Source organism: Epinephelus lanceolatus, chromosome 22, assembly GCF_041903045.1.
Source record: "Epinephelus lanceolatus isolate andai-2023 chromosome 22, ASM4190304v1, whole genome shotgun sequence".
NCBI classification, from domain to species: Eukaryota; Metazoa; Chordata; class Actinopteri; order Perciformes; family Serranidae; genus Epinephelus; species Epinephelus lanceolatus.
This window is the reverse complement of record NC_135755.1, coordinates 13,722,697-13,792,303: the sequence shown is the minus strand read 5'-3', so window position 1 is coordinate 13,792,303 and position 69,607 is coordinate 13,722,697. Positions and strand designations below refer to the sequence as shown.

General features: G+C 42.4%; 7 protein-coding genes across 8 annotated transcripts in view; 3 read left to right on the top strand and 4 right to left on the bottom strand.

The window, feature by feature from the left end:
* The window catches only part of oxa1l (OXA1L mitochondrial inner membrane protein), a 10,990-nt gene extending 6,150 nt beyond the window's left edge, over positions 1-4,840 (top strand). For both annotated transcript variants that reach the window (XM_033610005.2, XM_033610004.2), the window contains exons 10-12: positions 907-1,069; positions 1,156-1,236; positions 4,604-4,840. In XM_033610005.2, coding sequence (XP_033465896.2) covers positions 907-1,069; positions 1,156-1,236; positions 4,604-4,725 — 366 coding nt within the window. In that variant the 3' untranslated portion in view covers positions 4,726-4,840. The remainder of the gene's footprint in view (positions 1-906; positions 1,070-1,155; positions 1,237-4,603) is intronic.
* A 64-nt stretch (positions 4,841-4,904) lies between these two features.
* On the bottom strand, positions 4,905-18,951 carry slc7a7 (solute carrier family 7 member 7). Its single transcript, XM_033610006.2, has 9 exons — positions 18,332-18,951; positions 13,049-13,174; positions 12,782-12,926; positions 11,901-12,024; positions 11,707-11,810; positions 11,498-11,594; positions 9,486-9,635; positions 9,206-9,389; positions 4,905-5,616 (listed from the first exon to the last, which is right to left on the bottom strand). Exons 1-9 carry the CDS (start codon positions 18,822-18,824, stop codon positions 5,549-5,551), a joined length of 1,491 nt encoding a protein of 496 aa, XP_033465897.1. The 5' UTR covers positions 18,825-18,951; the 3' UTR covers positions 4,905-5,548.
* Positions 18,952-26,614: 7,663 nt separating this feature from the next.
* LOC117246451 (uncharacterized) lies at positions 26,615-34,971 on the bottom strand. The gene is made up of 3 exons (XM_033610347.2): positions 34,584-34,971; positions 29,557-32,891; positions 26,615-29,435 (listed from the first exon to the last, which is right to left on the bottom strand). Exons 1-3 carry the CDS (start codon positions 34,657-34,659, stop codon positions 29,205-29,207), a joined length of 3,642 nt encoding a protein of 1,213 aa, XP_033466238.1. The 5' UTR covers positions 34,660-34,971; the 3' UTR covers positions 26,615-29,204.
* A 3,610-nt stretch (positions 34,972-38,581) lies between these two features.
* On the top strand, positions 38,582-41,069 carry ccnb1ip1 (cyclin B1 interacting protein 1). Its single transcript, XM_033610440.2, has 4 exons — positions 38,582-38,878; positions 39,010-39,156; positions 39,458-39,632; positions 40,638-41,069. Exons 1-4 carry the CDS (start codon positions 38,582-38,584, stop codon positions 40,802-40,804), a joined length of 786 nt encoding a protein of 261 aa, XP_033466331.1. The 3' UTR covers positions 40,805-41,069.
* Positions 41,070-42,887: 1,818 nt separating this feature from the next.
* On the bottom strand, positions 42,888-47,460 carry ttc5 (tetratricopeptide repeat domain 5). Its single transcript, XM_033652001.2, has 9 exons — positions 47,255-47,460; positions 45,290-45,422; positions 44,985-45,196; positions 44,728-44,878; positions 44,540-44,631; positions 44,250-44,453; positions 43,667-43,881; positions 43,414-43,558; positions 42,888-43,327 (listed from the first exon to the last, which is right to left on the bottom strand). The coding sequence occupies exons 1-9, from the start codon at positions 47,315-47,317 to the stop codon at positions 43,208-43,210; spliced, it is 1,335 nt and encodes a 444-aa protein (XP_033507892.1). The 5' UTR covers positions 47,318-47,460; the 3' UTR covers positions 42,888-43,207.
* A 263-nt stretch (positions 47,461-47,723) lies between these two features.
* On the top strand, positions 47,724-53,619 carry mettl3 (methyltransferase like 3). The gene is made up of 11 exons (XM_033609961.2): positions 47,724-47,957; positions 48,870-49,057; positions 49,177-49,629; positions 49,751-49,926; positions 50,551-50,764; positions 50,854-51,041; positions 52,610-52,648; positions 52,744-52,852; positions 53,058-53,123; positions 53,202-53,314; positions 53,410-53,619. Exons 1-11 carry the CDS (start codon positions 47,855-47,857, stop codon positions 53,522-53,524), a joined length of 1,764 nt encoding a protein of 587 aa, XP_033465852.1. The 5' UTR covers positions 47,724-47,854; the 3' UTR covers positions 53,525-53,619.
* A 108-nt stretch (positions 53,620-53,727) lies between these two features.
* Positions 53,728-63,640, bottom strand: LOC144459672 (uncharacterized protein C17orf114). The gene is made up of 3 exons (XM_078164105.1): positions 63,447-63,640; positions 56,321-56,416; positions 53,728-56,233 (listed from the first exon to the last, which is right to left on the bottom strand). Exons 2-3 carry the CDS (start codon positions 56,403-56,405, stop codon positions 56,061-56,063), a joined length of 258 nt encoding a protein of 85 aa, XP_078020231.1. The 5' UTR covers positions 56,406-56,416; positions 63,447-63,640; the 3' UTR covers positions 53,728-56,060.
* Between the last annotated feature and the right edge of the window lie 5,967 nt (positions 63,641-69,607).

The following is a 69,607-nucleotide window of genomic DNA, read 5'->3' as shown; positions in this document are numbered from 1 at the left end:
TAGCACTTAGGAACTATAGGCAGTCTTCGACAGATTTGCAGTCAAGGTTTGCAGGATGATCTGGCCGACGGCTCTCTGTCCAGACAATGCGGAACAGACTGCAGACGGCCTTCAGTTTGCAGATGGTACTAGGGCTCACTCCAAATAATGCAGCAGCTTGGGAATACCAGCTTGAAGTTGCCCAATCGCACGGGCCCTATCCAGATCAGTCAAAACTGGCATGCCGATTCTTGGAGCAGACACCAACTGATCACTGTAGCAGGGCCCATGCTGACAGGTATCAGAAGCTCAAAACAAGAGTCAATCGCAACAGCAACAAAAAAATGTTCCTTACAAATGTGGCACCATTTAAAAGGGAAATAAACAGGCTTTCCAACAGTATGAGATTTATTGCCAAGAAGCATTGTTTCAACAAAGAAATAATCTACCAAACACAAATTTCCTTACTTTTTTTTTTTAGCTCAGTTTAGTTCAGAAAATATGCTGGCTCTATTCACACTGTTGATTTAAATGCAGGTTGGTGGAATTAGCAATGAAGATTTCAGGGCTGTTTCTGGTTAAAGAGAAAGGATCTTACTCTTTAAGAAAAAAAGTCTATCTCTGTAGGGATCCTTTCCATAATGTTGCTAGACACTTATAATAACAATTTGAGCCTGTCAGTGACAAAAACAAACACTTTTAGTGGACGTCAGGTGCACAAATGCCCCGTGTGTTTACATTGCACCATGTTTCGCAGCTGCTGGCTGCAGCTCTGTCTCTCAATACTGGACTATTTTTTACACTTGTTTTCCTTTAAGTCAGTTAGACACATAAAACTGATAAAATAAGATACACGTTGAAAAACAAAACCCACCTTTTTAACCTGCTGCTGCAGATTTAGTCTAAATCTTTCTTCTCAAACCTCAGGCGGTGTTTACCTACTGGCTGACCTCCAACTGCTTCTCCTTGGGTCAAGTGGCCCTGCTCAGACACCCCTTGGTCAGAGAGAGGTTGAGGATCCCAGAGAGGATCAAACACCCGGCCTCCGCCCTGCCCCAAAATGACGGCTTTATCCAAAGCATGAAGAAGGGTACGTGTCTAAATATACATCTCACAGCAACACTGATTATTCTGGTGTTTGTACATGTTGTAACTGTGTCTTTATTTTTCCTCCAGGCTGGAAAAACGCTCAGCTGGCCCAGCAGCTGGAGGAGAGGGACAGAAGAATCAAAAATCACCTTGACCTCGCTGCTAAAGGTCAGTCTCATCATGACCTCATTAGCTTCATATAGACTGACTTTTTACTCCTTAATTTATTTCAAGCACTGAGAAACGGCTGGTTTGAGTTGTTTCGAAAGGAGAAGTGGAAGATGGACAGGTGGAATTATGGACATGTTATGATTGGCTATAATAATCATCTCAATAATAATACAATCCTTGCATGTATTTAAAAGTGCACAACAACTCCATGACTAGTTTTCTTTTCCATCAAGGTGTCTTCATGTCCGTAAAGAATCCTAACATGTCTTAAATTCAATTTCATAAATATTAGACTTTGCATGCCATTAAAGTCTTTTTTAAAAGCATCAAATTTAAGTGTTCGATACCTGTAGACACCCTGTACAATACAATATGTTCAGTAGACTTCATGATGTCTTGATGTAGACATGGCAGAGGTGCTCCCCCTTGTGTCCAGAGCCAGTTATTGCAATAATAAGACTGGGGGGGGGGGGGGGGGGGAAATGAAATGCTGATTGTAAAACTAAGGTATTAATGGGGATTATGAGTGCTGTCTTGCCTTTAATGTTAAATTCTTAACACAGGACTGAAAGCCAGCTAATCACAAACCATTACCTGAATGTGAAAATAACATACATAAAGTTGCTCTGTATTTAGGGCAGGTTAAGGTGTGATTAAATGGAGGCGGACTGCAGCTCAGGAAGCAGATACACATTTTGGAATCTGCTTACAGATGTGCTGCTGTTGAGTCCACAAGGCCTTAAAACTGTAATAAAAGTTCTAAGGTTTAGAGAAAGGGTAAGGAGATCAGACATCCGGAGGGAGTTTGGAGTAGAGCCGCTGCGCCTTCGCGTCAAAGGGGTCAGTTGAGGTGGTTCGGGCATCTGATCGGCTGGAAAGCGTTGCTGGGGAGAGGGACGTCTGGGGTGCTTTGCTCAGGTTGCTGCCCCCGTGACCTGGCCCTGGATAAGCGGATGAAAATGGATGGATGGATATGAGTGTTTGGAGCCTTGAATGAAAGCTTATCAAGGCTGAAACCTGGAAGACTTTCCAAAATAAGTCTTTAGAGCAGAACTGATTATTGCACATTTAATCAGTCAGTCATTTGACAGATTAATCATTCTGTACACCCGACATCTGTTGCGGGGGGGCGCTTCCTTGACAGCAGCTCTTCCTGAAGTTTCTTCGTGAGGGGTAGGGACAAGGTTGGAGGGTGTCATATGTTGTAACGCCCTCAAATCATGCAAATGGTGATTTGTACTATTGAGCTATATCAGGGGTCTGCAACCTTTGCCATTAAAAGAGCCATTTTTGACCAAGAATAATTTGAAAAAATCTGTGTGGAGCCGCAAAACATGTTTGAGCCTTATAATCAAGGTAAATAGCCTATTAAGTTTAAATTAGCGTATACTTATGGTCTAAATAAGCATTTGTTAATGTGTTTTACCACAAGGTGGACACTGTGCAGGGCACTATTTATGATTATTTGGTACTTAAATTTTGCAGAGCTGACAGTGAGAGCAAACAAATCTGTCCACACACTACTACATTCTCTATTTTATTCAATTTACTTTTTTGGATTTGGCATCCATAGCTAACCAGCCACTGCTATCGAGGTTCAGCAACATTTGGATTCATAGAATGAATTTCCATAGAATTTTTTTCTCAAAGGCTAAAGGAGCCACTGGACAGGGGCTAAAGAGCCACATGTGGCTCCGGAGCCACAGGTTGCCTACCCCTGAGCTATATGGATAAAATTAAATTGGAATGAACAGTGTTTTTTTTTTTTTTTTAGCCAAAATAGCAAAAGTTAACCGGTTTCAGCCTCTCAAATGTGAACATTTTCTTGTTTCCTTTAAGGCTAGTTCACATTACACAATTTTCACCCAGCAAAATGCGTCACGAAGGCTATTGTAATCTTTTGAGTGTTCATACCTGGCGACGTGTGTTTCTGTCATCCGGAGTCTCGCCAACTGCGTTACGACCTGTGTGTGATTTCTCCACCGAGCCCTCGCCGACAGAGCCCAGGATAACGTGGTGCCGTCACCAAACTACTTTTTTTTTTTTTTTTACTTGGAGTTGACACATCGTAAAGGCATGTATATTTGTCCCAGTGTTGAATCAGATCTGCCTCCAGGGCCTGGGTCCAAACACAACGCGCTCCCTGTGATCCTGTGGACACCGCCATTGTTGTTGTTGCTTGCCGGCTTGTCAGTGTTGCCAGATCTTGGGAGAGAAACAAGCAACCAGGGCTATGGAAACAAGCCCAAAAGAAGCGCCAGATATATATAGAGAAAGGCGACGTTTAGAGAGCAAGCCCAAATAAGCAACTCCACTTTAGAAACAAGCCCAAAAAAACTGTGACCCACCGCGACTACCAATATTTGTAAGTGACTTTACAAAAAATAAGCCCAAAGTCGCGGCTAATAAGCGGACCTGGCAACCCTGCAACTTGTCCTCACATCTCTTCCGTCCTCCTGCGTGCTGACGTGGGACGTATCCCGCCTCTCACTGGCTGATGCTCTTTGTCAGTCGTGTCAGACTTCTCCAGTTTTCTAGCATGCCAGATATTCAGTCCCAGTCGCAGACGAGGGGGCGAGTTACTCATAGGCTCGTTCACACACGAGGACTCGTCGTGGCAGACTATCTGCCGACTCACCTCCGACCACCTCCCAAGGTGGCTCTCAAGATCCTCTGTGACGTCAAAATTGTGGTGAAAATCGTGTAAGGTGAGCTCGGCTTTAGGGATGTTCCTGGCGACTAATTTCCCTGTCGACTAAACGAAAAGACTAGTCGACTAGGAAAACAAAAGGAAAACAGTCCCGGCCTCAGCACGGTGTATTCAGGCTCAGCATATTGCATTAACTTCCTGAAGCCTTTACCTTCGACAAAGTTAAGTGGACGCATATCTTGCGAGGTCATCGTCGTGATTGTCGTGAAGTATTACCAAACCGTGCTGGTTTTGCGAGAGGACATCGCTCTTATTTCCCACGTGCTGTTTTAAAACTCCAGTCTACTTGAGCATTACCGCGGGGAGGGGGGCTGCTGTCTGATGGCTCTGTAGCACCCACTAGTGGCGGGCGGCTGCATGACAGTTAAGCAGCCTTGTACGTGAATTAAACACTAATTGGCTTAACCAACTACTGGCGGACGTTTAATCGTTTGGACGACTAATAGCGCACATCCCTAGTTTCTTTATCTTCCATGATAGTAAACTTACTATTCTGTTAGACGAAGTAAGACATTTGAAGAAGTCAGTATTTGATTTATGGATTTTTTTTGTATGTTTAGCACAAAAAAGCCGTTAGCATGATTGTCTCTTAGCTGTCAAGGCTTGGACATTCTGTGTGTGTGTACTGAAACTGTTAATATGTCTTCTCCGCAGGTCCATTGAGGCAGACTTTTACCCACAATCCCCTCAAGCAGACCCAACCCATGGCTGCAGCATCAGCTAAGGCCAAGCCGACACATGGCAAAGAGAGGCCGTGGAAGGACACTATCGGGTAGATCAGATTTAGAGCTGACAGTAAAATGATTTATGTACATATTTATGGATGGAAGAGAGAACAGGGTGGGAGAGGGTTGTCATGTATTGTTCTAATTAAAATCTGCCTCCAAACAACCACTCAAGTGTGCATATTGTTGTGATTTTTGAAACGTTAGTCTCCAGAAAGAAAGAAGTCAACTTATGTTGTCAACAAGTAATTTTATTATAAATACATGTTTGCAACTCGACTGTCTCAAACTTTTTTACATTAACAGCCCGTGTTTGAGTCAGACAAAAAGTTAATTTGTGTAAAAATAGCCCTTCACTAGACCTCACGGTGGACATATATGTATAAAACTTTCCCCCACATTAGTGAACATATTCTAATCTCTTTTACTGTTTGATTTTCTTTGTGCAAATATTAATAATAATATGCTTTTAGTTTCAAAGATGTTCTGCCCTCCCCATATAATAATTTGCCACCTCCCAGTAAAATCAAAAAGGTATTACATGTATGTGCACACAACATACTTGTCTTTACATAATTAAATAATTCTCTGCTAATGTTCTGTAATAGAGGTGTTGATTTCTTCAGGAGTGCATTGAAATGTTCCCTCTGAAGTCAGCTAGAGTGAAGTGTTGCCAACGAGCACCCGGGCGCCATCATTCATACATTCATTAACGTGAGCACCGGGTGATGGTTGACAGGTCGGAGAGCTGGGTCCAGCTCAAGCCCAAATGCTTCGTCCATCCAGGCCTCGCGGCGGCAGCGGTTGGCCGGGATCACTTCAGGTTCTACATTTGTGCGTCGTCAGACTCCGGCAGAGTGTTGAAACCAAACGTCTACTCGTCCTTATCCATTTCGGTCAGTACGGAGAAGCACACCTTCTGAATGAAGACGCCAGATTTAGCTGTGAGAGGAAGAGAGAAGAGGAAGGTTAGAGCGACTTACTCATCTATCATCAGCCTGAATTTAGCTGTAAACACTGACACCAAACCCGTTAACCCTGTAATGGTCTCTCCAACCATTTACAAGAGCACAATTGGAGCTCTAATACTTGGTTGAAGTTAGAGGAAAGTGGGACTAAGTACCAAGAGCCCCAATGGGAGGAGGGCCTTCAGAATTGGCTCAATAATCCAGTTGAAAGTCTGAACTAAAGACGCAAAAAGGGTTCGTCCACCCCTCCACTAGCATTTGTCGACTTGGTCCTTTTCGGCCCTCTAAAAGGACTCAAAGCGGTGACTCGGCATTTTTTATGCATATGTGACCTCAGACCCCTCTGAAGCGAGCTGAACCTAAGGTGGTCTGAGTTCGGATCACTTCAAGTCCGCGGTGCGGTTCACTTGACCTGTGCCTTGTGAACACAAAGTGTGCTCGTTGCCGTTCTATTTAGCCCTCTAGATCACACGCTCTTGCACTTGGACGCTTAAAAAAGCAGACGAAACCATGTCCGCCTGCAACGCTTGCAAGGACACAGGATGTGGAGTAGTTTGGTCCACGGAGGATACTGCACATCTCCAGATGTGGAATGTAGAATGCATCAAACGGCAACAGTCTACAGCACAGACACGCTATGGTTTTCCTCCAATTTTAAGTTCATCTGAAAGCGAAGGATGTTGTGCCACGTCAAAATAAGAACGAAACTATGTCAATATATTTTTTATGAACAGAAAGAGGACTGAGGCCCCATCAGAGCTGAAGTGGACCAGAAACCTCTTTCATATGAACTGACAATATGAAGGCAAGAAGAACCAAGTCCCTTTTCTGTTGGTGCACTCTTTGGTGCACTTTAAGAGGACTGAGTTCAGTTTGTTTTAAAAGGACTATATGTGAAAACACCCTAATTCTGAATCAGAATGCCTTTTATTGTCATTATAATATTAAAAAACACAATGAAATTATGATTCTATGGTGATTGAACGCAGCTAAAGCCGAATGAGTGACTGCTTACGCTCCTGAAGCACCGACGTATACTGTCATATCTTTTCCTAACGAATGGAAATCAGGGTTCCTCAAAAGGAAAGAGAAAGGAAACTGACTTAAAAAAAAAATCAAAAGGTGTGTGAGAGAGACATGGATCAAGAGAGGAAGAATTTGGTGCTATGCTCCTGGCGCTGTTTTGTGGCAAAATCTTGTGATTAGTTGTTTCCAGTATGATTAATCCGATGTTTTTTCACTGTGTATTGATAAATACAGATCCCTACTGTTTTCTTAAAGGCTCATAATAAAAGATCAGTTAAACAGTGACCAAAGAAACTAAAAAAAACAAGAAGAAAAACCCACAAACATCTAAAAAAAATTAAGCTAAACCAAACTAAAAAAAAAAATACATGACCTCCAATTCTGTGTATTTCATCCTATTAAATGCAGCAAATGCTGAATGATATTAACGTATCTGTAAAACAGAGGTCTCAAACTGAATCTTTATTTCAAATGTGGCCTCCAATTTATTTATTCATTTATTTTACTGTGATTTTCTGTCTTTTTTGTGGAGTTTAAAGGAACACTTCACCCACAAAATGACCATTTGTGCATCAATATGTCGTGTTACTGTGAATTTGTATAGAAAACTTTGTTCTTCTGTCATGCCTCCACAGAAAACAGTCAACATATTGATTTATTGATTGATTGGGGACGGGACATCTGTTCAAAAACTCTCACACAACCCATGCAATATAATCCAAATCTCGGTGCTTCCCAAAGATGTGCATTTTCGCATAAAAAAACTTCCAGTTCAGTTTTATTATGTAACATTTCGGCAAAAGTGTATGTGTTTGGGGAGTACTGAGCATGCAACTGAATAAATGAGACTTGTAAACTGATGTTCTACTGTTGCTGAATGTGGTGCCCAATTAATATTCTGCCGTTTTCCATGGGGTCAAGATAACACGGCATTAATTGTTGATTTAAAATGGTGATTTTGTGGGTGAATTCATCTTTTAATCTACTGCTTCCTGACAAACCTGCAAGCTGCCGTGTAATACACTGCCTGGCCAAAAAAAAAGTCGCCACCTGGATTTAACTAAGCAAATAGGTACGAGCCTCCTATTGGATAATTACTGCATGGGCGATTATCTTTCAGCTGGCAACAAGTTATTTAACCCCAACTGGTGCAATGAGTTGCTTCTCATTTCCTAAACAACCATGTCAAAAGACACATCCCGTGGTCGTGGAAAAGATGTTAGTCTGTTTGAGAAGGGTCAAATCATTGGCATGCATCAAGCAGAGAAAACATCTAAGGAGATTGCAGAAACTACTAAAATTGGGTTAAGAACTGTCCAACGCATTATTAAAAACTGGAAGGATAGTGGGGACCCATCGTCTTCGAGGAAGAAATGTGGCCGGAAAAAAATCCTCAATGATCGTGATCAGCAATCACTTAAACGTTTGGTGAGATCAAATCGAAGAAAAACAACAGTAGAACTCAGGGCTATGTTTAATTGTGAAAGTAAGAGCATTTCCACACGCACAATGCGAAGGGAACTCAAGGGATTGGGACTGAACAGCTGTGTAGCCTTAAGAAAACCACTAATCAGTGAGGCTAACCGGAAAAAAAGGCTTCAATTTGCTAGGGAGCATAAAGATTGGACTCTGGAGCAATGGAAGAAGGTCATGTGGTCTGATGAGTCCAGATTTACCCTGTTCCAGAGTGATGGGCGCATCAGGGTAAGAAGAGAGGCAGATGAAGTGATGCACCCATCATGCCTAGTGCCTACTGTACAAGCCTGTGGGGGCAGTGTTATGATCTGGGGTTGCTGCAGTTGGTCAGGTCTAGGTTCAGCAACAGTATGTGCTCAAAGAATGAGGTCAGCTGACTACCTGAATATACTGAATGACCAGGTTATTCCATCAATGGATTTTTTTCTTCCCTGATGGCACGGGCATATTCCAAGATGACAATGCCAGGATTCATCGGGCTCAAACTGTGAAAGACTGGTTCAGGGAGCATGAGACATCATTTTCACACATGGATTGGCCACCACAGAGTCCAGACCTTAACCCCATTGAGAATCTTTGGGATGTGCTGGAGAAGGCTTTGCGCAGCGGTCAGACTCTACCATCATCAATGCAAGATCTTGGTGAAAAATTAATGCAACACTGGATGGAAATAAATCTTGTGACATTGCAGAAGCTTATCGAAACAATGCCACAGCGAATGCGTGCCGTAATCAAAGCTAAAGGCGGTCCAATGAAATATTAGAGTGTATGACCTTTTTTTTTGGTGGTGACTTTTTTTTTGGCCAGGCAGTGTATGATACAAGAGGAGGAAGGTGGGGAAAGTGAGGAGACAAATGAGACACACCTGTGAGCTGTGGGAAGGACAAAAGTGAACAAAGACAGCATGGAGGAGATCAGAAAGAGGAGTGAGTAGCTCTTGTTCCAGTATCCAATTCATTTATAATGTTTAAGGTCGTTTGAGTTCGAGACACCTGCTTTAAAAATCATTATTTAAGATAGTTTTAATGTATGAAAGCAATGTCAGAGTGCGGCTCTCTTACCAATGGCGCTCCGTAACCACAGTGGCCTCTTATTGGCCGGAGTGTAGCAGCAGAGGAAGTAAACGGGCACTCCTGACAGGGCGATGCCGATACCGATCAGCGAGTTGACGGTGTCACTGTAGAGCGGCACCACTACCAGGAAGATGGTGAGGAGACAGAAGACGATGGGGTAGAAGAGACTGAGCTGAGGGAAGAAGAGAGACAAGAGCAGATGAGATGATGCTGGAATATGTGAGAAGGAACACTTTAAAAAGACGATATCACTGGTTGTGCTTCTTACCTTGAGTGGTCTCTTTCTGTCTGGCTGCTTCCAGCGCAGATACAGTTGCCCCAGAATGGACAAACCAACAAAGAACCAGTAGCTGAAGCTGTAGTAGTTGATCAGTCTGAAGACGTCTTCGACACACAGGTATATCAGAGCCATGATGCCCTGCAGAGACATACACCAAGCACTGAGAGTCAGACTGTGAAATGTAAGGAGGGTTTTCTTAAAGATGCAACAGTGAAAATAAAAAAAATAAAAAATCTGTGACAGCCAAATTTATGGAAATATAATGCTTTCAACTGAGGAAAAAATCTGCTTTATCTGCTCTGTTTTTCTGAAAAAACAAGGTTATTATTTTAGAATTATGAAAAAAGTTTTAATATAAAAGAATTCTGCTCTTTTTTTAATTAATGAGATTAATATTTAGAATTCTGAGAGAAATTTTGATGATGAAATAAACAAGATAATAATCTTAATAATTCAGAAAAAAGAGCAGAATTTTTTCTAAAAAAAAAAAAACTGCCCTATTTCCTGAATTAACAAGATTATTGATTTGTTAATTCAGTAAAAGAAGCATCACATTTTTCAGAAAAAAAAGTGCCCTATATTTTCAGTTAACAAGATTATTAGCTTGTTAGTTCAGAAAAACAAGCATAAAATTTTTCAGAAAAAAAAATTTGCTCAAATTTTTTTAATAAATTAGATTATTATTCTGAATTCTGAGAACAGTCTTCTTGATGAAATTAACAAGATAATAATCTTATTAATTCAGAAAAATGAGCAGAACTTTTTTTTCAGGGAAAAAAAAATTGCCCTATTTTTTTAAATAAATGAGATTATTATTCAGAATTTTTAGAAATTTTTCATGTCGAAATTAACAAGATAATAATCTTATTAATTCAGAAAAACAAGCAGAACTTTGTTTCTGAATTAACAAGATTATTAACTCCTTAATTCAGAAAAACAAGCATAACATTTTTCAGAAAAAAAAATTTGCCCTAATTTTTTTAATAAATTAGATTATTATTCAGAATTCTGAGAACAGTTTTCATGGTGAAATTAATGAGAAAATAACCTTATTATTTCAGAAAAACAAGCAGAACTTTTTTTCTGAATTAACAAGATTATTAACTCCTTAATTCAGAAAAACGAGCATAACATTTTTCAGGAAAAAAAAAATTGCCCAATTTTTTTAATAAATGAGATTATTATTCGGAATTCTGAGAGAAGTTTTCGTGGTGAAATTAACAAGATAATAATCTTATTAATTCAGAAAAATGAGCAGAACTTTTTCAGACAAAAAATATGCCCTTTTTCCTAGATGAATAAGATTATTAACTCAATTAATTCAGAAAAATGAGCATCTCTCAACTGAGGAAATAATAATCTTGATTTATGAGATAATGTTGTTTATTCAGAAAAATGAATAGAAAAAAATTTCTGAAAAAAATATTTGTCTTGTTATTCTGATTAATCAAGATTATCATCTCAGAATTGTGAGAAAAGTTTTCATGGGGAAAAAAATCTGCTCTTGTTTTTTTTAATTCATTATCTCATTAAATACAAAAAAAGTTTTTTTGGAAAAAACAATTGCACTTTTTTCTGAATTTAGGACATACTAATCTCGATTTACGAGAAAATCTGGTCAATTCAGAAAAACAGGCCAAAATTTTTTACAGAAAAAGTATTTGCCCTATTCTTGTTTATCAACAAGATGATCTTCGAATTCTGAGAAGTTTTCATTAAAAAAAGTTTTTTTTTTGTCTTGGAATTTAGAGATAATAATCTCGTAAATTCTTGTTTTTCTGAATTAACAATATTATTTCATTAATTTTGAAAACCTAGCATCATTTTTTCCGTGAAAATGGTTTGAGATATTTTATAAATTATTTCTCAAAATTCTGAAATAATAATTTTGTTAATTCAGAAAATTGGGCAACCATTCCCTCTGAAGCGAATACATTACGCTTCCGTATAAATTAAACCATTTAACAAAAGGAAATAAAAGATGGTGAGGGCGGACTGACGTTGAAGAGCAGGGCAGGGACAGGAGTGTAGCGGAAGACGTGGATCATGCACAGGTAGTCGGGCAGGTGGCCCTCTCTGGAGCCCACGAAGAACAGCCTTTAGAGAGACAGAAATATCCAGCAGAACAGTGATGAGTGATGTTGATGGACACAATGAGTGAGAGCTGAAAACACAGATGAGGTGATGGCAGAAAAATGTAGTCACTCACCTGGAGGAAGCCAGGATGGAGGCGTTGAGCCCTCCGAAGCAGGAAAGAGCCACAGCGAGAGGAATAGTCCAGTTCATGACACCAAACACTTGGTCTGCAAACGTCTGGAAAGAGAAGATTTAATGGTGTAAAGCTGCACTTGACTGATGGAAACCCAAAGTAAAGTGATGTTATGAGGGACTGTTTGCACTTACCACAGCTACAGCATCGCTGTCTAAGATTGCATTCATAGGGAGGATGGTGTAGTACGCCACGTTGGTCAGGATGTAGATCACAGTGACTATGGGCATGGATATAGCGATGGCCAGCGGCAGATTCCTGTAGTTCACACAATTAAACAGCAGAGGGAAGCAGAGGAGTTGAGATACACAGAGGCTTAGACATCAAGTGTGTAAGATTCAGGCATCCTCAGGAGTCCCGGGGTCAAGAGCACATCGACCCTGTGGGTGAGGGGAGGATGGGGGTTGTGATGAACTGGGGGTGTTTGTCACTTAATCTGCCTGAGAACTCTGGGGGGGAAGCTTGTGATCCAATCACGTGTGTAGCCTCAGTTCATTTGATCAGTTTTGGCCGTGTGAATCACGCCGAAAGGCTCAGACACACACATACTCAAAAAGTCAGTGACACAAGTGTTGAACGAATCACGACCTGGTTACTCAAGATAATCCACAGACCTTGTTGTGAACAGTTTCATGTAGGGACTATTTTCTTTCTAATGAGCTACACTTGCTAACTGTGTCACCACGCAGAAGGAAGAGTGCATCTACTGCTAGCTCACCTAGCACCGCTGAGCAAGCTAACATTACAGCTCAGCCGTGGATCTGTCACGAGCCTCTCGTCCATGAGTAGATGCACTGTACAAGATAGAAAGACTCTCTAGGTGTGTAGTTGTGACATCACAACCTCATGGAAGTCTTGACGGCTCGTTTAAAGGCACAGTTTCTGAATACGGAGTGAGTCTAAACCAGGTTCCAGTGAAGATAATTCGATCCAAACTAAAGGTTTAGATGTTTTCGTGTGTATTGTGTGCTGGTTAAACATTCCTGAACACTCATAATTGTCCCTCTGTCCTCACCTCTCTGGGTTCTTGATCTCCTCTGTGACAAAGTTGAGGGTGTCCCATCCCGAGTAGGAGAACAGAGCCGAGTACAGAGCCAGAGCGATGCCTCCTGGGTCCTGAGACGAGCCCTCAAACAGGCCCTCGAAGTTCTGTGTGTGACCTGGAAGACACCAACACAGCTGTTTCATTTCAAGCCGTTATCCTCACCATGAATTCATCATTCAAACCGCACACGTCATGTGTAAAAGCATCTGGTGTTCTGATAGTTTTAGAGTGACTGACCTTGTCCGATCTTCACCAGGCCGGTGATGATGACAGCGATGAGAGCGATGACCTTGGCGTACGTGAAGAAGTCCTGGACCCTGGTGCCCCACTTCACATAGGCGCAGTTCACAAAGGTCAGCAAACCTGACACATGCATAAATATGGATATTTTACTTACACACACACACACACACACACACACACACACACACACACTCACAGAATCAAATGCTTTAACAATCTCAGTGGGTGACATTTACTCTGTAAACGGAATGTGTGCCAGCATGTTTCCGCGAGTGATTTAAGGAAACGCTGCTGCTGACTCAAGCAGACTGGCCTGTTGTTTTTCAGACGAGGAAACAGCTGAGTGCAGCACATACACCCTCACACACACACACTCACACACACAGTGCACACAGGTACAGTTGTGGAAGTCAGACGAATTTTTACAAGCTGAGTGTTGTGAAACCGCCACTGATGTTTCTGGTGATTTGTGACCTGCAGCTTTTAATGACTGATAGGACAAGCGGTCTCAGCTGCTACTTTTTTCCTTATTGCCTTCCTCTACTTGCAGTGATGTTCTTGGGAAACATGTTTTCATGCTTCGCTCTGTGACTTATCTCTCTCTGGACTCTTATCAGCTCATAATCCCTTCACGCTCATAAACGTGGCACATCAGGCACAGGATGTCTGCTCACTTTGAGTGAAAACCTCCCCAAGATAAAAAGCATTTCTTATGTAAATCTTCCTCCTCGTAAGCGCTGATTAAACAAACTCACCTCCAAACCAGCTGAGTGGACGTATTTAATCTACAGTGTCAAAGCGCTCCTGGTCACTTATCGCTCCACGCTGACCTCCACATCACCCAGACGTTTAAAGAGGACACCAAAACTGGATTACATCACCGCCCTCACCTCCACGTTGACCACCTTGATCCCCAGTGAAGGGATGAATCATAACACTATCATCTTCTACCCCACTTACGGGTACAGGATCATAACAAGTCGGGCCGCAGCAGGAGGCCCGGTCAAACACAACACAACGCACAGCTCCAGACAGAGGCGACCAGCGATTAGCGATGCAGAGGGAGACTTTGCCACACAGAAGTAGAGGCGTGGTGTGTTGACAGTGAAAGGTTAGACGGGTGGGAGGTGTGAGATCGGGTTTAGGAGGCCGGCTGACTGGTAGTGGAGGTCAAATACGGTCCAGATGTGAAGTGAAATGGAGATATTTAAAAACTCATTCAGCTGCTCACTAACTGTGAACTCCCGTGCAGGTGGAATGCTCTGACATCCAGCACTGCGGATGATGGAGGGCAAAAAACATTCAGGTTACAGGATATTGTGTGAGTGAATGAGGGGATGTTTTCTTACTGCCGTAGATATTTTTTCAAAAACCTGCTTTTCTGATAGATCTGAAATAACTGAACGCATCATGATCAAATGGTGAGCAGTAGGGTCATGTCTGAGATTTGTTAAAGCCCATTTTCTCCAGGGAAATAAAAAAGGTGTATGAAAAGTTTTGACTGATAAAAATGAGTCAAGAAACATTAAAATCAGTCAATATTTTTACCTACTATTGGAAGAAAAAGAAAGAATGCGATATTAAAGGGTACGTTTGGTATTTTTCAACGTGGACCCTGATGGAAACAACAGTTTTTGAAACTGGTCCAGTACTGAGTAAGAGGGCTGCTGCTGCCAGCCACAAAATAGCCACTCACGACATGCTCATGCCGTCAATTTATGTCCACTTAAAGTGTTTTTGCCACTGACAGGCTCAGATTGTTATCGTAAGTGTCTAACAATATTATGGAAAGGATCCCTACAGAGATAGACCTTTTTGTTATAGAGTAAGATCATTTTGTTTCACCAGAAACAGCCCCAAAATTGCTATCGCCAATTCAACCAGACTCCATTCAAAAAAGCAGTAATTTTAGCGTGTTTAGAGCCAGCATATTTTTTTAGATCTAGCAGTGTGAATTAAGGGTTTATTTAAATCAAACCAGAGTTGGTGATTGCTGGAACAGTGGAAGGGTGAACCAAGACAGTTTTTGTGAGTTTTAGCCTGTTTCTGTCAACTTTGAATGAAGTGTTTCACATGAATTAAATTGCTGTCATTTCAAATGGAGTCTGGTGGAATTGGCGATAGCAATATCAGGGTTGTTTCTCGTCAAACAAAAAGGTCTATCTCTGAGCCATGTTTGCACCTTCAATTTACATCCACTTATAGTGCTTGTTTTTGCCACTGACAGGCTCTGATTTTTATTATAAGTGTGTGACAACATTATGGAAAGGATCCCTACAGAGACAGACCGGAATTCGCGATCGTCAATCCCACCAGACTCCATTTAAATAATCAGTGATATTATCATCATAAAACATACTTCATTCAAAGTCAACAAAGTAACACACAAAAGGTGTCCCAAGAATCACAAACTCTGGTTTGGTTGAAATAAACCCTTAATTCACCCAGTTAGATGTGAAAACATGCTGGCTGTATACACACTAAAATTACCGTTTATTTCAATGGACTCTGGTGAGGTTTAGCAATGGCAATTTCGTAGCTGTTTCTGGTCAAACAAAAAGGATCTTTATCTTAAACAAAAAGGTCTATCTCTGTAGGGATCCTTTCCATAATGATGTCACACACTTACAATAACAATCCGAGCCTGTCAGTGGCAAAAACAAGCACTTTCAGTAGACGTGTATTGAAGGTGCATATTGCCCCAAGTGGTTACATTGCAGCCCTCTCACTCAGTATCACAGTAATTTAAAAAAAAATGCTGTTCCCATCAGTCACTTAGACACAAAAACATTGAAAAATAGGGTCCAGGTTGGAATATACTGAAGTTGCCCTACAAATAATTTGTCAACTTACCATATAAAATAAAGCAAGTCAAAATAAGAAGACAGTAAGTCAGAATGATGACAAGTAAAACAATTTGACTAAAATCAGCATTATGAGACTGTAATTTGAGTACATGCATATATATATCTTTCCGGCATAAACAGGCTTCCATAGAAACTGGATCAATGTTGATTGAAGCTTACATACTTTTTCATAAGAAGTTCTGCTGAGAGCTAAGAAAAATAAGATTAAAATTAAACGTTTGACAGTGACAGCATGAGTAAAAGCAATAAAAATAGGATAAAATTGGGGAACAGAGGCACAGTTCCCTGTCTCACTCTCCCACAGTGTAAAAGCCCTTCACTGACAGGAAGTTTGGTTTTTCGCTTCACTCCTGTGCTGAGCTGTCAGTAGCCTATTAGCCTCTCAGGTCAGAGTCTCACTGCAGGACTTTACCTCGCAGCTATCAGCCTCTCCTCCTCTGAGCACTGCTTATCGGTGCATGGCACAAGTGTGTGTGTGTGTGTGTGTGTGTGTGCGTGTGTGTGCATGTATTTAAGTGTGTGTTCATACATGCATGTGTGGGTGGATGAATGGGTAATATTTATTGCAAACTAGCACAACGTGTATTTTTTTATCTTAAATATCAGGGCTTGTCTGTAAGATACGACCTTAACAAGCGCTCTGTCTGTCTTGGCTTCTTGTCTCAGTGTCAGGTTGCCTGAGAGCTGGTATTTCTTCACCTCTTCAGTTGTGCTCGGTTGCCTCAGTGAGCAGTTTTGTGAATTTCTTGTTTAGTTTGATTAATTCAGTTTGTCAGCTTTGCTCTTTCTCTGTGCCATTGTGTTTAAGTTACCTCGGCAATCTGGGCCACGTCCACCTACACAGTGGTGCCCCCAGAAATGTTTCGTAGGGGTGGCCAGATGGGGACACTGAAGGTCATGGGGTGTCAGACCAAAACCAGGAGTCCTGACTGAATATCAGGAATTCAGTCATGCTGTTGAAATATATAGGCTAGTTGAAAAATGTCAAATGGAGAGTTAAGGAATTACACACTGACACCAGGAAGAAAAAAAGCATGTGGAAGAAGTAAACCCTGCTCATCGATTGGCCATGACCGATAACAGAAATCCATCCTCTTCAGCCGGCTTGATCACCACAAAAACACCAAACACCAAAATGCAATGCGCTCTACATCACTTCCTCTCTTTGGTTTACTGGATAGTTGCATTTCCCACTGTAAGCGAACCGCACCAGGGTTCACTTGCAAGTGAACCGAGACCCCCAGTTTTCAAGCGGACCAGGGTTCGCTCGTTTGGTCCACACCGGAGTTTGAATGAGTGTTCACACCACTCCAAACGAACCAAACTATCCATGGAAGGGGACCAGGGTTTGTTTAAAGCGGACCAAATAGTGCCAGTGTGAATGCGTCCTTAGACACCCAAGGAAGACCGTTTCGAGGTTTCATGGTGGTGGAAGGAGCGTGCTAAAATGGGGGGGGCCTTTGACTTAGACAAAATGACGGGTAATGGTTCGGTTCGGGTATGGGCAGGTGCAGGTTTTCAAAAATGGACCCGTGCAGGACTCTGTATACATGTGTTAGGCGATTTATCGTTCTTCAAATAGATTGGTTGTCCTTTTCTTTAAAAAGACAAATACACTGATTTAATTTGAAGGGGTACATTGATTGTAAGAAACAAAAAATTAACTGGGAACAAGCCTTCTTAAGTTTAATGGAGACTTGTGGGTATCAGTAGGACCCATTTTCATATGGACATCATGAGGTGAGAGTTCAAGAAACCACTTTGAAAATGGCCATGTCAGTTGTTACCTTAGCCAAAAATTAGCCTAAATTTGGAGTGTTATTTAGCCCATTCTGACAAGCTATTCAAACACAGTTGAAACCATTGGATGCCTTAGGTTGTCTCGTTTCACAAGATACCACTACCTTCATGCTAGCTTAAAAAATGAGCGCACCACAGCCTCCTAAAGACAGTAATGTTGGCACGACCAGGCGGGCCCTGGGAGCAGCACTTTAGCTCTACATTTCTGAACAATTTCTGTCTGTTCCCATAGCAACAGAAAAAGTCTCAAAGTGACTCAAGTCCTCACGTGTGAGGCATCACACCAGGATTTCTAAACCTTAGATTGAGTAAAATGTCTTTTCCCCTCACTCTTCCTAACTAGTGCTGAGGTTTTAGGAGTCGCCCAGTTCCCCTTTCGTGTATTGTCAGTGATACTTTCTGCCGCAGACCTGCTGACTGCAGCAGTGGTGTCACCATATTTCACTTCTCTAGTCTATTAAGCTCACATGCTCCTCTTAGGATAGGAGACCAGCTGTGGCCGACCTCATCAGTGTCTCTTCAGATCACACGAACACTGACTCACATTTCTCTTGTTCTCTTGATGTCACACACACACACACATTTACACACACTTCAGATGTGTACTTACATATACAAGCCGCTGCCAGCAGCCTGTTGGCCAAGTATGGAGCTATACAGGTGGGGAAGATGGGCTGCACCATGTAGTTGGAGAACGTGATGGCTATGACGGCCTGGCTGGTCGGCTCTATGATCAGCAGCGACGTCCACAGGCGGATGAAGGCGAGGAAACCCCCGAAGGCCTCCAGGATGTATGCGTAGGAGGCCCCTGACTTGGTGATGGTGGTCCCCAGCTCGGCGTAGCAGAGGGCCCCAAACACAGAGAAGATCCCCCCGATGGTCCATACTACCAGTGAGAGGCCGTAGGAGGCGCTGTGGATGAGGACGCCCTTGGGTGAGACGAAGATCCCCGAGCCGATCATGTTCCCCACGATCAGGCAGACCCCGTTCAAGAGGGAGATCTCCTTTTTTAGCTTCATGGACTCCCCCGAGCCTTCGGACTTTACAGATGGGGGGCCGCCATTGTTTGCCTCTTGTGTTGGGGTGGGGCTGTAGGACGCCATTGTTCGTGTTTTTGGTGCTTTGTTTGTTAATTAGGAATGTTTCTGAGCAAGATGTCAGTCACAAATTGAGAGTTTTTCGCCTTGATGTGTGACTTTAACTTTTCCCCCAGTTATCTGTGATCACCTGCCATCTGCGGAGGAAACACAGGTCGTATCAGTGATGCGGTTACCATGGAGACTCATTTGTCATAGCATACATACAGCAAATACTTGTGTTGTTTCAATCCTGTCCGAATCTAGTCAAACAAAAACATATTTACATGCCAAGGGCGCTAATGTGAGAACAAACATGCAAGAAATCACATAATACCATACAAGCCTGGACATTAGAGCCGCGCTGTGTATTGGAGAGCCATTAGGCCGCAAAACAAATGGCCTTTTAAGGTTGAGTGTATTGACAGAGAGACGAGGGAGAGGAGCAAACATGCAGCATGCCTGAAAACACCAGCTCGTCATTAGTAACCACTAGCTGGGGAAGAATTACCGACTGAGAGAGATTTTGACTCATAGCTGCCCACCCATTCACCAACACACACATGCAGAGATTGAGAGTGTCAGCACAGTGGCTGGTCACATGTTTTCCAAAGTTCATCATCCTAGGCATGTATGGAGTTTGATGATGAGTCAGACACATGTTGGACGGCATGTTCATTCACCTCTCTGCATGACTGGCTTCAAAGGGTCAGTGTCATTCTGTGTTAATAGGCTCAACAATCTAAGTGCACACAAACTTGGAAATTAACTGACTGACCTTAATTGACGTTGTAAGCTAATGTTAGCTAAGCATTAGCTTGCTAACTATGTTAACATTAGCCTCGACTGACCGTTTTTTGGGACTAAGTCATTGTTATGCCAGTCATTCGTCTTTGCGCTGTCCCAAGCCAAAACCGGTAAGTCCGAAGTCGAGACTGACAAAGTCCCAAGTCATGTCCCAAGTCGTAAACTATGAGTTTAGAGTCCTAAGCAAGTCATAATACGCACTTTACCAAATGTGATGCCATTTTAAGAACAGATATAAGAACAATATATTAAATTTACAAAAACCATGAATGCTTTTAAAATTTAATTTGTTAAAACAACTTTGCCAAGAAAGTCACTTAGCTGTTAATGTTAGCTAACATTAGCTTGCTAACTATGTTAACATTAGCCTCAACTGACTGTACATTGTGCCAGAGGTGGGACCAAGTAATTGTTTTATAGGTCATAAGTAAGGTTAAAGTGTTTGCACTCAGGTCCTAAGTCAAAACAGGCAGGTCCCAAGTCCTGAACTTTGAGTTTTGAATCCTAAACAAGTCATAATGCGCTTTTTTTAAAACCAAATTTAATGCCATTTTAACAATAGAGTAATAATATATTAAATTTACAAAAATCCTGAACACCTTTTCAATTTGAGTTGGTAAAACAACTTTGCCAAGAAAGCCACTTAGCTGTTAAGCTAACGTAAGCTAACATTAGCTGAGCATTAGCTTGCTAACTGTGTTAACATTAGCCTCAACTGATTGTACTTTGTGCTAGGGGTTGGACCAAGTCATTGTTTTACAAATCACAAATAAGTCTCAAGTGTTTGCACTCAGGTCCGTGATCAAAACAGGCAAGTCCCAAGTCGGGAACTTCAAATGTCAAATCCTAAACAAGTCATAGTTTGCTCTCCACCAAATTTATTGACATTTTAACAACAGAGTAATAATATATTAAATTTACATAAATTCTGAACCCTTTTTAACAAGTGAGTTATTAAAACAACTATGCCAAAAAAGTTACTGTTAACATCAACGCTGTAACGTTAGCTAAGCGTTAGCTCACTAACTATGTTAACATTAGCACTCAGGTCCTAAGTCAAAACTGGCGGGTCCCAAGTCAACTTCTAGTTTCGAATCCTGAAGAATTTATAATGCACTTTTCGTCAAATGTAATGCCATTTTTAACAAGTAATATATTACATTTATAAGTGTCATAAATGCTTTTTAAAATTGAAGTTGTTCAAACAGCTTTATTTTAAAAAGTCACCTAGCTGTTAAGCTAATGTTAGCTAAGCATTAGCTCACTAACTATGTTAACATTAGCCTCGACTAACTGTTCTTTGTGCAACTTCAACTGCCAAATGATGTTGGAAGTTTTTGTGTCTCCATCTGTAATTTTCAACCTGCACATTTTAGGCTACGTACTGCAGTTAGGTTTTTGTTGACCACCTGTATTTTTTGTACACGACAAAATGACCTTTGGTATAATTCTCTCCACATGGTGCTCAGTTACTATCATTAGTTGTTCACGGTTGTCTCCTGCAACTTGATTAGATGCTGTTGGATTGGTTCAAACAAATGGATCTGGGGAATTAAGTGTTGAGTGGTTGGGAATGAATGGCGTTAACGTTTGTTGATTCAGGAAATGAAGGGATTTATTGATTTGTGGTTTTTTAAATAACCTACTGTAATCTTTGGAGTTGGGGGTATTAAGTGTTTTAAAGTCAAAAGGCTCAAGTCAAGGTGAAGTCACAAGATGTTTGAGTCCAAGTCAAGTTGCAAGTTTGATTTTGTCAAGTATAAAGTCATCAAATTTGTGGACCCAAGTCCAAATCATGTGACTTGAGTCCACACTTCTGGTTTGCAGTGATACATCAAAACTTTAAAGACAAATTTCTGGGTTGTTTAAGGGTAAGAGGCGCTTAAGCACCCCTACATTTGGTGGAAAAGTAAAAGTTTAGATGGAGCCGTTGTTTCAAGGTGACATCCAAAACTATTACGTTTTCCTTCCTTATAAAAACTTTTACTTTTCAGGTGAAAAGTGGCTTCAAATCATCAAAAATGTACTTCTTGATGAGCAGATCCAGACGGAGACCGATCAAACAACCAGGAACATTGACTTAGAAGAACAATGAGGTGTGCCGGTGTAAAAATTGATCCCGAGATAATAAGCAGAAGAAGCTAAACAAGTAATACAGCGTGAGACATTTACTGTAGATTCAACCAGAAATTAAGAACAAGGTTTAAAGACAATTATGACAGCTTGTGAGGAGAAGGTACCTTGAGGCAGCAGCAGCAGATCAGCAGCACGTGGGTTCACCAAGGAGAGACTGCGAAGGAAAAGGACAGTAGATTGAGTCTTTCTGCATGTGATTAAACGTGTGCAACACACACTGTTAAAGAAAAGAGAGTGCAAGGTCCAAAAAGCTGCTGATAAGTAACCCTTCATGAGTTACTCAAGGTTACATCCTGGATCAGGGAAACCCTCTCAGCTCAAGTGTGTAGTGAAATGAATCAGGTCCTTTGTTTTTAGGAGATGATCATGAGGAGGCTGAATGTTATCTGAGAGATGACTTAGAGGAGGAACCATCTGGCTGTTGTGATAAAAAAAAGGGGCTATTTGGCATCTTTTTGACATTATAATTATAAGTAAAATGTGAAAAACCTCCTCCAGTCACATTAGGGTGCATCTAAGAGACAGCAAGGCACACGTGGACATTACAGGTTAATAAATGATAAACAGACGGAGCTGTAAACTCTTGTATCCGTGCGCATGAATTATCAGTAAAAGCCTTGCATCTGTTTTGGGCACACTCACCTTCTCCAGACGCGTTTCAGCTCCGTGTGTGTCCTCCTGTGTGTCCTCCTGTGTGTCCAACTTGACCCCAAATAATGTCAAATTTTCTATGTTATCACCTCCTTTCACCAGCTGGACTTTTCCTTGCTCTTTCTCTCTATTAGAGTCAGTAGTAATCCTTCTGCTCGTTCGTCTTCCTCCTCCGTCTTTACGCAGCGGGTTCCTCTGGTTGTGACTGCGCTCCTCAGCTGATGCACTTGAGGCTCTTATGTACTTCTGGTTTCTACTACCAAGGAAACGAGTCACACGGAGGAAGGGGAGGGGAGGGGAAGAGCTTAATTGCCCCGCATTGTGTCTCCTGAGTGAGTTATTACGGAATCAAAGAGTTTTAATTAAATTATGGCGCAAATCAAAGACGTGTTATCATCATCATCATCATCATCGGTGGAGGAGCGCAGTCCTTTGATAAATGTTACAGTGATACTAACAGGCAGTGTGTGTCTACGGACATCATTATATTATTATAATAAAATGTGATGAGTTATAAACTTACTATAAGGCACTAAACTAAACCAATGAAATGTCCATACGACTCATAATATAGTCGTGGAAAGTACTTAAGTCATATTTTGAGGCACTTAACGTGAGTATCTCTATTTTATGTTACTTTATACTTCTACTCAACTACATTTCAGAGGGAAATATTGCACTTCTTACTATATTACACTTATTTTTATTGACTTTACAGACTGATATTATTATTACAAAATATTAACAGCGAATAAAATATCCTAAATTATCACAGATTAGGTTGCAGCAGTATATAAAGTAATAAATTATTCTGAAATGGGCCACTCTGCATATTGAGACTTTTACTCTTGTTACTTTAAGATACTTTTACTTGAGTAAGATTTGTAAGGGACTGTTCTTTATTTATCAGAGGAGTTGAGTGGCTGGATGTGGCTTTGTTTTATTTATTTATTCATTTATTTATTCATTTTGACCCTCCATGAAGCTACAAATATTTTCCCTTGAGCCTTCCTGAGTGACTGGTGGAAAATACATGACCCTACACTGAACATAAACCTACACTTTTATGTATGAAAGTTAAAGGTTAAAAGTTGAGGACGAAATACTGGAGTTGAAAAAAAAAAAAAAAAGCCAATGTTTTTTACTCTTGTCGTGCATGCTAGTTAGTTCGTGCAAACTGCTTATTTTTGGCGGAATTTTAAATGAGACAGAATAATGTGACTTTGATGAAATATATATTTTAAATTCAGATTTGGTTACTTTTTTTTCTTGACAGAAACTTAGGTCACACATAATGTATTCACGGACTATCAAAATGTGAAAACCCAATGCTAATTTTTTATTTTTTATTTTTTATTTTGTTACAGTTTCTGGCTACGATAAATTGTATAATTTTGACGTTGCTTTTTTGTTTTTTTGTTTTTTTAAATCATGCTTTCCAAACCCACCTGGGTTTGGAAGGTATACTTTTAAAAACAAAAAAAATCTTAAGTAAAGTAAATGCAAAATACAGCAATTTAAAATTTTGTGCCCCTCCCAAAAAACATTAATCCCTCCCCAGCACTTAAAAAATTATTTGACATGCCTCTCTCTTTTTGCACCACCCCTCCCCCCATAAGTAATGAACAGTCCCTAACAGAGTGTTTCTACACTGTGGTGTTGCTACTTTTGTTTTCTGAGTTCTTCTTTTGCCACTAGGTATAAATTAAACAAAAATAATGAGACAATCTCATGTCCATTACTGCTGTGGAGGATAATGATTATGATAATGCTAGTAGTGTAAAATAATAATTATACTTTCATTTAAAGAACAAGTCTGAAATGTTTTTTGCCTCACAGCAGCTCCATCTGCAGAATCAAAAGGACAAACATTTCAACAGAAAACAAAGATACACACATTTGAAAACATTCAAGACCCATCAACATGCATTTAATTTGAAATTAAGCTCCACATTTAGTTTTAGGACTGACTGGTGCACAAATGAGTGCTTCAGTCTGACCTTGTTAAAGGCCCTGCATCTTTTAGGCCTATTTTATGGCAGTAATTCATATTCACAGTTCAGGAAATGATTTGGGTCAGACAATGTTGCTGGACAGCCACAATATGTTATTACCGCAGGCTGATTCATTGAGTTTATTCAGCAGTTTTGACTTTACGGTGGAGGACAAACACGTGTACCAGAAGTGAAAAAGAAAAAGAAGAAGAAGAAAGGCAGCTTAGAAAGTTTCTTTGATTTGTCCTTTTGCAGGCAGATTCAATTTGGTCTGTCCAAGATGACAAACGGTCTGTTATTACCCTGGGTATTTGTGAATATACCTGTTATAATGCTGTCAAATGATTTCACTGGTTTGATGGGTGACCAAACTAAAAACCATAGCTCCCTCTTGTGGATTTAAGAAATACTGAAGGAAATTAAATCACAGTGTCACTCAAGTGGGCTTTATTCTGATTTATGTGTCTCTTAAAATGTACAAAAGGAGAGTTTAGATAGTACGTAAAGCAAGAATTAATAGTAATAAACTGTATTTATAAAGCACTTTTCAAAGCAAAGTTACAAGTACTTTACATGGATGAACCAGGACTTTAAACATTGCAGGATTTAGGCAAATAAAATCAAACAATTTAAGTAGTACAGAAAGTAAATGGAGAAAAAAAGATACTTGTACAGACTTATTAAAAAAACAGCAACCAAAAAATGATGTTTTAAAAGCCAAACTAAATATAAAGTTCCCTATTTGGAATTTTCAAGCAGTATAGACATTTAATAAATGGTTTATAGCATATTATAATGTAGTTTTATGTGACTTTAAGGACCTTTTTGGTGTTTTCAATGTACAGTATTTGTCAACAATTAAGTTTCACTATAGTCTCATTTATTATTTTTACACAGCCTCCACTTATGGGTGCCCACAGGAGGAGTTGTAGTTAATAAACACTGCCAACAGCTACACATTAATACCATTTATTAAATGTTTATACTGGTTTTGCTTTAGGAACAAACACAAAAAGTCTAATAAGCAGCACCGCTCTGCCACAGTCTTGTTGACTGACAGCTGTAATTACCGAAATCACTTTAATCAAAGGCAAATGTGGGAATAAACACGTCTTTGTCTTCCAAATGGGTGTTGATTCCTCTTTAATTATAGTTTAAATATGCATATCACAGGCCTTTAACACGTCCAATAACTTTTGTCCTTCCTACTGAAGGTTATTGATGTCCACAGAGAGCTGATTAATGCTTATTGATGAGTGATAAATGTGTTGCATGTGATCCAAGTCTGCAACCATCTCCATCACACCTGTGGACTTTAGTATTCCCCTCCACCTCCCCGATTCCTTCTCCAACTGAAAACTATTAAAATGACTTTTTCTTTATCCTTCTTTCTTTTTTTGATTGAGACACGTCCCTTGTCGCCCACGAACGCATGTGGACAAACTTCTCACACATGGCTCCTTTCACTCCTTTTGTCCCGCTCCCTGCCCTGAGCATTCTTTTCCTTGGTTACCGGTTGTCATGGTTTCAGGAGCCCCTGTAGGCTAAAAACTGGAGGGATTAAAGGCAGCCATTTTGGGGACAGCTGGGCCAGGTTGGTCCCTGTTGCCCCCTGTCCCGCTCCCAGTCACTCTGGGGGGAAGAGGGGTGGCATTGTGTGAGGATTAGAGCTTCCTGTGTGTCAGCTCATTACATGGGGTGGGAGGATAGAGGAGGGGGGGGGAGTACAGGGGTGAGAGGGTGACGGGGGTGAGCAGAAAGAGTGAGGGAGAGAAATGAAAGAGAAAATGAAAGAGAGTGCGTATGAAAGAGCGTATGACACAGAGAGGGTGGAGGGGGAGGCACGGGGGGGAGGGAGGGAGGTGGCGGCCTCTACAGCTGCACCCTCAATCACACTCATACAGGCTCTGATTATCCTTTTCACACATACATACACACACACACACACACACACACACACACAGTGGTGGGGAACTGAAACATATTAAAAGACACTGGGGGCAAAAAAAGGCAGAATTAGGCGACAGCTAGCCTAGCGCCCCAGACAAAGGACCCCCCGATCCAGACACACCGAGAGCTGGAACAAACAAGCGAAAACTGACCAACATGCACACGGAATAAGAGTCATGCAAACAGAATACTTAAACAGATAAATGAATTGACAAAGACGCAAGCTGAAACTGGACCCAGACAAAAAAAAAATACAAGAAACCCACAACAGGTCTCCTCTTCACATTGTTTTATTTATCTTTTATACATCACATGGGAGGCATGGGAACACATTTTGTCATTGCTACAAAAAAAAGGGGTTTACAGAGCATATAAAACTGGGCAAAGCAGGAATGCAGTGCAGACTATTTCTGCAGGAGCAGAAAACTCTCAAGTGCTCTGAGAGAGGAGAGCAGCGGGAAGAAGAGGGGGAGAAGGAAAGATAAAGGAGGGGGAGTTATAACGGACTCATCCTTGACTCTTCAGATCGCGTCGACAACAAGAAAAAAAAACATTTACAATCATCAGTATGAATAATTTGCTGCTAGCAAATTTTGTAAGTACAAGGAGTGTTCACAGAAGTACGGATAATCCAACACAATCATCGTCATCATTATCGTCATGGTTATCACCATTGCTAATGTGTTTGTTTAAAGAAATACTTCACCCCCCTAAATGATCATTTGTACATCAATTACTCCCCGCTTGTTATGTTGAAAATGGGAAGACAACTTTGTTTTTCTCGCATTCCTCCTATGTGGACGAAGAATCCAAAAAAGTCTAACATTCTTGATGAACTGACCAAATCTTAGTCTCGCCCGTTGAACAAACTTGACCAAAAAAGCATGGCGGTGTCCATTCCGCTTAGCCGGGGGCCACATTGTTTATTAGATAGTTTTTCGGCGTCAAGCAATAGGCTATTGCTTAAGAAGCAAACGATCATGATATTATCTTTTATGAACAAGGCAAAATGACGAGAGGATGACAAGACTATCAGTCAACATTGAAAGTACTCTATGAATTTATTACTGACCTGGAGCAGACCTAATGTTTGTCTCTCTTTACTGTAGAAAGGTACGCTAGTTACTTCGGGGCAGCACGCAGCCTTATGGCGGTAATAAAAAGAAAGGAACGTTAGCTTTGATTTGGCTAACGATAATTCATCTGATCTTAAAATTATGTCAGCAACCACTGGTTCTGTCCAAATCTCTTTAAAGTTACCACAGAAGTAAGGACGATGCAAATCTGGCTGATGCTGATCTGAAATGAGGCTTGCTCCTCTTGATGTAGCTTTGCGTAGGCTAGCTAGTTAGCTAGAGTTTTGCTAACATTATCTAACTTTAGCTGGGACTATAGAGTGCTCCAGCGATGATTACATGAAAGTTAGTGTCAGCCTGGTTCCCTCGTCAAAAAAGTCAATGGGGTTTCCATTGGATTTTGGATTAGGCCTATTGCAGAAAATAAGCTCTTTGGCTAACAAATGTTTATTATAGCTACACGTTTTGTTCAGTAAGATACTCCTCGCAATTGAACACCACTTTAATGATTTTTAAAAGCTTTAATGCAATCCCTAAAAGTAAAAAGCTGATGTTCGGCTATAAACACACTACACCACAGTGACACAACATAACGTTGCCACCTGAACGAGGCTGTCAAGTCGGTTCGGCGCGATGACATTCTGTAGTCTCATTTAGCTACTTGTTAGAAACCACCTTTTTAAGACACATGAAAGTTTCAAAATTCACATGTGGGGTATTGTCTGACGCATTTTATGTCATAAAACAAAACGTGAACATTTCTTAAGCTTGTGTTACCCACAGACCTTATTTCAGGCATCTAACAAAAAACCCTAAGACTCTAAGACAAGAGAACCTGGAGTGCTAAAATGATAAATCATTTCCAGGTTTTAGGGTTTCATTTCTGATGCACTCTGTATATAAAGTAATGTGTCCATGAAGATTGGGACAGTCCCTAAGCCACATCTCATTTGCGCATGAGACTGTTTAAATAGTAAGGTTTTAGTCAAAATGCATGTTTGTGAAGACTTAGATTATACCTCACGAGTTGTGTGAGAGTTTGTAAACAGATGTTTATATATAGTTCTGCAGCTGTTAAACCTGGATCCCTATGAGTTCAGTTTATCAAGAATTTTCTCCATTTTTTGATTCTTTGTTCACTGTGGTTGCATTCCAGAAAAAACAACATTTTCCTCTGAAATTCAGTGCAACAGGGGGTGAGTAAATGACATACAAATGATTATGTGATGGTGAAGTATGCCTTTAAGAAGATGTTTCGGCAGCACAGGACACAGTGCAACTCGCAGTGCAACTCAGCACATCTTAAACATGCTTTCAGCAGCATGGCATTAAAACAAAGGAAAGAAGAAAGTAACAATAAAAAGGCATAAATGTAACCGCAGCTCATATTTACAATCATTGGCCATTACTAATTTGGCCTGTTTTGGTATGGAGTTCATCTTGTTAAACGCTGGACCGTCCCTCTTATTCCAATCAGCTTAGAAAGTATGTGCTGAAATAGGTGTCAGCAAAAGAAAAGCGCAAACAATTAATTCTCATTGTGACAATTCTGTGAAGTGTGTAAGATAAGGCCTCACTGTGGTCTTTGAAATACAAAAATACATGGCTAAAATACTACATTCACAAATCTCTTGCAATGTTACTACAATACAAACTAGATCTATCTGCCTAATACAAAAGGTAAACATGAATTAGAATTAATAACTCTAGAAAACAAATCTTATTCTATTAAAAAAATACATTCCCTTGTCAGGACCCTTTTTAAAGACTGTCATTTAAGGATGCTAACTTGTCTACGCAGTAGTGTCCATAGGCTCGGCCGCCACATTAGAAACAACACTGATGGGTAGAGGATCTGTGCTGTCACCTTCTCCCGAGGATTGAGCCAATCCCTGCTTTTCCTCCTGCTGTACCGGGTTCTTATTGGCTGAATGTGAGCTGGGTTCCTCTGCAATATCAGTGTCATTGGTTTGAGCCTTGGAGGGGGTGTTGGTTGACACTCCAGGGTGAGTTTTCATATGGCCCTATTGATGGGAGACAAAACACAAGGGAGCTGAGATCTTCTCTTGACATAAAAACTACGTACAACATCAAAATCATTGACTTTTGACCCAAGAACAAATCCACAATATCTGCAATCCTTACCTTAAGTCCACTACGGCTGGCATATGCCTTTCCACACTGGGAGCAGCTGTAGGGTTTGTCAGGACGAGCAGGCTGGGTGTGCAGTGCTGGTGCTGGGACAGGGGGCTCTGGGTCCTCTGAGGGCTTTTCCTGCACACCATGACCCCCCTCCATGGGAGCGTCCTTCTCCGGCTCTGGATCCAACACTGGTAAAGGCTCTCTGGTGGTCTCACTAATGCCTTTGCTTTGGGCTGCATCTCTCTCCTGTGCCTCCTGTGGTTGACTGCCACAGGCCTCTTCTGCTTCAGGAATAGCTTTTGGGCTGGCAGGTGGGGTGAGTGCAGGTGAGGGATTCGCAGCTGGTGGTTTGGGGCTAGGATCAGGACTTGTGGTGGGCTTTTCTGTGGAGCAGGCTTCATCATTACTAACCTCTGCATCATTTTCTAATCCAGGCTTTGAAACACAGAGAGACAAAGGGGTGTCATCTGCCTCTGCGTCTTTATTCACTACATCTGAATGAGAACTAGCTAAGGGTGCTTTGAATGGGCTGGTGCTGCCCAGGTCAGTGTGGGTCTCCTCCTCAGAGTACATGGAGCCGTTCGCGGGGCTACCATCAGCTAGGGCGTTGTCTCCCAGATGCAGGGGGTCCTCAACTCCCACTGAGGGGGGATTACGGGTCAGGGGTGGGCTAACACTGGGTGTTGAGCCTTCCGATTCTTCCGTCTTCACAGAGGTGGCATCAGCTGCTGTGGATTTCTTCGACCCTGAGTTGAGAGCTTCAGCTGGAGACTTGGACCTTGTTGTTAAGGCCAGAGGGAGAAGTTGTTGGGCTTTAGATGGGGAGTTATTGTCATTGAAGACAGCATCCTGTGTTTCCGCCACATCTTCAGGAGGTATATCTTCATCAGGTGGTATTTGCCCTCCTAGGTGCAAGCGGATATGGTGCTGAAGAACCACAGCATTGGTGAACTTGCGTGGGCACAATGGGCAGGAGTTTAAGGCACGGGAGTTGGCTGGTCTTGCGCGGTGAGTGGCCAGGTGGGCCCTGAGGCTGCCCTTGGTGGAGAACGAACGGCCACACAGCTTACAAGGGAATGGGCGCTCTCCCAGATGTGTGGCCTGGTGCAAACGCAGAGCTCTGGGGCAGCTGAGGACACGCAGACACACTCCACACTGATTTGCAGCCTGAACTGTAGGCAGAGAAGGGGTAGTCGTTGTTGTTGTAGTGCTAGAACCTGAGACTCCCTGGCTGGTCACTAATCCAGCAGCATTGGCACTTGGGCTCAGGCCGAGAGCAGCTAACATTTCCCTGCGATAGGCACTGGAGGTGGTGGACAAGTCATGGCCATGTGTGTCCCCGTTTGCTTCAGCAGGTGATTGCGAGGAGGTGGACGAAGAAGAGGCACCTCCTTGTGGCTGCTTTTCAAGCTTCTGTACCAGGCGCTGCAGCTTGGAGGTGTCTGAGGTCTGGATAGAGGTGGTGGGAGAGGATGAAGAGGGGGAGGAGGTTGATGGTTTGGGGAAAGGTGGAAAGGGGAAGGGTAGCTGATGAGGTGAAGTGAGGTGGGAGGCCGATGGGTGGCCCGGGGGCCGGAGAAGTGCAAGGTGATGAGGGGAGGTACCGCCAGGGAAGAGAATCTTGGGGAGGTGGGCCAGCTGGGAATATGGGGAGGTTGTATGGAGGGTGGAGTGAGGGGGGGTGTTTTCATCAAATCGCTGCTGCTTTGCTCCTTTGAACTGGCTGCCCATGGTGGAGGTGGAAGACGAGGACGAAGATGAGGAAGGCAGTCCGGTGGTAGATGCGCTGGCAGCAGCTGCAGCCGAGGCTCTGTTCAGCTGTAGCAGTGAATGGGCTGTGGACAGCAACGCCATATCCACTGAGGGGGGCAGAGGTAGAGAGGAGGGCGAGGGCCGAGCAGATGCACCAGACAGGAATCCTAAAGAAGCCATGTTGTCTGCCATCCCGGGAATGCTTCCTTTCACTGCATTAAATGGCTCGTCATCATCAGCCCGCCGTTTTCTCCTCCTCTGGATGGGACCGGGAGCACTCTGTGTTTGCTCTGACAGTGCTGGGGGCAGCAGGGAGAGGGACAGCTCTGGGTTCTGCTCTCTGTGTCGCAGGAAATGAGCTTTGAGGTTCCCTCTGGTTGTAAAACGGCTCAAGCAGACTGGACACTGGTAGGGCCTTTCACCTGTATGTGACCTCAGGTGGATCTGGAGTGATGAGTCGCTGCTTAACACCTTCCCACAAAAACGGCACACATGTTGAGGGCGTCCTGAAGAGGAGGCAGAGCCCAGGGAGGAGCTGGGCTGGAGATCCTGGGAATGACTGGTGGTAGGAAGGGGAGGAGTCGGGAAACTGATACCATTGCTATGACCAAACGAGGAAGTGTTGGATGATTTCTCGTGGAGGTAGCGTGGCGGTAGCCCCAATGACAAGGACAGAGGGTGTAGGGAGGCTGCAGAGGAGCTGATGGTAGATGAAATAGACGAGGAAGATAATGAAGAAGAGGTAGAGGAGGATGAAGCTCTGCTGCCATTGACATGTGAAGTACCTGACTTGGAGACGGATGGCTGGGGGAAGAGGGAAGATGGGAGGCCAGTCAAGAGCGATGAGGCTGTGGTTACTGGCGTGGCAGTGGAGGGGTGTGTTGGTGACGAAGATGCTGCTCCTGTGGACTTCTGGTTGCTGTCTGCACCACTGGCTTGTGTGTTGTTACTATCTTGGCCAAAGACAGCGCCTCCGAGCCTCAGAACGTGCCTACAGATCTCCTCTGTTATCTGCATCTGGTGGATTTGCCTCTGCTGTAAAACCCTCAGCTCCTCCAGGAGCACAGCCAGGGTTGGCGAGACCTGAATCTGTCCCTGCTGCCCCGGAGAGCTTGAGGCCTGCTGATGACCTGGACTGGCGCTGTCGCGGTGAGGCGGCACACACTGAGAAGAGGAGGAGGAGGAAGAGGAGGAGGAGGTAGTGGTGGTGGCTGAGCTGCCCATCGGGGGGGAGGTCATGGTGGAGTGAGAGTTTCCTTGGTGGGACAGGCTGTGGGAACCTGAGGTTTGACCCAAGGGAGGAGGTGAGTGAGTTTGGGATGACAGCGAGGGGTGAGGGAAGTCTGGGGAGAGGGAAGAGTGGGTGTTTGGGAGGGATGTGGTGAAGGGGGCGATGTGGCTGGGCCAGTGGGGAGGAGGTGAGCTCTCACTGGGCAAGGAGGGCGCGTGGAGCCCACCAGGGGATGGGCGAGGGGCCAGAGGCGGCTGGCAGTCTTGAAGAGAGGTGGGGGATGAGGAGGACGATCCTGATGAGGTCACTTCTGAGCCAAGAGATGTGGATGGTGACTTCATGCCCAGGTGATCATCTGAGGATTGAAAAAGAGGATAAAGAGCTTTTTGAGAACTTTGTTTCTTTGCAGGGACATTATTATGCAACACCCAGTCTCCAGTATCAGCCCAAATATCCAGGTATGTAAATTAATTAAAACTTTCCGCTCCAGTTACAGTGCCTGTTTATTTCATTGATTCCAGTTATTCTTTACAAATTTAGTTAGCAAATTTGTGTGCATACCAAAAGATCCTGTTACGACTTCAAAAAGAAATGCCTGCTAGGAAGTGGCCTTGAACAAGCAAATAAACAAATGGAAGAAACTCAGCGAGTCTATGAGTCTTTGTAATGTCTTGTCTCAATCTGTGCTCTCCGAAGCAAAACTCCTCAAACATCTTGCACACACAAAAAAGCTTACAGACCACCTTGCTGCTATGGCAACACATTTTAGAGGACAATGGGCATCACCAAGACAACCCATAACCCCTCTTAACCCACCCCCTCCCTACAGCAGTTACGTCTTTCATCTCCCCATTCACCCTTCCCCCCTGACGTCACAGTGGAGGTCAAGGGTCAGGCCACGCTAAGGGTTCTGGGCACTGTCCAGACACTCTGATTGGTCAACTAATCTGACCTCTGCTGCTCAGGGGTCAAATTCTTTCAGAATCTTGAGCACGGAGTGAGAAAGAGTAAAAAGAAGGGGGGAGGGTAACAACAATGGAGAGACAAACTAACTATTCCCTCCTGGAGTGATATAGTGATGGAATGAAAGACTGTACCTCAGTGAAATTCCTTCAATGTGACTTATAAACAAACCTGAACCTGCAGGAAACACACAAAAAACTCCCAGGATGAACTTTCTTTTTGGAAGTTTACCTGCTGGGAGTCTCATAGGTGCATGCACTTGAAGATATAACCCATTGCAACACAGAGCAAGTGCAGGAACAATCTCTCTATCCCCTCTGAATCTTTTTTTGTCATCCATCTGAGCCCCCCCAACTGTGTAGGAGTATACAGTCAATAGGGTTGGGGGGCGAAAAAGAGGGAGAAAGAAAGGGGAGGGAGGTATTGTAGGTGGAAAATGGGGGAAGAGGGGTGCAAGGCATGGACGAAGAGCAAAAGAAGAGGAGAATAGAAGGGTGGAAGATTAATCTTTACCAAAAACACTGCCTTCCCTTCCCCCCACCCATTGCACCTTATTGTTAACAAATAAGAGAGTGCTCTATACTAATCAAAGACCTCCAGCAGTCAGCGCTGAGCAGCCTGTTGGTTTCCTGGAGGACGAACAGCACATGAAAATGGCCACAGATGTATGTTAGTTAATCCCACTCTATTCATTTCACAGGGACAAGTTTATTGGCCCCAACCAAAGTGCCTAAGGCTTCCATTTAGTGGGGCCCATTAGAGTGAATGGCTGAGCAGGAGGGGTTGACAAACTTAGATCTTACACTTTTTTTTTAAGTCTGTGAAATCAGGTGCGTTTGTTGGAATGCGGCCATGCATACATAAACTTGTGAATATCACTAAAACCAACGAGAAATCGCGCAACAATTAGCGCACAAATACATGAAACCCAAACTTTTGCTTTGCTTCAGCTCTCTCAAGAGTCCCGGACTCTGAAAGTGAATTTTGCATGCAGGGGTGCGCGCTGTTAAGTTGCAGGATGGATGCACTCTTTCAAGAAATTCAAGGCAAAAACGCATGCACGCTCTTAAAGATGTTTACTCACCGTGAGATAGCAGCCGTGGGCCCCCCGGATCCGCGTTAACGAGATGCTGGGGTCGCTTCTGCTTCCGGCGTGACATGATTCACTGCGACTCAGACAGAGAGGGGGGCATCAGTCGGTTGAATGGCAGAAGGCACGTTTTTGCGCACTTGGAAAGCGCTCCTGGAACCATCCGAGCAACTAAAGCTCAAAAGTCGCGCACATCCCGCACATCGGGACGAAAAGAGAATTTAAAAAAGAAGTAAAAAGGAGCGTCTTCTTATGTAAGAGAGTCAAAAAAATAGCGCAGAGGTGTTTGGAAATCCGCAGGTCTGCGCCGCGTCATATGAAGCTGCCGTGAGTGCGTGTGTGTGGCTGTTTTCTAAAGTCTCTTCTCCCCCAAAAAACTTGTCCAATTTGCGCCCCTCCTCTCTCACTGCTGCCCCGCTGCATGCACATACAGGGAACACACACACACACACATGCAAACACACACACACACACGCCATACACACTCACACACACAGAACCACTCCTTGTTCTTCAATGATATTTGCATTTCAATGGCGTGTAACACACAGCCTCCCTGGTTCTCTCTTTCTCTTTCTCCCCAGCTTTATTTTTCTTTACACACTCACGCAGCAGCTATAAACTTTCAATAAAACATGACAATTAGGTGTCAAAGCAGTTGGATGGCTTAAAAGCACATTTAAATGCGCGCTTGAACAATTTAATTCCTTAAAAAAAATTAAATCATTCATGGAAGACAGTAAAATCATTATAGGCCAGATTAACACGTCTAAAAGAGGTGTAACAGGTGACTCATCCATCATCTGTTCAGCACCCCCAGGTGTACTTATTCTCTGCAAGGTGGGCACATAATGAAATAATAATAATAGTAATAATTATCATGCAGGTGGTTTCCATCAGCAAGAGTCAAAAATCCGTCTTCCCAGTGGTGTTAATGCGCCACATGAGGAGCTCAGGCGATATTTCTACCCTTTGATTTCCATAGAGCCAATTATCAGCAACAGTGCAGTGAGTTGTGTGCAAGTGGGGCCACACAGCCATTCCACATGCATGTATTTCGTGTGTTATCACCAAGCGTATAATACCCCCCCCTTCCACCCCCCAAAAAAGCATCTTACACTGGAGCTCTATTTAAAAGGCAGAGAATAGATGGGAATCTTTGACAATGGCGCGCTGGACACAGTTGAGTGAGCATCTCCCCTCTCTCACTATGAACCCCCGGATCCACTGCTGCACAGCACAATGCCCCTCTTTCACCCCCCGCCTTTACTCCTGTACCACGTGGAGAAATGGATAAAAGAGACAGAGGAGAAAAAAAAGTGGGAGGAGGTGGAGGAGAAGGGGGAGGAGGGGGGGCCATATTTAAGTAGGTGTCTGGTATTATACATATATCTACTCAGAGGCTGTGTAAGAAAACAGGGCATTATTTGGTTTTTGGGAAATAACTGCCATGTTTATCTGAAGGGTTACAGTTTGGGCTGCTCTTTAAAGTATCTGACTTTCTTTAGCTTAATCAGCACCTGGAGAATAAACAAAATGTAATGTAATGGTGATGTAATGCCAAAGTTCAGGTTGCATTAAGTCATATTCAGTGGCGGAATAAGTTCCCAGAGTCTAACTTATTTAAGCTGCAATATCACATTATACAAATAGCCTATAAAGTTAAATTCAAAATTTGTCTTTGTCCTAAACATGTTTGATATTCAGCATTTTTAGACAAACTACAAGTTAATTTTAAAATATCTGAATTTAATGTTTTTCAGATCTTCCCCTTGAGACTTGAGACCCGAGCAGCCAATCAGATTACAGAAACATCCATATATTGTTTAGCGATTAGACTTCTGACCCTTTTATTAATTCTAGCCTATATTATATTTCATTTTAATTGTATTTATTTATTGCTCAGCCATTTGACATGGCCAGATGTTAATAAAGAATAAAAATGGAGAAAAATAAAATTCGTTATCTCCCGAAATAATCGTAAATATTCCATTACGCTAAGTTTCCGTCAAAGTTTAGCAGAAAATATAGTTTTAAAAGTCAAAGTTTGAACAGAAAGCAGACGTAAGTTTACCCTGAGAGCTCATCACTTTACACATAAAACTTAAATAAAGCTAAAGGAAAAGCAATATTTTCTGTCTTTGTCCTAAACATGTCTAAAATTCTGAATTTTTAGACATAATATAAGTTATACTATAAGTATTTATCTCGCGTCACAGAGTGAAGAGTAGGCTTGCCCTTTTTTTACGTCATATTTAGGAAAACATTCATATATTGTTTTCTGATTACACCTCAGACCCTTTTGCTTATTTTCCATGTTCGTTCTCTATTAAATCTGTCATTTGTACTGGTTGTACTTTATTATCAGCTTGATGATGTCATGGCCAGAAGTTAATAAAGTTTAAAAATGGGAAAAAAGTTGGTACCTTCCAAAATTAATCGTAAATATTCTGTTACGTTATGTTTTCTGTCAAAGAAAGAAAACTAAATTTTCTGTCTTTCCCTAAATATTTCAAAAAAATCAGCATTTTTAGACTTACTGTAGGTTCATTTTTACAATGTTGAATTAACGTTTTCAGATGTTGACACTTTAAGTTGCAATCAGCCAATCAGATTACAGTATTCATAAAGCGTCACCTGTAGAGTGAAGAGTCGGCCTACAGCTATCTCCCCTATTTACAGAATATTTACAATTACATTTAGCCTATATATTGTTTTCTGTTCAGAGCTCTGGTCCTTTTATTTATGTTATATTTTATTAAATTATTTTTTGTTTATTGTCCATGCTAGCCTATGTAATTTGCACTGATTGTACTTAATTATCAGTTTGACGATGTAAGGGCCAGAAGTTAATAAAGGTTAAACATAAAAAGAAGTTGGTATCTCACAAAATTAATCGTAAATATTCCATTATGTTAAGTTTTCTGTCAAAGTTTAACAGAAAATATAGTTTTAAAAGTCAAAGTTTGAACAGAAAGCACACATAACTTTATCCCGAGAGCTCATTACTATACAACTTAAATAAAGCTAAAGGAACAACTGTATTTTCTGTCTTTGTTTCAAATTCAGCATTTTTAGACTTAATGTAGTTTCATTTTTAAATATATGAAATTACTGTTTTCAGATTTTACCGTTAAGACGTTGAGTTGCAATCAGCCAATCAGATTACAGTATTAATTACGCGTCACCTGTCGTCACCTGCAGAGTGAAGCGCTAGCTAACCGGTAACAGGTTTGTATTTCCCGAAATTAACCGTAAATATTCCGGTAAAGTGTCCGTTTGTTCAACACCAATTAGTTTTAAAAGTCAAAGTTGTGCTTTTTAAACTGAGCAGTTGAATATGAAGTGGATATAACATTTAGCCCGAGAGCTCGTCACTTTACCTGCTAACATGCTAATGCTAATGGCAGTTAAGCTAGCTGTGTACCCTAACCTTAGCTAAGCTATATAGCTCTTCATACAGCCGTAAGTTGTGATATTTGGGGTGTTTAGTGTTTCCTTATCTAGTATATTATCTTACTGATCATTTGAAATAGATAAGAAGTCAAAATGAAAATTAAAAGTAAAGTTTTAGGTCATTGATGAGGACTTAAAGGCAGAGTTAGCCCTGTAACATTTTGTGTTTACTTGTTGCTTTCATAACATCAGGAGTCTACATATTGCCTTACTCAAAAAATGATGGGAAAGGAAAACTAATAATGCATGAAATAGGAAAATTCAGTCAATACACACACACACACACACAAGAAAATATGGTGATTTTAAGTTCCTAAATATCACCAAATAGGACCTTGAAATAAATTAAAACCTCCTAGAATTTGAAGATCATAATTTATAAATGTCTCCCAAGTGGATATTTTATTTGCTTTACCTTGATATGGTTGAGATCTTTCAAACTCTAAATATATGTAATTGTTTTATCAAACCTTCAACTTGTCTATTGTGTTGATCTCCATTACTAAAATGTTCCTGCGCTCTCCACAGCTGTGGCCATGTCTCTCTGTGACGACACACTCCTATGCAACTTCCCAAAGTGTCGGACCAAGCTGAGCGGCTTCGCCTGGGTCACGGCTTGCTCACACGTTTTCTGTGATCAGCATGGGTCAGGTGAGTTCAGCCGCTCTCCTGCAATCTGCCCGGCCTGCTCCTCTGCGCTGTCTGGGAAGCTGGACATCGTGAGGACGGAGCTGTCGCCCTCTGAGGAATACAAAGCCATGGTGCTGGCAGGTCTGCGACCAGACGTAGTTCTGGACATCAGCGCCCGCGCTTTGGCCTTCTGGAGCTATCAGGTCACTTATCTTTCTGTTTGTATGTATATGAACATAGTGTAGCTCTGAATCTGCAAGCCTTGGAATATCTGTGTCAGTTTGTCTTCTCTTTACCTCTAAAACACCCAACTCATCAGTCTCCTTGTAAACAGGTCCATCAGGAGCATATGTTTCAAGAGTACAGTCTGTCACGGGCCGAGACACAGCTGAAGCAGATGGAGAAGGTGCTGACCCAGCAGAACCAGAGCAGAGAAGTGGAGCTCAGTGGCATGAGGGGGGAAATCGCCTCCCTGAAGAAAGTAAGCCACTGTTCTTGAACTCAGGTGCAGATTCAGAATGTCACGCTTGAAATAAGCACCTCTATGATTTGACAAGGCCGTCGTGGGTGAAAAATAGCCAAGCCTCCCCTCAGTACAAAGGGCCTGATGTGGGGAAGCGACAGAGGAGTGGCTTCATGGTCACTATCGTTATCTCTTTTTTGACCATAGATGATGAAGACATAAAAATAGGAGCCGTAAACTTCATGTACTTAATGTAGTAAATATTTACGTGTTCCTAATCGTGAAATCCGTTTGGTGTGTACAATCTTGTTTCCTCCAGGTGATGGAGGAGTATAAAAGGAAGTACACTGAGGTGTCTGAGAGGCTGATGGAGAGGAACAGGCAGTACCAGAAACTACAGGGGCTGTACGACTCTCTGAGGCTGCGCAACATGGTGGTGGATGTCGGGGAAAGAGATACGCAGACACAACCGGGACATCAAGGCTACAACACCGGTAAGAGCAATTTGAACTTGGATTAAAGTTAAAGTTTAAAGGTACACTGTTTAAATAACAGATGCTTGGTCTTTTTGTACAGAACATTAATTTATATTTTACAATGAGAGAAATGGATGAGAGTGTAGGAGTTTATGAATGATCACGCCACAGGTTCTGCCTTTACATATATACTAAAGTGTTGAAAATTTGCTCTGTGGAAACTTGTGAATTGGAAGCATATAAGCGAAATATTTGCACACTTGTAGGTCGACAGGTAGGTTGGAGAAGACCTTGGGCCTGCTGTAGAAGAACAAATAAACTCCTACTACACTTGCAATGTGAGATTTATAGGGAACGTCTTAGTACAGAGACCTTCATCAGGTTATTATTTGGTCGAAAAAATAAATCGATGAAGGTCTCGGGGGGGCACAGAGCCAGGGGAAAAATATGGAGTGAAACGAAGTTAAACAAATATGATTATGTAGGGAAATTAAAGAAGAGTTTGCTGATGTTATCATGCTGTTTACTCCAATAAAATTCATTATTGGTCCTTTTTTATCAGTTGCTTCCCCGAATATTGTTAATGGTTGATAAAACATTGTGGGGTTGGAGGCATTAACTTTTTTTGGCATGACAGAAAAAGATTAAGAACCACTACTGTACTGAAATACTTGCAATAAATCTGTCACAGTTGGAGGTGTAGATGGTGGAGTTCTTTGTTCTTCTGATATTTTATAGAACAAATTGGTCTATTAATTAGACCACAGATTAATCGATAATGAAAGTCCAAAACAAAATATTTGGCAGCAAAAGGAATCAACTTTAACGCTTTGTCACGTCGCACTGATTAATGAGAAAAGGAAGGAAGCAGAGAGAGAATCATGCTAAGTGGCACAAAGGGAGACAAAGCTGTAGGTGTTCTGTCAAGAGTCATTAAGAGAGAACAGTAGGAGTAATGAGCTGATTGTCTATGTAAGGGAATTTCACTCAGTGTAACAATGAGAGACATCCGTCAACCCCCAGGGGCAGCTCGGCAGGCGACTCCCCAGAGGAGCCCTCAGTTCCTCTCCCTGGGCCCTGACGGGGACAGCAGGTTCTTCTCCTGCCTGGAGCCTGACGGAGCCAAGACCTTCTTCCAGTTCAGCTCCCCTGCCAGGGAAAGAGGCCGGCCCTTCATCAAGAAGCACTGAGACGGCAACAGGTTTCATAGCGACTGTAGCACTACGTTTATATATGTTAACAGTGTTCTGATGTTTTAGTATTTATATAGTTGGTGGTGTTCACCCTGAGTGTATTAATATAATATTAACTCTTTTTGTCCAATAGTAACAAATATTGGAGTCAAACTAGGAGCGAAATCCAGTTGTTATATTTTAGTGCTGGTTTCTCGAAGTACTTGAAAAGACAATGTAAATACAGTATAAACTCTGTTTCCAAAGAGCATTGCTTCACAGTCTTCTGTTCATGTAGATTGTGTCGGATTTAAATTAATTTATAGTAAAAGCATCTCGTCAAAGACAAACATGTTTAAGGAATTAAAATACAGCTACAGTTGGTAACTTATGAAAATAACTGTCATATTTCCTGAAAGAAGTATGAGACAGATAGTCTGTGAAAAACACACGTCCCTCCTTTTCCTACTGCCTCTGATGGCGTTTGCCAGTATCTACCGCAGCACACCAAAAACAACTAATGAGAGCCGAGGCGTCTCTAACGCAGCTGTCGATCGCTAGCCCCTTTTACACTGCCAGATTTTTGGTGAATATTGGGCCGTTTTGCTGGCAAGCTGCGAGCGTTTAGACACACAGAGCTGGATTGGCGAGTTGATCCAAGGTGCCCAATTTTCCGCCTCGTAGGGTAGACATATTGGCGGAACCTTTTTGGTTTAAAAAGAACGAGGCGCCCTTCCACTTCAGGAGGGGCTGTTGATGACTTGTGGGAGGAGCTGTTGATGACGGCACACGTGCGAGCCACTGGCGGTGGATAAACAGGAAACAGCTGATAGCAGGAATGAGCAGCTAGTAGCGAGAGGGAAACGCAAACCTGACACACTGTAAAGATGAGCAACTGGGGAGACAAGGAATTGCGCGCCCTCCTTGTCCTCACAAACGAAGAGGTCATTAACCATCAAATGACGGGGACGGTGAAGAACGGGCCGACTTACGAGAGAATCGCTGAAGGACTGACCAGCTGTGGCTTCCCTCCCACGTCACTGTTTATGTCACACGCTGAGCTATACGTTTTGTTACTTGCTCACACCCCCCATTGCCCCAAAAGGCGCATTCTGTATAAACAAAAGTAGGCAGGCGGCATTTTGCCGCACTCCCCGATTTTGTTTCTATACTGCCAATGCTGAAAGAAGACTGCAAATTCGCACCAATTCCTATTTAAAAAGGGCTACTGCTTGTGTCAAACTAGCAGTGCTGATCAAATATGAATTAAGATTCTGTCACTGCATTGCCTATTTCTCACCCCAAATGTTCTCATTAATGTATTTTAGTGTACTGTTTAGCTGTAAAGTGAGAATGTTTGGTCTGGCCGGTGGGCGGTGCTTCATTTCTGGCTTGACTGTTTCCAACATGGTGGACAGAGGCCTGTACTTCAAAGCCAATTCAACTTACCCAGGATATCTTTTCGTTATCTGGCTTGACTAACCACTCACTAACATTGGCCGTCTGGATAACCGGTACTACAAAGCTGGTTATCAACTAGTTCAGTCAGCTCTGGGTTTTCCTATCCAGTCTCGAGCACGTTCAAGTGAAAGAGGCAGGTGTGTAATTACGAGCGGGAATTAAGAAGCAGGCTACTTCATAGAAATTGAGATACCGAAGTGTCTTTGACTGCGAGACAGTAAAATGTCAGTGGCGTGGGACGTAAACGATACTCGTATAACGGAAAATGTAGAAACACTGAAAATACTATCCGAAAATTCATTGTCGGCCGAAACTTAAATTACGTGTAGGTATCACTGGGCTATATGTGACCTTAGTATGGAGTATTTTTTACTATTTAGTTTGATGATGACAAATATGTCACATGAAACACTTTAAAGTTACACCAGACTATTTCTGCCACCAAAGTAAAGAGTGGAAAAGTAGCCTCGTTAATGACTGATGACGTCTATCTGACCGAAATGTTGCATTTATAATAACAGGAGCCAAATAACAATGTGTGGATTTTTTTCATGCATTTCAAACAACAGTTTTGGGGACACGTGGTGGCCCTGTGACCCTACTTTGCGATCTACTGTTTTTAGACACCACTCAAACAGCGTTTAGGATGAAAGGATTTTATATTTCGGGGTAAACTTAAGTCACAATTCTGACATCACATTGTTGTCATCACAAGTTCGTTCATTTACAAAAAAAGAGGTCCGTGTTGTCTCTGCAACAACAGAATACAAAAAAAGAATTATTTATAAATATAAACAAAGAGTCTATCTAAAGACAAAGTAACAAGGTGACCTCTATGTACAAAACAAATCATAAAACAGGCACAAACTTTGGAAACGTCACACATCCATATTTTCAAACGCTTCTTAAAAACCCAGAAAGACTTGGTCCTGTTGCTGCACTTCCTCTCGCTTGTTCAGCTCATTCGCTCTGCGGCTTGTAGCTGACTGAGACAGCAATCTGACTTTGGATGTTTTGTTTCTTGCCGTTGACGATGAGGAGCAGAGGAGAGTCTACTCGTATACTCCTGAAGTCAAACGACTGCCAGAGAGAGGAAACGTCAGTCAGACCATGTAGAGAGACATTATTTTGTACATTTCGAACTGCACACATGAACAAACACTGACCTGATCTTTATGCGTTATACTATTTCGTTTGACCTGAGGCTCGGGAATGACTACAGTGTCTCCTATCAAGACGCCCCAGCTGTCCGCTGTGTTGTACACCATCACCACTATACACGTCTCCTCGCTGTCCACCATGCCAAACGTGCTGGAGGAAGAAGAGAGCAAGATTTTACAGCATCGCTACGAGAGTGCAGAACTTGCCAGTACTGAAGGAAGCAGCGAGTGGACACGTGAGATTTTATGCTGTACTCACAAGGCCATGCGACCCTCAGAGGCCAGGCTGAACACCACCTTTCCCAGGGCGGCCACCCCGGCGTTGTGACCGTGTGTGAGGGAGGACAGAGTTCGAGGCTCCAGGCTGCCGACGCGGCCTGTCGGGGAACGGAACTGAGGGGAGGAGCAGGGACCCAAGGATGACGTGCTGAGGTTAGAGAGCATCGTCCTCAATCGGCGCGCCTTCACCTTCCCCTGAGGAGATGGAGAGACTGAAGGTTAGGAGCAAAACAGGAGATATGGATGTGCTTTGCTGCCACCTTGTGGTGAAAATGAAATCTTTTTGTCAGCTTGATCACAATGTGTCAATGTAAGCCAACAGACTCAAAGCTGACAGATACTTCTGAGGACATCTTTCTCTCAGTTAAACAAGTTACGGTGTAAATATGGCATATATTTATTTTTCCTAATAATGTAATGTCCTTCAGCTTCTTTCATTTCATTGTACAGTGTGAACGTAGCTTAAATATCTTTAGGTTTTGAACTGCTGATCTGACAAAACAAGACATTTAAAGTCGTCACCTGCAGCTCTAGGAACTTGTGTTTGCCATTTTCCTCCCTACCTTGTTCTCTATGAGTTCTTTGACTTTCCCCAGATACTCCAACAGCTGCTTCTCTCTCTCCGGAGGCTCCTCCCAACCGGGGTCGAGCGCCGCGGCTCGGCTGTAGCCGCCCAGCGCAGACCCGTACATCTCCTCATACTGGAACAGAGTGGCTCGGTTGAAATGCAGCTCCGGGTAACAAGAGGCGGTCCTGTCCACTTTCTCCTACAAATGTAAAAAAAGAGGGGTGAAACATTAGTGAAGGTCGTGTGGATAGATCAGAATGAACATGCTCAAAGCTCAGGACTCACAGACTGTGCGTAGGCACTTAGAGCTTGTTGAGACAACTGTGGATTCTGTCCACAGCTGAAAAACAGGGATACATAGGCATTTCCCAGGATATCTGTAAAAACAAAACAGAAAATACAATTTTAGAATTGCACATAATTTCCTCTAACTCTTCTTCTCTGCTCTTTAAGTACCCAGACGCCCTACTCACACCAGGACGTTCCGTCTGCAACGTCCAGCTGGATAGCTTGCCGGGCCATGTCCACACTCTCCAGCACCTGCTTGCCTTGTGCGTTGCTGTCCGCTGTCGGCAGCTGTCTCAGCACCATGGACAGGTTGCGTAGAGACACTTTGTTCTTGCTCTACAGAGGTGGAAGATGAGGCACAGGACAAGGTGAGTTTATACGTGAAACTTAGCGTGCTTCCCTGAGTTAACAACATCTCCCTCTCTCTCTGTCCTTACTGTACCTGTTGCAAGGCTCCAGTGAAGCAGTTCTTGGCACCAGTCAGGTCTCCTTTTTTCCAGTACTGCTCCCCCAGCGTGTTCCAGCCCTCCACCAGGCCGGGCTCCAGCTTCACGGCGCGTGAAAGGCACTCTTCTGCTACGGCACTGAAGTCCGGAGCCACGTTGAGACACCTGCCCTTCTGCAGCAGAAACTCTGCTTTGTGTCTGAAGAGATCTGCGGGATATTGTAATCGCAGAGATACAGTAAGTGTCGATTATATTCTGTATATTAAAAACTGTAGCGCTGATGTGTGAACGTAGCGCTCACCTTCTTTCTCTTCCAGCTTCTTGAGTGTCTTTTCGATCTCCTGCGCGACATCGCTTTGTTTCCTCCCGGCTTCCTCCACACTGTGAGTCTCGAAATAGCAATCTCTGAAATTATACAGGTCATCCACGAGCTCCTGTGATGGAGAAGGAGGAGGAGTAGATGTTAGAAAAAGACAACTTCATGAATTTTAAACAGATTTAAAAATAGAACAAAGGCACATTTCTCACAGCTAAATCATTCTTGTGCCATTCGAGAAGCACCAATGGTGATATGTTCATTTTTTGTGATCTTGTTTGTTTTTAACACAACAAAATACATCATATCAGGCTTTATCAGGGCGACAAGGATAAAACCAAGTCTTGGGATGTATTTAAATCTTTGTCCATCGTGTTTTTACAGCCCACCAACCATTATAAAAATGAGAACAAGCATGTCTGACAAAATAAATATCAGAAACTAAGAACTAAAAACTGTAAAAACTGACTCTAAAAATCTTGTGATACTTGCAATGTTTCAGATTTTCCACATTTAGTCATCACAAGGATGATAGACGGAGGGGCTTTGTGAAAGAACCTGTTACGTTGCATGATGGGAATTGTAGGATGCAGTGTTGTAGGTGTTTGACCCACAATTGGAACTAAAAATCAAGATGTCAGAGTCTCTGTTGTCATGATTTTCTCCAGCTTTATGGAAGCGCAACAGTGGCTGTGGCTCAGGAGGAGGAGCAAGTCATCCAGCTCCTCTAGTCTGCATGTTGAACTGCCCCAAATGTTGCCATTGGTGTGTGAGTGCGTGTGAATGCTCATACTGAGTAGCAGGTGGCACTTTGTACAGTTGCCTCAGTCACCAGTATATGAATGTGTGTGTGAATGGGTGAGTGTGACGTGTATGTAAAAGTGCTTTAAATGGTTGGAAGACTAGAAATGCACCATACAAGTGCAGGTCCTTTTACCAAGTCTATTACTGGTTAAAGTGGTGAAGGAATTTTTAAAAATCAGTCAGAACTGTGTGGCTGTATAATGAATTTTTCTTATCGTACATACTATATTTAGTCTTTAAGGCGCCTGGCACTGCTGCTCAGCCCCATGTGCCCAAAGGCTAAATATAGTATGATAAGTAACTGGCTGCATTTCAGAAACTGCAAGGAGCACAGCATCTATGAAGTCATAAGAAATTGGATATGAAAAATATGCAACACCTTGAAAAATATTGATATGTGATACTGTTTTCGATACCACAGGGAAATTTTGACAAAATTTATAAAGGTTAAATATAACATGACAACGTATTTTATTGACTCAACAGCTGAGAACAACAGAATGACTGTAGTAGACATTAAAAATAAGACACTGAGCATCGAAACCAGTTCAAATATTCAGAAATCTATATTTTCACAACACTAATACTGTTTAGATACTTGCCCAAATTATGTCCCTGCAAGATTTCAAGACTTTAAACCGATCAGAACAGATTTATCAAACTAAATACAGCCTTTGGGTACAAATCATGTCAGTATGTGCACCTGCATTTGTGCTAATGGTGTCTAAAACTGTGTAAGGTTATTGATAAAGAAGATTAAGGTGTGAGACCGTGCACCTGCACACGGTGCATCAATGATAATGTAGTGACTCAGCAAGAAGTGGATACATGCAAGCTCAGCATGTATGCAGAGTCATGTATCTAACGGTTTAATGGTGTAACTATAATTATTTGAAGGTATTCTACCCATAGAATAAAAAGCATTGACTCCATAGATCTGACACAGCAACAGAAATTAAGCTAAAGGGCTAAAAGGCTGGAAACTAAAGGTGTGTTAGCATGTCAGTTGTTATAGTAACGAGTCGTTCAGATGTCCCGCGAGTAAACTAAGAGGCAAAGCATGACCTCATGAGAAGTCTACAAAACATGACGGCTCACACACTTGGTGGGTTTAAATATTAGCGTGATATAATTAGGAATACACACCTTGAGAATTTGCAGCTCGTCTTTCTCTTTCACAGACTCCCCACTCTTCTCGTCCTCCGCCATCTTTGCGTTAAGTTAGCTCACAGCAGCAGCAGCGGAGTAAAAGCAGCCGCGGCGGTGACGCAAAATGCACCAAAGCTGCGAAAAGAGTGTTAAATATAAAGCTGTAATGTTAATATGATGGCAGAAATAATTTATTTACGGAAACAGCGCGGATAGAAGTAGTTTTAGCTCAGAGGAAACAGGCTTTTAATTTCTGGACGCCGGAAGTTTGATTCGTCCGTACTTTAAATGACTCCGACAGAGAACCGCTTCACAAACGAACAAATACATTTTTAATTGAGTCGCTAAAATTCATCTTTCAGCACAGGGTGATAAAACTACCATACTTATTTTAAATAATATAACAATTAGGATTCTTCGTTGACTATAGCACCAGTCAGCCGGAACGTTTCTCACTCAAGATGCCCGTCGGACGCTTTAACGTCACGGACCATACATCTTTCGCTCCCAAACAAGGCGGACAGTGTTCAACTGTTGTCTAAACAGTGTACAGTGTGCCCGGTGTCGGTGTTGTGTTGGCGGTGACCCGAGCTCGTCATGTCGGACACATGGAGCAACATCCAGGCGCACAAGAAGCAGCTGGACTCACTGCGGGAGAGGCTGCAGCGGCGGCGGAAGGACCCCGCACAACTGTCCGCGGGTACGTTCACACCGGAGAGCGGGTACCAGCAGGGCACCAAATAACCACTGTGTTTGTTATTGAATAATCCATTGCGTATTTAACCAATTAATAAGTCAAATATAGAGTCTATAAGATATCGCCAGTTGTCTCCTGAAGTCACAGTGGTGTCTTTAAATCTGCTCTTAGCTGCAAATGTTTTGCTGTCAAACTTTAAACCTTTTGTTAAGAAGTTAAATGATTAATTGGCTGCAGCACAAGTATTGTTTTATCATATAAGTGGCTACTAACGCTGCTCCAAAGGAAACCATGTTTGAGACAAAACAAGATAAGATAACAGTTTGTTTTTGTGGCGAATTCCTCAAAAGTTTAATTATTTTTCTTGATGTTTGATAGTTATAATGTGTAACGACAGGGCTGTACATAAACTGATCATTTCAAGTATCGATTAAACTGGTGGTTGTGTCTTTTATTAATCGAGTAGAGCTGGACAATATATTGATATTATATCGATATCATGATATACCGGTTTCAAGGTGTACCGTCATATAATATACCCTGTAATTTGCTTATCTACGATATTGGGAAAAATGCAGCTAGACGGAGAATCTCCCCTTCATTTAAGTTGTTTTCAAAGGGGAGACCTTTTACCGATACTTCCATTATCTGTAGTTTTTGGGCTCGTCTTTCTCTGAGCAAAACCTCACATCCAAATAAAAACAAAGTCTTCATCAGCAATTCAAGGTAACACTGCCTGAATAATTGATATATAAATAGTAACTGTGGGGGTGAAGTATAAGTGTAATGATTGAAAACGACGCAGAGTGTCTGACTGTTAAGTTATGCAAAACATTGACGACACTAATTCATTTTTTAAGCTTAAAAACCTTTTTCCAAACGAGGGTGTTAACTCTGTTCTCTCCTCTCGCTCAGACGGTGGAAGCAGCACGGAGGGTTCCACAGCCAGGAGTGACAGCCCGGCTCCGTCAGCTCCGCTCCCCTCACAGGAGGAGACGGAAAAACCACCAGACCCGGAGCTAGAGAAGAGGCTGCTGGCGTATCTGTCTGATCTGAGTCTGTCGCTGCCAACAGACTCCCTCGCCATCACAAATGAACTCAGTGTGAGTCTTCGTCGTGGTGTCTAAGCACGGAAACACTTGTGGCATATGGAGCAAGTTAAAATATGTAATGCTGAGCTTGGCTGTGTCACATAAAAACGTTTTCTTTCTGTTTGTAACAGTCTGAAACAGCTGTCAGTCATGGGTGCATCCAGAGTCTGCTGCTCAAATTCTCTGCTCAGGAACTCATCGAAGTGCGGCAGCCCACATCAGCCTCTTCTTCTACCACTTCCTCCCCTTCGGTCGTGGTAGCAGTGGACCACACAAAACTATGGGCCATGACCGGGACCGGGGCTGGAGCCCAACGGGCCGGAGTCAAGAGAAAAGCAGAAGATCCAACACACCACAAAAGAGCTCCAGGCTTCCCGCCCTCACTTCAGAGCTCTGCCTCTCCTCCGCACTCGTCCTTCACCTCTCTGACGCCGGCTTCCTCCACTCAGCTGGCGGGGCCTTCGGCATCAGGGAGCGGGGCTGACAAGAAGGGCAGGAGTAGTAAAAGCCAGTCATCCCATTTGGACATGGAGATCGAGAGCCTCCTGAACCAACAGTCCACTAAAGAGCAGCAGAGCAAGAAGGTAGGAAGGTCGAGGAGATCGACTAATATCTCAGAACCAGTTACATTTTCATCCACGCAAAGAAGAAGCAGGATAATTTGGAGGTGTGAGTACAGATGTGGTGTTATTTTAATGTTCCCAGGTGAGCCGAGAGATTCTGGAGCTGCTTAATGCCAGCACAGCTAAGGAGCAGTCCATCGTGGAAAAGTTCCGGTCTCGCGGCCGAGCTCAGGTCCAAGAGTTCTGCGACCACGGGACCAAAGAGGAGTGTATACGCTCCGGTGACACGCCACAGCCATGCACCAAGTTACACTTCCGGTCTGTGTTCCTCTGCATACTTTTTTCTTGTCTGTATTCATGTCACCACACACAAGATCTTTCTTTAGTCTTTTTAAACTTTAAACAAGACACTGGGGGCTCCAACTATGAACTGCACTGGGCCTTGTTTGCAGAATATTGTTGCATCTCATTCCTCATTTGTATTTCCCCTCTTTTCCTGTCATCTTTTCTGCAAATAACCATCAAATAAAGGTATAAAATGCCCTAAAACATTCTTTAAAGAAGAAAAATACTTGCTTTGGCCTGAAGGGGTCACTATACTCAAGGTAATAGAATACTACTACGATCAGAAACACTACGGTATCACAAAGTTCTGGTTTTAATGTAAATATAGGTCTACATTTCAAACTTAGAAAGGCCTCACTGCTGCAACAGCTGTTTCATTTTAATCAAATTTAAAGACATAATGTGTCTTTTTCAGGTTTTTCATCTCACATATATGTAATAGTGGAGGTTGTCCTCATTCTAATGATGGTCTGACAACATTATGCAAAAGAATCCCTATAGAGATAGACCTTTGTTTAAAAGAGAAAGATCCTTTTTGTTTAAAATAAAATGACATCTCATTAAAATGTTTACTCTGTGACACATTTTCTCGTTCAGTCGCATCATCAACAAGCACACAGACGAGAGCCTCGGCGACTGCTCCTTCCTCAACACCTGCTTCCACATGGACACCTGCAAATACGTCCACTATGAGATCGACAGCCCTCCAGAGGCCGAGGGGAGCCTGCTGGGGCCCCAGGCCGGGACCACGGAGCTCGGCCTCTGTGCAGGGGATGCCGACAGCAACGTGGGCAAACTGTTCCCCTCGCAGGTGAGGAGGAGAGAGGAGCGCTAAAGAGAGATGGGTAGGAATATTTTGGCAGGTTATGAGAGTGACAGAGGTTGTGTTTTTCCCTGCAGTGGATCTGCTGTGATATCCGCTACTTGGACGTGTCCATCCTCGGTAAGTTTGCTGTGGTGATGGCCGACCCTCCGTGGGACATCCACATGGAGCTGCCCTATGGTACGCTGACTGATGACGAGATGAGAAAACTCAACATCCCCATCCTGCAAGATGACGGCTTCCTCTTCCTCTGGGTCACCGGCAGGTAACTACAACAGTCTGGTTTGGCAAGTGAACGGTTCTCTGTTTCGAGGTTTGTTTTTTGTGTGTTCAGAAAGGCTATTGAATGCACATCCAGCTGTGATATTGCTGGGAAGCCTAGTACGTCATTAGACCATCTCACAACAGGATAGATTTTAACAGGTCAACAGCCATGTATCCTTTTGTGACTCCATTTCCTACAATGTCAAGATGTCCTTCAACTAAACACTGACTTACCTGGTTCCTGGAGTTTAATGGTCGCTGATTGCTTTCAAACAACCCTAAACAAAATACAGACGTCTACAGTAAATGTATCTGGAACCAAAGATCAAAATCTGAATAATACATTTGAAAAGTAAAAAAATACTTGAATTTTTACTCTCTTTTATTTTGAAGTGACAGCCTCACAGACGAGCTGCACTTTAGTGCCCTCCTTCAAGTTTTCCCCCCTAAAAAGTTCGAGCTTACTCGAACTTACTCGAACTTTTTAGGCTTACTCGAACTTTTTCGAACTTTCTCGAACTTTTTAGGCTTACTCAGTTTAAATTAAAGAGTAACGGTGGTGTTTTTCAACCTGGACCCTATTTTCCCATGTTTTTGTGTCTAAGTGACTAATGGTAACAACAATTTTAGAAATTGGTCCAGTGTTGAGAGAGAGTGCTAAGCTGGCAGCAGCGAAGCAGACAGCATAACCACTGTGCTGTTATGTTCACGCCATCAATTTACATCTACTAAAAGTGTTTGTTTTGCCACTGACAGGCTCAGATTGTTACTTTAGGTGTGTGAATTTTTTTTTTGAAAAAGATCCCTACAGAGATAGATTTTTGTTTAACCAGAAACAGTCCCAAAATCACCATCACCAAACCCACCAGACTGCATTTAAATAATCATCAAATTTGTCTTTGTGAAACACACTTGATTAAAAGTAGACAGAAACAAAATAAAGCTCACAAAATCATCTTGGTTCATCTTTCCACTCTTCCACCAATCAGCAACTCTGGTTTGGTTGAAATAAACCTTTAATTCACCCAGTTAGATGTTAAAATATGCTGGCTCTATACACTCTAAAATTACTGTTTTTCTAAGTGGAGTCTGGTGAGTTTGACAATAGTGATTTCAGGGCTGTTTCTGCTTAAACGAAAAGGATCTTGCTCTTTTGCTCTTTAACAAAACAGTCTATCTCTGTAGGGATCCTTTCCATAATGTTGTCAGACAACAATCTGAGCCTATCAGTGACAAAAACAAGCACCTCTAGTGCACATAAATTCACGGTGCACATTGGATTGCCCCGAGTGGCCCCACCACTCTCGCTCAATACTGGACCGGTTTCAAAAACTGTCGCTCCCATCAGACATATAGACACAAAAAGATGGGAAATAGGAACCAGGTTGAAAATTACTGAACTTACCATTTAAGCAGTACTAGTGGGATTCATGATATCTAACAATACTTAGTCCAGAGACATTTTTATGCAGGTTGGAATACATTTCTAAGAGCAGGCAGGGTCCTCGTTCTGCACATTCAGATACAGTTGTGTCAAACTCATCATCTGCCCAACGTCTCTTCTCACAGGGCCATGGAGCTGGGCAGAGAGTGTCTCAGTCTCTGGGGGTGAGTCTTTCCATCAAGTCATCAGTTTGTAGGGCACCATTTGATTTCTAAAATACTTGCTGCTCTTATTTTTATGTATTACTTTCATCTGTCAGCTATGATCGAGTGGATGAAATCATTTGGGTGAAAACGAACCAGCTTCAGAGAATCATCCGCACAGGAAGGACGGGCCATTGGCTGAACCACGGGAAGGAGCACTGTCTGGTATGTTTGTCTTATTACATATCTTGCCTCCAGGAGTTTCTTCTCTTTGTTCATTCATTTTTGGGAGTTTAAAAGGCCACTCATTAGCTATAGGATGTTTTGAAGCAAGGTGCTGAGCTGCTACAGGCTCATTCTTTGTCAGCGTGCCTGCAAAGGCGTGTCGGACAACCGTCTAACATGTGAAACAACAATTTGTTTTCTTCAGGTGGGTGTAAAGGGGAACCCTCAGGGATTCAACAGAGGTTTGGACTGTGACGTCATTGTAGCTGAGGTAAACTATTGTGCTTGAAAAAGGTTGTCTCAGATATTATATATACTCCATCTCTTCATCTGAAATGCTCTTTTCCAGGTCCGCTCCACCAGTCACAAACCAGACGAGATCTACGGCATGATCGAGAGACTCTCACCCGGCACCAGGAAGATCGAGCTCTTCGGTCGACCCCACAACGTCCAGCCCAACTGGTAACACACCGTCTCGCTTTTGTTTCAAGACCAACTCCTCTACGTATTTATTTACATGTCCTGAATGACTGATCTTTTTCCTTCTCCGTGTGTAGGGTAACTCTTGGAAACCAGCTGGATGGCATTCATCTCCTGGATCCTGACGTCGTGGCTCGATTTAAGAGTCGCTACCCCGACGGCGTCATCTCCAAACCCAAAAACATGCAGTGATGAGGTCACAGGTTTGGAGTTTGTCTATAGACTGTTTTTGTTTTTTTATACCAGTGAACTAATTTCTTAAATAAACGTTGTTGCGACGTTAAAAATGATGTCAGTCACTTTTGGAGCAATGCTTTCTGTACATCACTGTGTGTAATCATCACATTTCATGCTGCGAAACTTCACATTCACCAACAACAAAAACACAGGAGACGTTTTTAAATGTACATTTTTTAGTTGTTATTTTGTTAGTAAAGAATAAAGATACTTTTCTTTTGACATACTGTAGATTTGAGGACGTGGTAATGATTTTTGCATCAAAGGACGAACATTGAATTTTGAAATTCCAGCAGGTTTTCACAGTCACTTGGGATCATCAGCACTTAACATTCACAAGTGTTCATCGTCGGCAAATACAGAACCATGTTCATCCTCAAGGTTTGTTATTAAAAAAAAAAGAAAGAAAGTAAATACATTTCAATATCAAATGCAACCAGGAGTTTTTTTTTTAATTACAAAAATATGAGAGAAAAATAGTTAGCCAGAGTGAGCTGAAGCCAAACATGACTGACACAATACCTAAGAGAAATACGTCTTGCTGTGCAGCTCAGTTTACTGAACGCTCTCAGAAGAGGAACTAACTAGAGGCAAAAAGAGGAACAGCTGCTGAGCGTCCTCTGTTTCCTTTCATTGTCCTTTCACAACAGCAGGATCAGAAAATAAAAATGTTCTGGATATGAGAAACTTCAACAGTCGGGTTAGAAACATGATTTTCATGAGGTCTGGATGAAGACATTCACCATTATACTTCAGGGATCCCACTGGTCCTTGAAAGTTTGTGAATTTGAAGAAAAAACAAGGCCTTAAAAGTGTTTTAAAGTAGACATTAATAAACGAGGGTCATTGAAAGTGCTTAAATTTATATAATTTATACAAGAATAGAAATATAGGTGCTTATTTTTTCTTATTTTTACTTGACAGATAATCACATCCATTTTTAAAATTAATGCACCATAATCCAATGGTCTGAGACAGTCCAAAAATATCAGTCAACGTAATGCAACATGGAGTGCAAAATCTCTAATTTGTGATGTCATAAGTCTGGAGCTGCCTCACAGACATTCACTGCATCTGAAATAGCACAATGTGCACTACACACCCAACATGTATACTCTCGTTCAACATACTTTTGTGTAAATAAATACCACCAAGCTGTAATTACTTGCTTCCTGAGAACCAACTTGCAGGTTGGAGATGCGTAACCATGGTGATCTGTACCTACCTCAGCTCTAAAACATTGAATGTACGTATGGATAAAAGCCAAAAGTGGCGTGCCCAAAAAAATAATTGACAGTTTCTACAATCAGGCTTCCACCTCAACATCTGCGTCGGAAATTTCCTGTCCCCAAAATGTTTGTAAGCATGGGTCAAAGTTTCTCCCGTCAAGTCTGTCTCTTTCAGACGAACGCTGTTGTCTTTAACATTGCATTGTAGGATATTTATGCTGGTGTAGCGTGCAGTGTTAACATATTGTTATATTTAACAGGAAGTAGTATGCAGTCCACATACTAAGGTTTCGTACCATGCTAAAAGAAGCTCACATACTGGTTCGGCCTACTAAATATCATGTTAGTACGAAATTTCGGACATAGACAATTGGGAAGGATGTTCTAGATCAGTTGTTCCCAACTGGTCCATCCACAGGGTCCAAATTTCTCATTTGTCATTAGTTCGAGGTCCCACAATATAATATATTCGATGTCATACTTAAGTTTGGACGTGTCTTCGCGCTAGTTTGCTGTCTCTGTCAAGTAGTGGTCCATTCAGAATGGGCCATGACCCACCAGTTGGGAACCACTGTTCTAGATGACGCTGAGAGCACCCTTGAGAATGTTCTGAGCATATGGCGACATTTGCTGTTCCAGAACTGAGAACGCCACAAAATCAGTCTCCTATTCATTGTCTATGAAGCATCTCCAGACTTTATCCCTATGACATCACAAGTTTGAGACTTCCTTCTCTGGTTTCTGGCTTGAGAGAGAGTAGTAGTTCATGATCACAAATTTTGACTGGACTTTTTTAGGTCATGGCCGGAGAAAGTGTGACAGTCACATGCGTGTATGAGTGGTTGAGGTAAACGCCATGTAGGGTCCTTGAATTTGAGGAAATTGGGCCTGGAAAGACCTTGAAAAGTGAATTTGATGTTTAAGAAGGTGTGAGAAACCTGATACTTGAACGGTGAACTCCCTCATCCTGCTTTGTGAAACCGAAACTCAACAACAAATTCAAAAATCTGCTTTTTTTTCCACAAAGGTAGTCAAAAAAAAGAAATAAAAAAAGAAACAATAAAAAAAAAAGTAATGCACATTTTGGTTGTGAATTCTGTAAACAAGTGGTCGTGCACAACTATTGTTGATCACATCTAAAGGTGGCGATAGATGCACTCGCTCAGCTAACAGTCCGCACCGCAGCGTCCAAGCATGAATGGGCAACGGGAAACTTTTATACACAGGAGTCCATTTATCTCCTCTGCAGCCCTTCGTCCTCCTCAGTAGGTGGCGTCCACTGCGTTGATGTTGCTGTCCAGCTGGTGTCTAAAAGACAGCCTGGCCTTGGTGGAGAAGTATATCTGGGAGCCCCGACTCAGGCTTCCTGCTCCTTCACTTTCGCTGCCCGAGGATGTCGTTGAGCACAGACGGGGCTTCATCTCCTCAATGGGAACTGAGGAAGAGAGAGATAGAAAGTCAGGCTTTATCAGAGCGTTTCGTCATGAAATGGCTATTTATTCAGTCTGTAGCTGCTCCTCACCTGCCGCGGGAGGGCACTGCCTGCTCTTGCACCGCTCTTTGCAGCGTCTGTAGAAAGGAAAACACTGCAGCATCTTCACACCCATGGCACAGATGTCTATAAAGAGAGAGGAGGGAACAGAGACATAAAAATCAGCAAAAATATGAACCAAAAACTGAAATTACAGTCGTTTTAATGCCGAGGTTTCCCTTTGAAACTGACAAAACAGAGGTAAAACCATCCTAAACTACAGCTTCCTCTCAAACATGACGTTAAATGTTTGTTAAACAACGTTTTCCAGGATGCTCACTTCTCTAAGCTTCCATTAAGCTGCATTATCACAGTTCCAGTGTGTCCGAGTGCCTGCTGACAGCTCCTTGTCTCATCACCAGGTCGCAGTTTAATGGAATTATGACCCTGCACTTCAGCGACATGATATCCTAACATAAGCTGACAATGTGACCGAACGGCACAGTGTCCCAGCAACTAGCCAATCAAGTCAGTATTTACAACGCCAGCATCATCCTCTACGCCGCCTAATCCTGGAAAAGCATGTCAATGGGCTACGGCCGCCAGAGGAGTTATTAAACCCTCTCCAGGTTACATAGAGGTCGATGTTATGACTAACAGGCGGACAGGTGCATATTTCAACCATTGTTTTCATTTTAAGAATTAAAAAAACTTAAAAAAACAGAAAAGAACTTTCTGCTCTCGCCCGCAATAGTGTTCTCCACTGAGGCGTTTCTGGACCCTGAATTACGCTCCTGATCTTTGATCTAACGCTGCAGGTACTGTAGATCTGAGTTATTGAGCAACACATCAGTGAAATTCACTGTAGAGGGCTGTCCTCTGCAGTATCTGTGGCACCTCTGAGTGATAAGATAAAGTCAGGGCCACATGCCAGCACTGAGCAGTGTTTACTTAGAGTGAAAAAAGGGGTATTTATTTTAGTCTCATCGGGTTAAGAAATGGGTCAGGTGAAATGGAGCAGAGGGAAGTGATGGATCTCAGCTGTTTCTATCATAATTGTTCTTTGAGGTAAAAGAAGAGTTGCGTAGCTTCAGTGTCTCTGCTGCAAGTTACCGAACTTTATGTATAACCTTTACATGGTCACACATCAGCAGGCAGTGGCAAGACAACCACAGAGTTACAATACAACCACAAAAAAATGCAAAACAACCACAAATAGTCACAAAAAAACTACAAAGAGACGCAAAACAATTAGATGGAGATGCAAAACGACCACAAAAAACATGCAAAATTACTGAAAAGAGACGACAACAAAGACAATAAATCAACTATAGAGACATTAAAATCACCAGGAAGAGACACAAAACAACTACAAAGAGATTCAAAACAACTACAAAGAGACGCAAAACAGCTACAAAGAGACGCAAAACAGCTACAAAGAGATTCAAAACTACTACAAAGAGATTCAAAACGACTACAAAGAGATGCAAAACAGCCACAAAGAGATAGAAAACAACTACAAAAACAACTACTAAGGGATGCAAAACAACTACAAAGAGATGCAAAATGATTACAAAGAGATGCAAAACATTAACAAAGAAATGTGAAACAGCAACAGATACAAACAACTATAGAGATGCAAAACACCCTCGAAGATATGCAAACAACTACAAAGAGATTCAAAACGACTACAAAGAGACGCAAATCAGCTACAAAGAGATTCAAAACGACTACAAAGAGATGCAAAACAGCCACAAAGAGATAGAAAACAACTACTACGGGATGCAAAGAGACGCAAAATGATTACAAAGAGATGCAAAACATTAACAAAGAAATGCGAAACAGCAACAAACAGATACGAACAACTATAGAGATGCAAAACACCCTCGAAGAGATGCAAACAACTACAAAGAGATAAAAAATGACAACAAAGGCACAAAACAACCACAACAAGATGGAAAACAACTACATAAACAACTACAAAGAGATGCGAAATGATTGCAAATAGATGCAAAACATTTACAAAGAAATGCGAAACAACAACAAACACGAACAACCACGGAGAGATGCAAAACAGCCACGAAGAGATGCAAAATTATCTGTAAGGGATGCGAAACAACTATAAGGACACCAAATATGGCTACAAAAAGACTGTAAAGGACAACAAAGAGATGCAATAAGACCACAAATCAATTCAAATCAACCATAAAGAATTGCAAAACAACCACAAAGAGATGCCAAAAACTACAAAAGATGCAAAATGACTAACAGGATTTGTTTGAAGACCACAAGATGATTCAAAACAACTACTAAAGATGCCAAACAACTACAAAAATATGTAAAACATCTAAAAATACATGCGAAAAGACAACAAACGGATACGACTACAGACCATGAGGAGATGCAAACAACTACAAAAAGACACAAAATAACTAGAACGATACCCAAAACACCTACGAGGACACCAAATATGGCTACAAAAGCCTCTAAACGACAACAAAGAGATGCAAAAAGACCACAAATCCATTGAAATCAACCACGAAGAATTGCAAAACACCTACAAAGAGATGCCAAACAACTGCAAAAGATCCAAACAACTGCAAAGAGATGCAAAATGGCCATAAAAAGATGCAAAACGTACACAAATTGAGTTCACAAAGAGACTCAAAACAACTACAAAGATACCAGAAACGGCTACAAAGGGCCTCTAAATGTGAGATGAGTGATGCAAAACAACTTACAGGAGCCAAAACAACCACATAGAAATACAGAACTGGCTACAAACAGATGACCTCAGAGAGTCACTGAAACGACCACAGATAAATGCAGACTGACTAACAGGCTTTGCAAAACGACCACAAACACTCCTATCAGCCACAGAGAGATGCAAAACAATGACAAAGATACCCGAAGACAACTCCCAGTGAGATAAAGCTCTGAGCACCACTGTTCATTAATCACACAGATTCTGGTCTCTGATGACAAACAGTGAACTGTGATTGCAACAAACTGGAGAGCAGTGATCAGCTGACATCCTAATCCTGTTTTCTTCTCTCTCAGTGTTTAGCGCTGATTCCTCGTGCTGCTCGACTCCCAGTTTGAGACGTGACAGCTCACACATACGCACAGTGACACAGAGCTGAGAGTCCTGTCAACAAAGTGAAAGACAGACTCTCTGTTGGGGTTAAATTCATGCAGAAAAAAAGCTCTTCTTTTCCCTCCATTTCTTAACCAGCTAACGCACCTCCCCTCTCATTTTCACGCAGGTGTGTGTGTGTGAAACCCAACCCCGTTTACAGACAGTGAACCCATTATGGTTCGGTCAATTTAGGGGCTCTGCCTGTGAAACGAGAGCTCACAGTATAGCGCACATTGTGAGGCAAAGAGAGCAGAGGCAGCACCGAGTGACCGTGATTTTCCCCACCTATGCTATAAATTCTTTTTGTATTAATAATTTGGCACGCTAACAGTGTTCTCTCATAGAAACGAGCTCCACACACACAATATTCAGGCTCTGGTCAGTGGTGAGGAATTCTGGGCCCAGATCATGATTGGCTGTGGGGTCTGGCAGCAGCCTCGGAGCCTGGAGGAGAAAAACAACCTCAGATGGCAAACACAGTCAGAGAGCACAGAGACTGTACCCACACTGGCCACAGAGAGGAGGAGGAGAAAGGAAAGGTAGAAGGAACAGAAAGGGGGGAAGGCACTGAGTGAAGATCTGAGTGAGAATTTGGCCGCGACCTCTTTTTCTCCTCATGTTTGTCTCTGAAAGCTGCAGCCTGCAGGCAGCCGATGTGAGCAGCACCTGAATAATGCGGTTTTACTTGCTCAATCAGTGGTGGCTGACTGATGGAGCTGAAAATTGCGAAATCGTTCCAGAGAAACATTAGCAAGTGGCTGTTGGTTTGAGGTTTTCATAATTCGGAGTGCATGTCAGTGCATGTGTGCTTTCACAGGGAGCTTAAAGCGTCATCTTTACATATTCTCCACTTCTAAACATGAGTCAAGCTCCTCTCTCTGCAAACCACCCCACCACTCCACACTCGGACCCTTATCTGCTGTGTAAACAGTGTTAAAGTGAGCAGCAGAGCACACATGCGTACAGTAACCAGATAACAATCTTCCCACAGCTCCACATTTCCACTGAGCTCCCCCCTTTCTCCGCTCAGTCTCCGGGGTGCAGTCTTGTGTCACTGCCCACAGCACAAAGCCTCACACAGCCCTGCCAGGCTGCATGACGCACACACCACTCTCTACACGTATACCTGCACAAGTGTGTGTGTCCATTAATAGCTGCACACAATCCTCTTTCCCTCATATTCATCACAGCCAGTGGATAAAGCAGCTTTTAACATGTTTCTGTGGAGCTTTCATTCAGCAGACACGTCAAATAATGGCAATACTGTCAGTGCATCACTCAAATACACTGCTTAAACACACTTTTAGGGCACTTGAAAGACGTTTAGGGACCGTGTGAAAGTTCTTGGGGTTGTAAGGGGGGCTGAACCTTGTCATTCACTTCAGAAATTGCTGGAGTTGATAATGTTCTCTTAATAAAATACTGCAGGACAGTCCGCCACAACAGGTCAAAATCAAACTAAAATCGAAGGAGTCTCTTCGATTGTCTTGTCAACTGTTTATCCGATCAACTTTACTCTTGGCGAGTGCATTGCCGAACATTGGGAAGTAGGGTTGCCACGGTATGAGATTTTCAAGGTGCGATAACCGCCTCAAAAAATGCCGCAGAGTCACGGTATCACAGTATTCCAGAATTATCATTATCAGTCAGAATGAGCCTCAAAGGAAGTGAGAAAGTTGAGATTCTCCATCAAGTTGCAATTTTTGTTAATATCGTACATAAGCAAATGGACACGGTATGATAATCGTCAATTTTTATATCACGGTATTGCTGCAACTCTACCAGGGGTCAAGAAAGTGCAGTGACAAGTGCAAGCTCTTGAGATCTACGGGACGTATTTATTAGTATACACCAACTGTGTAGTGGACTAATTATACAATGTTACCGCGCCAAATGGCGTGCTGGGCACAGCTTGTGCCTCTTCGGTAGCTACAGTGCATTCAAGAACAGATGAAGGTAGAGAGACTGGAGATGTCACACTGTAGCAATCCCAAGCATTTCAAGCATCAGTCATGTAACGTTTGGAATGAACGCTTTTAGTCCCAGATCCAAGCAAGTGCGGTAGAGTGTTGTTCGGATGGGCGTCTCTTGAGAAAGCTGCAAGTAGCAATACCAGAGGCTACGCAATCGGCCCACTCCAAACACGCACATTTTTAATAGCTATAATCTTTTTAATTGTGTACCTCTTTTGAAACGTTAATATGTTCATGAAACTTCTAATGTGTGCCACCGTCGTACGTATTAATAAAACCCAGAACAGTTTCTTTTTGATGTAACTTTTTATGCTATTAGCTATATCGCAAAGGAAGTGGAAGGCTGAATAAGATTATAAATTTAGGACCAATTGGCAGAATCAATGCTAGCATTTCTGTAAACCACGGATATGTTAACTTTTTACGTTTTTATGTTGCGGATAGGTTGAAAGTTAACGTTTCTTTACATTTCAACAGTGCCGTAGTTAGCATGTGGTTAGCTTTAGGCACAAAAAACACTTGGTTATGGTTAAGAAAAAATCCAGTTCGGACTTAAAGTACTCACTTTTGGTCGCACAATCCCCGCAGAAAACGCAGCAACATCTCGGTACAAAACAACCACTTTTCATGGCACTGTCGCTGTCGGAAACACAGCAACAGGTCGCTAAAAAACAGCAGAGTTTAGTGTCTAAAAAGCCTCTAGAAACGCAGTGATGACTCACTACAAACAACCGTTTTTGTTGTTTGTTGGTCTCGAACCGTGGTCTGCAGCTTGGCAGCCACCTCCCGACGACAAAGTCAGCTCACGTACTAGATCCCGATGTTAACTTGCTCACTGAAACATATAGTAATTGTACCTCATATTGTATTTCAACCATGCAATGTTCGCTCACTGTTTTGTTTTTTTGCTTATATACGGCATCAGCACCGGTAATCTGCTTCATTTTATAAGATAGTTATTGTGCATTTCACGTTGTATTCTGTATCGTACAGTGTGTACTTACTGTTTTTATTACGTAAGGCACCTGCACTGGTAACCCGGTCACTTTACAAGCTAGCCTTGCACCTTGAATTTTATTCTTATTTATTGCGTCTACTTGTTACGTGTAGGACTACAGACGGAAATTAGCATTTGCATGTCATTGCACACTGTCCTCTTATAACTGAACGACACCGCTGTAGAAACGTTGATATGACACGAATGAAACTTAAAATGTAACATACCTGTGGCTCGCAGAAACGTACTGCGCCAATATTTTCTGCAGAAAATATAAAAAGACCCTTCTCTACTCCCCCCCAAAATCTTATGCTTTGTCAAAATAAAATTTACAATACCCGCCCCCATTTCCGACCCCCTGTGATAATTTGAGTACAGTCCCTAACTTGCAGTTGAGAATACACTGTGATATATAAGAAACTAAACACGTCTTCCATCACTACAGTTTTGCCATGTTTAACATATTAAAAAAACTTAAGTTTACAGTCTCACATGCTACTTTTAGATGCGCGTGCAAGAGCTGTGCGCGTGCATGCCGAAGGTTGAATGAACAGCTCTGCCAGACAGGCTAATCTGAGCTTTCATCTGGAGCACTACGCATCACTCATCTCTTCAGTCTCCCTGATTAAACTATTAACCGGAGGCCTCTTTGCATATTTGAAGCGTCAGAGGTGGAAACATTCCTTATCTGCTTATTTAAGTGTGAAGTGAAGCCTGAAGATGATGCAATTTTTAAGGTTTAACTTGCTCATAAATGCCGTTATTCAACCCAAACAGTGTGCTGACAGTCAAAGAGAATAATGTGTGGTGTGTTCAGGCGTGCAGTATAAAGTTTGACAAGTTGTTTTTCTACTTAGAGTGGCCCGTAAAATGCTCTCAGCATACAAGAGTGGCTTCCTTATGATCAGGAGCCCTCCCACTGACACACCTCCTGCTCCAAAAAGCAAAACAGCAACCCTTACACTGCTGATAAGAGCTGAATGTATTATATCTATCCAGCAGCAAGCAGTCTCATAAATACATTTCACTGAGATTTAAACAGGTTAAATAGTCTTTTAAATGACCTACCTGGTGAAATAAACTTGTAGACTCAGAGTATAAATTGATAATCCCCAGCTGCTGTCCTCACTTCATATGCTCTCTTATCGCTCCCCTCATTTAAATGTTTGTCCTCTCCCCGGTTCTGCACGTCCTCAACTGTGCGTCCTGTTGCGTCCTCCTTGGCAGCACGGAAAGGTTTCTGTGGCACGGAGAGACTGGACTTTAAATAGCTAATCCCTGGAGCATGGTGAGTGAGTGGACACGCCTGCTCTCCCTCACCCTCCCTCCTTCCCTCATTTGCTGCCTCTCACCCATCCCACATACACACACACTCTTCCTCCTGCATGCTTTGCTTTATTTTGCCTCCACCTCATTCACATATTTGCTGATACAGATAACACAGAATTTGATCTGAAGTAACTTCCAGGGTATAAATAGTCTCTCCAAATGCTAAGTCATGAAAGGTGAAGTCATGTGCAAACAGATAAGGAGGTCAAAAATACTCACTAAAATCATGAATTAAGGAGATTTGACCTCTTAAACTAAGATCAGCAAGATATAATCACTTGTGCATGGATGACTGAAGCAGTGTTATTTTCACCAGATCCATGTAAGGACTCTTTTCTTTCCTCATGGTCCGCTATAGAGAGGTCATCATCAACAGTAGAATTTTTTTGACATTCATGTTGCATATGTAAAGCCCCGTTTCCACCAAACACTTTCAGTATGATACCTTTGGAACCACCTTGGGACGTGGTACTTTAACCCTAACCTTTGCACCGCAAACAGTTCTCTTAAATGTGAGCAGGGTTGTTGTCACTCACTGCTCCATCTAGCGCTCACTGTATTTTCAAATTATCTGTGACACAGATGCAAGTCTGCGCCTTGTTTATGTCCACAGAATGAGGCTGCACGCTGACATTTTCTGCAGTGAGAGTCTCTCTCCATGAGATATTTAAAAATGGCCATTTTGTGCCGTTAGTCCTTCTCAGGCAAGCTCTGGGATTTAGTGTTGCTGGAGCCCACAGGAACAACGCTCCATGATGTTTTGTTTTGTTTTTTTTCTCCGAGTGAGGATTACAATATATACAGTTAACTAGAGATGGGAAAAGCAGTTCTTTAGATGTTACTGAATCACTAGAATCAGTTCATTATTAAGATTTGTTCAAAAGATTCGGTCACCGAATCGTTCAGTGCGCTGGTGAGCCTCATTACTGGCCAGCCTAACGTTTTAAGTTTGTTTATCTGGAAACGAAGTCTATTAAAACAATGGGGAGGTGTGTGATTGTGTTCATGTGGCTTGACTCCTGGCTACATTAGCCGTTAGCTTGGAGAAAACAGTCCCTATGAAAGTGTATCCCTGAGAAGAAATGATTTGAATCACTCAGGGATCGGGGTTACGTCGTTCACAGAGTGATTCGTTCACCGAGTGATTCGTCACGTGGTAGGCAGTCCCTCCCTGCACCCTGGCTGCCTCGCGACTTGCGAGTGATTCATCGTTCGCACGGACCAAATCGGCAGTTCCGCTCCCGGCCTGCACACTCGCTGCTGAGTTCAGCTGAACTGAGAAATGAACGAATCAGTTCGGGAAGTGATTCAGTTCAGTACATTCACCCAACAGATTCGTTTGAACGACACAACACTACAGCTAACATAACCTGGCCAAAATTAATATATATAAACGCTTGAAGATCCACTCATTGTTAAAACTGTATGTCATATAAAAAGTAGAGTAATGGTCAATGTTATTACAGTGAAATTTAAGGTGGGGTGACGTCATCAACTCATATATTCGTCGCCGGCAGTCGGCCCAGTGAATTAAGTTATTTTTCTCAGACTCCAGCTGCTGTGAGAGGCAGCAAAACATCCTTTCATTTTATAGTTACAGTTTACTAATAAAACTCTCCACGGTATGAACAGTGGTTACATGAGCCTCAAAACCAGCCACAACTCAGCCCTGAGCAGAGTGACCGTCCTCTACTGACCAATCAGACTGCAGTGTTCACAGCTCCACCTTTTAGTACCAGATCTGTGTGCTAGGTACCCCAACAGAGGGGGGACCGAACATGGGGACAGTAAGGAACGGTTCCATTGATACCATCCACAAGTTTTTGCCCGTTCCATGTTTAGTAAGTCCAGGTATTCCTCCGCCCAGGAGTCCCTTGTGAAGCAGGCTGCTTTACGCTTCTTCCAGTCCAACTTCAGGCCCAGCTAGCATGAAAATGATAGAGTAACTCAACCATTGGCTAAAGGTCTGTGTCAGGACAGAATAGTGTGGGAGGCAGGTTAACAAGGGGGAAACATTTTGGTCATTTCGCATACAAGGGGAATGACATCCCCCCTCGTTCCACCTCCAACTGCCCAGTGTGTCCTTTGATAGATTAGAGGCTCATGCTCGTGACAGTGTTAGATGCAAACATGAATGGCGCCCTCCTTAGCTGAGCTCTAACGTTAGCTAGCTCAGTTGAGCCAGGTGAGCTAACAATGAATGCACACTTCCTTCTGCACGTTACAGATGGCTGGTGTCGTTCAGTAAAGAGAAAATAGTTCCTGCATGAAACTGCTCTCAACAAGGTTTGTGGATTATCTTGAGTAACCAGGTCATGATTTCTAGACAGAGACATTACTGTTGAGTTTATCAAATGTATTTTTTGAAGCACCACAATCTCAGTGCCATCTAGTTCCATTATATTAGAGAGAAGGCAGACATCTCTATGGCCAATATCGCCAACAATCAACAACTCACGCCAAAGCAATCGAGCTTACGAGCACTACGGGTAAGAGGAAAAAATATATTTTTGATTTAGTTCCCAGCACATTTTCCTTATTTAACCACAAACAAATCTTCACCATGACCTTCACCACAACACGTTATTATTGGCCCTGACTCAGAAAGTCATGTCTGTATATGCAGTTCAGTTTTTGAGCTTATTTCTATAAATGTGACTATGAGACAGCAGAGTTTGAGCGGTGAAGGAAAGGGAGACCTAGCCATGCGGGGAAATCCCTACCTATCCTATTAGAGTGAGAGGGTTTTAGTCTGAAGGGGATCAAACCTACCGAGAAGAATTAACAAGCAAGTCAGGCGACCCTCAAGACTCACTTCATGGAATACAAGCCTAATTTCAAGCCTAAGCCCATTTGCCACCAAATACGGGTGCTTTTTAGCGAGACATCAGCAGCATTTCCAGCAGTGATTGTGCCACCAAAACTGGGTACTTTTTAGTAACACATAGGCAGCATTTCCAGCAGCAAATTTGCCACCAAAAGCAGGTGTTTTTTTTGCAAGACATCAACAGCATTTCCAGTGGTGATTGTGCCACCAAATGCGGGTGATTTTTAGCAAGACATCAGCTGCATTTCCAACAGCAAACTGGGTTATTTTTAGCAACACGTAGACAGCATATTCAGCTGAAAACCTGCCCCCAAAAGCAGGTGTTTTTTAGCGAGACATTGCCGGCATTTCCAGCAGTGAGGGTGCCACAAAACATGGATGTTTTTTAGCAAGACATTAGCTGCATTTCCAGCAGTGATTGTGCCACTCAAAGCACGTTTTTTAGCGAGACATCAGCTGTAGTTCCTGTGGCAAATGTGCCACCAAAAATGGGTGTCTTTTAGCAAGAAATTGCCAGTATTTCTAGTGGTGATTTTGCCACCAAAACTGGGTGCTTTTTAGTAACACATTAGCAGCATTTTCAGTGGCGATTGCGGCATCAAAAGCAGGTGTTTTTTAGCAAGACTTGTCGGAATTTCCAGAAGCAATTGTACCACCAAAACAGTATTTCATTGGTTGTTTTCAGCAAGACATTGGCAGCATTTCTAGCAGCAACTGTGCCACCAAAAGCGGGTGTTTTTTAGCGAGAGATCAGCAGCATTTCCAGCAGTGATTGTGCAACTGAAGCTGCATTTTTTAGCAAAACATTGATAGCATTTCCTGCTGCAAATCTGCCACCAAAAACGGGTGTCTTTTAGGGAGACATCAGCTGCATTTCCAGCTGGGATTTTTCCACCAAAGGCATTTTTTTAGCGAGACATTGGCAAGGTTTCTAGAAGCAACAGTGCTACCAAAAAAAAAAGTCGCACCAAGCCAGAACTTGCAGTGATGTACGGTGAGACAGCTCATGTTTGAGGGCTGAAAACCAAAGTCTTTGTCATGTTGTCAGAAGGCAAAACCTGGAGAATAAATTATAATCTGACTTTGCGGACAGTTCTGAACAACAATATTCACACAAACAGTCTCTGTAAAGACAGATACAGAGGGATTGACAAAGGAAACCTTGGCTGTTCTTCTCTCATTAGATGGTTTACTGTTGTTTATTAGCTTGCTGGTCTGGGTTTAAGCCTATTCAGGGCAGCTCAGTGGTTGGAGAGATTTGTCCTAATGGAAATTTACCCAGATGAGCTCGCGGAGTGAGTCTGCGCCTGCTGGTTAGAAATCACCCAGGAAACCGTCTGTGTAACAGCAGGCACATTTCTGAAGCTGATTCTGTACTGTGAACTGCAACAGGGACTTACCCACAAGAAGATTAGTCATTTTTCACAGTAAATTCTTATGAGAACGTCAGCTTAGGTCTGTATAATGAAAATATAAGTACATGTACATTTACCGGTCATAATCAGATCAGGATGAGAGCTTGAGCAGATTGTTTCCCGCTGCACAGTCAATTATAACATTACACAGAATGCAATTAATGGGTTATTTATAACTGTGGCTTGTTTGATGTCATAGGGCCAAAAACATCTGGTAGACCACAGCTTTAATAATTCAAAACCACACAGATAGCAGGATTTTCTATGTCAACAAACACCATTAGTAAACATTCCACTTTCTTTATTACACTTCCTTTCCACATCTTCATGGTGTGCAACATGGACGGTTTTCATCACAATGCAAGTGACGAACATACTGAGTACTATACGTCAGTCCCTCCAGGATTTTGCTGTCTTTTTTAGGGGATTGTTGCAGCCTAAAACGGCGTATTTCATGGCAGCTTTTCTAAAAGAAATAGCAATGGACTGTGGCTCAGAGATGCAGTGGGTCGTCCACCAATCTGAAGATCAGTGGTTTGATCCCCGGCTCCTCCAATCAGACATGTAGTGTAAAAAGTGCTTTGAGTGGTCAGAAGACTAGAAAACAGCACGAGAAAAAGATATGGATGCAACAGCTGATTTGTCTTGTGCGTTTTAGTCATAGACTGTATAAAATAACGGGCATAGTTACTGTTTTGAAGCCTCAAGTTCAGTATATCGGCCATCGCCATCTTTGTAGCCAGAAATGACTGTATGTGAACTAAAGGGTAGACCTGTCGATGAGCGAGGGGTGGATCCGACTCTTAGACTGTGGTGATGCCTCGCAGACAACTTGTCAATCTACGGGCCCTGCCTTAAGTATACGTAACTTTAAGCTTTACTAAAGTGGATGCAAGTAAGTCATAAAAACATTCACGCATCGTACAGTTGTTACGAACTTCGAAAATTAGCTATAGAAACCAAAACCATTTTTGTACCAGGCTGTAAACATGTTTATTCCTGCTGTAAAGTCACATTTTAACGAGGGTGTCTAACGGGATTAAGTCGCTCTCGGAGTCAGCCTCAAGTGGACATTAGAGGAACTGCAGTTTTTAGCACTTCTGCATGCACTTCATTTTTCAGTCTGGGAGTTTGCCACTTGGTATCAGCCATTTTTCAGGTGTGTTTGGCGGTAGAAAAGTGTTCGTCAGTCAATGTTGTTTGTGTTCCACTGCAATGAACGCACACGTTTGTGCAGAATACGAGTCCACTGCCTTGCACAGTCTTTTGCAATTTTTTTTTTTTGGTAAATGTGAGACTTTCATGTCCCGCATTTCTGCTTCTTCACAACCACACAAAAAGAAGTAAGGTTGGTGACGTTACACAGCGAACTGCTGTTATTGATGAAACTCATGGGGAACTGTGATGATTGGTAAAATTTGCAGAAAAAGTTGCGGTAATTAGAGGAAATTGCACGGTGGCACAGAATTCATGGGAATAAACTGCATTTGCGTTAACTGTTGTGATCGCAACATCCTGGAGGGGCTGCTAAGTACGTTTTAGTGCTGCAAATTACAAGCGAAAATAGAAACTAAATTAGCTTGCAAAGGGAACATGAGCCAGATCTGCTATTTAGACAGGAAGTGAGAGATGTACCGAGGCTGATCTTTAACAGTCTG

Coding starts and splice junctions, on each gene's coding strand:
- slc7a7 (XM_033610006.2), bottom strand. CDS start 18,824: ATGGCGTCCTACAGCCCCACCCCAACACAAGAGGCAAACAATGGCGGC. Junction 12,025..12,781: donor GAGATCAAGAACCCAGAGAG/GTGAGGACAGAG, acceptor TGTGAACTACAG/GAATCTGCCGCTGGCCATCG. Junction 9,636..11,497: donor TCCCTGCCCTGCTCTTCAAC/GTCAGTCCGCCC, acceptor ATGTCTCTGCAG/GGCATCATGGCTCTGATATA.
- LOC117246451 (XM_033610347.2), bottom strand. CDS start 34,659: ATGTCACGCCGGAAGCAGAAGCGACCCCAGCATCTCGTTAACGCGGAT. Junction 32,892..34,583: donor CCCACGGCTGCTATCTCACG/GTGAGTAAACAT, acceptor TTCAATCCTCAG/ATGATCACCTGGGCATGAAG. Junction 29,436..29,556: donor CCAGCCGTAGTGGACTTAAG/GTAAGGATTGCA, acceptor TCCCATCAATAG/GGCCATATGAAAACTCACCC.
- ccnb1ip1 (XM_033610440.2), top strand. CDS start 38,582: ATGTCTCTCTGTGACGACACACTCCTATGCAACTTCCCAAAGTGTCGG. Junction 38,879..39,009: donor TGGCCTTCTGGAGCTATCAG/GTCACTTATCTT, acceptor CCTTGTAAACAG/GTCCATCAGGAGCATATGTT. Junction 39,157..39,457: donor AAATCGCCTCCCTGAAGAAA/GTAAGCCACTGT, acceptor TGTTTCCTCCAG/GTGATGGAGGAGTATAAAAG.
- ttc5 (XM_033652001.2), bottom strand. CDS start 47,317: ATGGCGGAGGACGAGAAGAGTGGGGAGTCTGTGAAAGAGAAAGACGAG. Junction 44,632..44,727: donor TGCAGACGGAACGTCCTGGT/GTGAGTAGGGCG, acceptor TTGTTTTTACAG/ATATCCTGGGAAATGCCTAT. Junction 43,328..43,413: donor GTATAACGCATAAAGATCAG/GTCAGTGTTTGT, acceptor TCTCTCTGGCAG/TCGTTTGACTTCAGGAGTAT.
- mettl3 (XM_033609961.2), top strand. CDS start 47,855: ATGTCGGACACATGGAGCAACATCCAGGCGCACAAGAAGCAGCTGGAC. Junction 49,058..49,176: donor CCATCACAAATGAACTCAGT/GTGAGTCTTCGT, acceptor TGTTTGTAACAG/TCTGAAACAGCTGTCAGTCA. Junction 52,853..53,057: donor ACGGGAAGGAGCACTGTCTG/GTATGTTTGTCT, acceptor TGTTTTCTTCAG/GTGGGTGTAAAGGGGAACCC.
- LOC144459672 (XM_078164105.1), bottom strand. CDS start 56,405: ATGGGTGTGAAGATGCTGCAGTGTTTTCCTTTCTACAGACGCTGCAAA. Junction 56,234..56,320: donor GCAGTGCCCTCCCGCGGCAG/GTGAGGAGCAGC, acceptor TCTCTTCCTCAG/TTCCCATTGAGGAGATGAAG.